This window comes from Pseudophryne corroboree, chromosome 8 (assembly GCF_028390025.1).
Source record: "Pseudophryne corroboree isolate aPseCor3 chromosome 8, aPseCor3.hap2, whole genome shotgun sequence".
NCBI classification, from domain to species: Eukaryota; Metazoa; Chordata; class Amphibia; order Anura; family Myobatrachidae; genus Pseudophryne; species Pseudophryne corroboree.
This window is the reverse complement of record NC_086451.1, coordinates 187,412,531-187,484,619: the sequence shown is the minus strand read 5'-3', so window position 1 is coordinate 187,484,619 and position 72,089 is coordinate 187,412,531. Positions and strand designations below refer to the sequence as shown.

At 47.8% G+C, this 72,089-nt stretch overlaps 1 protein-coding gene and 1 pseudogene across 1 annotated transcript; one reads left to right on the top strand and one right to left on the bottom strand.

Annotated features, from left to right (window-relative positions):
* Positions 1 to 27,746: 27,746 nt before the first annotated feature.
* LOC134947592 (thymosin beta-15A homolog) lies at positions 27,747 to 54,816 on the bottom strand. The gene is made up of 3 exons (XM_063935603.1): positions 54,713 to 54,816; positions 36,182 to 36,286; positions 27,747 to 27,922 (listed from the first exon to the last, which is right to left on the bottom strand). The coding sequence occupies exons 2-3, from the start codon at positions 36,279 to 36,281 to the stop codon at positions 27,888 to 27,890; spliced, it is 135 nt and encodes a 44-aa protein (XP_063791673.1). The 5' UTR covers positions 36,282 to 36,286; positions 54,713 to 54,816; the 3' UTR covers positions 27,747 to 27,887.
* A 2,011-nt stretch (positions 54,817 to 56,827) lies between these two features.
* On the top strand, positions 56,828 to 56,948 carry LOC134950969 (5S ribosomal RNA; annotated as a pseudogene).
* Positions 56,949 to 72,089: the final 15,141 nt, after the last annotated feature.

Sequence of the window (72,089 nt, the reverse complement as noted above, 5' to 3'; positions counted from 1 at the left end):
GTGGTAAAGTGTAGAAAGGACACCGGCCCTTTAAGGGAAGCTGTATTCTGCTGGAAGCTGAGGCTGGAAGCAGGTAGTGTTGTAGCTGGAAACAGATGAATCCACAATGGATTGGAGAGTCAGGCTACACCGCAGGTGGAATGCTGGTGCGGGTCTCTATGGTGGAAGTCTTGAGACAGGAGCTGGAACCTGGAAGACAATCATAGAAGAGAGACAAACAGGAACTAGGTTTGACAACCAAAGCACTGACGTCTTCCTTGCTCAGGCACAGCTTACTTATACCTGCAGCAAGGAAGGGGTTGGCTAGGCAATTATGCAAATCAACAATACAAACAGCAGATTGGTGGAAATGATCAGATGACAGAATCCAAGATGGCTGCGCCCATGCAGACACTTGGAGGGAAGTTTGGTTTGTAATCCATGTGGTCTGGGAAACAGTAATGGCGGCGCCGGCCACCGGAGACAGGAGACGCCAGGCTGATAGATGCACATTTAACCACGCGGGCACAGCGGAGGCCGCGGCTGATGAAAACACCACTCTGACACTCTGCATGTGGAAACTCAGGAACAGCGGAATCTGGTCCTGGAACGCTGAGCCCGCCTTAGGAGGCATCTGAAGGGTAAGTAATGGCGTCCAGATACCCGGATCGTGACAGCACCCCCCCCTTTAGGAGTGGCCCCAGGACACTTCTTAGGCTTTAAAGGAAACTTTGCGTGGAAATTTCGGACCAAGGCAGGAGCATGGACGTCAGAGGCATTGGTCCAAGAGCGTTCTTCAGGACCATAGCCCTTCCAGTCAATGAGATACTGAAGTTGACCGTAACGGTGACGTGAGTCCAGGATCTTGGCCACTTCATACTCAACGCCTCGTTGAGTTTGGACTTTCGGAGTTGGTGGAAGTGAGGAATGAAACCGATTCAAGATTAGCGGTTTCAACAGGGAAACATGGAATGTCCTGGGTATTTTTAAGAAGGGAGGTAACTGGAGTCTGTAAGCAACAGGATTGATGACTTGATCAATTTTAAAAGGACCGATGTAGCGAGGTGCAAACTTCATACTGGGAACTCTTAACCTCAAATTCTTCGTGGATAACCATACCCGATCACCCACCTTGAGAGCAGGAACTGCTCGACGCTTCTTATCCGCAAACTTCTTGTACCTGAACGATGCCTTGAGCAGAGCTGATCGTACGCTCTTCCAGATATTGGCAAACTGATGCAAGGTGATATCCACTGCGGGAACAGAAGTTGCTGGAAGCGGTTGGAACTCAGGGACTTTAGGGTGGAATCCAAAGTTGGTGAAGAATGGTGTTGAAGAAGATGAAGAATGATACTGGTTGTTATGACAGAACTCGGCCCAGGGAAGTAATTGAACCCAGTCATCTTGAGAGGAGGACACATAGATGCGGAGGAAGGCCTCCAAGTCCTGATTCACCCTCTCAGTTTGACCATTGGTCTGAGGATGGTAAGCCGTGGAAAACTTTAACTTGACTTGGAGGACTTGACATAAACTTCGCCAGAATTTGGCTGTGAATTGAACTCCTCGATCTGAGATAATTTCTTCTGGAAGACCGTGGAGTCGGAAGATCTCTTGTATGAATACTTGAGCCAACTTGGAAGCTGACGGAAGACCGGTGAGAGGAATGAAGTGTGCCATCTTGGTGAACCGGTCAACTACCACCCAGATGGTATTGAACTTGTTGCACATGGGCAAATCTGTAATAAAATCCATCGACAAATGGGTCCATGGTCGACGGGGAACAGATAGTGGAACCAGTTGCCCCGCAGGCGACTGGCGGGATACTTTATGTTGAGCACACTTTGGGCAAGATGCAATAAACTCCAAAACGTCCTTTTTCAGAGTTGGCCACCAATAGGACCTAGAGATAAACTCCAGGGTTTTTTGGATACCTGTATGTCCGGCAAAACGGGAAGCATGGGCCCAATGCATGAGCTTCTTCCTTAGTGTCGGCTTCACAAAACTTTTCCCTGATGGGGGCGTAGAGTCCATCCCTACCGTGGAGAATGCCAACGGATTTATAATAGGATGCTTGTCTGAAGACTCTGACTCATTTTCTTGCTCCCATGAGCGGGAAAGGGCATCGGCCTTGCGATTCTGAGAGCCCGGACAGAACTGGAGTTTAAAGTCGAACCTGGAAAAGAAAAGTGCCCATCTGGCCTGACGAGGGTTGAGACATTGTGCGCCTTTTAGATATAGAAGGTTCTTGTGGTCTGTAAGGATGGTGATTGAATGAGAAGCTCCCTCCAACAGATATCTCCACTCCTCTAGAGCGAGCTTGATGGCTAGCAACTCCTGGTCGCCAATGGCATAGTTGCGCTCCGCTGGGGAGAACTTCCGTGAGAAGAAACTGCAAGGATGTAAATGACCATCTTTAGCCCTCTGAGATAACACCGCTCCTACTCCAACGGAGGAGGCATCCACCTCTAAGATGAAAGGAGAGTCGACGTCAGGCTGTTTCAGGACAGGTGCAGAGATGAACCTCTGTTTTAAAAGATGAAAAGCTTGCATGGCTTCTTCAGACCACTTGGACGGGTTAGCACCCTTCTTGGTGAAAGCAGTAATAGGCGCCACAATGGTGGAAAAGTCTCGTATAAACTTTCGGTAATAATTGGCGAACCCTAAGAACCTCTGGACCCCTTTGAGGGTTAAGGGTACTGGCCAATTCTGGATTGCTTGTAGTTTCTCAGGATCCATCTCTAGTCCGGAACCGGACACAATGTACCCTAGAAACGGAATGGACTTGACTTCAAAGACGCATTTCTCTAATTTGCAGTAGAGATGATTGACACGGAGACGGGACAGAACCTCCTTTACCCAGAAACGATGTTCCTCTAAATTGTTGGCAAAAATGAGGATATCATCTAGATAAACCACGACATGACGGTATAGAATGTCTCTGAAGATCTCATTGACGAAATGCTGGAAGACAGCTGGAGCATTGCTCAATCCGAAGGGCATGACGAGGTACTCATAATGTCCGTCACGGGTGTTAAATGCGGTCTTCCACTCGTCACCCTCACGGATCCGGATGAGATTGTATGCACCTCTCAGGTCCAGCTTTGTAAAGATGGTAGCTCCGCTAACTCTGTCAAAGAGCTCAGTAATCAGGGGTAAAGGATAGCGGTTCTTGATGGTAATGTCGTTCAAACCTCTGTAGTCGATGCACGGCCGCAGACCACCATCTTTCTTCTTTACAAAAAAGAAGCCTGCGCCGGCTGGAGAAGAAGAAGGTCGAATGAACCCCTTTGCTAGGTTCTCTTTTATGTATTCCTCCATAGAATGCGTCTCGGGGAGAGACAACGGATAAGTTCGGCCTCGAGGTGGAACCTTCCCTGGAACGAGATCAATCGGGCAGTCCCATTCTCTATGAGGGGGAAGGATATCAGCAGAAGCTTTACTGAACACATCCGTGAAATCTTGATATGGAGGAGGTGGAACATCAGACGACCTGGGGGAGGAGGAACAGACAGGCAACACTTTAAACAAACATGTCTTAGTACAGGAGGAACCCCATGCCAGGATTTGCGTAGTCGTCCAATCAATTGTAGGATTGTGAAGACGGAGCCATGGAAGGCCCAGGACCACAGGATGTGTGGCTCTTGGAATCACTAAAAGTGAAATAAGTTCGGAATGAAGAACTCCCACTCTCAGACGAACTGGTAGAGTCCTTAGAGAAATAACTGTATCAAAAATTTTACTGCCATCCACAGCAGTTAAGGAAAAGGACGAAGGAAGTCTCTCGGTGGGTAGGGACCACCGTTTAACATAGGCTTCGGTAATAAAGTTCCCAGCTGCTCCGGAATCCAGGAGGGCAATGACGTTCTGATAACGTTGAGCAACTTGAAGCGAGACTGGGAGGTTACAATCTTGAGGAGATGGAGAGGAGATCATTACTCCTAGCCGGCCCTCTCCTTGGCGAGCTAGGATTTGGAGTTTCCCGGACGTTTGGGACAGGCATTAATGGTGTGAGACGGAGCTGCACAGTACAAACAGAGAAACTCGGAGAGACGTCTTCGGCGCTCAGCAGGAGTTAAACGGGAACGGCCAATTTGCATGGGTTCATCTTTAGTTGGTGACAGTTGGCGAGGAGGAGGAGCAGAAGATTTTGGAGCAGATGATCTTCCACGCTCAGTTGCTCTCTCTCTGAAACGTAAGTCAACTTTCGTACAAAGTGAGATTAACTCATCTAACTTGGAGGGTAAGTCTCTGGTAGCTAACTCATCTTTAATACGCTCGGATAAACCATGCCAGAATGCAGCATACAGGGCCTCGTCGTTCCATGCCAGTTCGGATGCCAGGATCTGGAACTGTATAAGATATTGTCCTACAGTACGTGATCCCTGGCGTAAACGGAGAATCTCAGACGAAGCTGAAGTTACCCGGCCTGGCTCGTCGAAGATGCGCCTGAATGTTGACACGAATGCAGTGTAAGAAGATAGCAGGGTGTCGGACCTCTCCCATAACGGTGATGCCCAATCGAGGGCTGAGCCACTGAGAAGAGAAATAATGTAGGCAATTTTTGTACGGTCACTGGGGAAATTGCCAGGTTGTAGCTCAAACTGAATCTCACACTGGTTGAGAAATCCCCTGCAGAATCTTGGAGATCCGTCAAATTTTGCTGGCGTTGGAAAATGAAGACGTGGAGCAGGAATGGGTAAGGTGGGTGGGGTTATAGCTGGAGTCACTGTGGTTGACGCACCAGACGCGCCTGATCCACGGAGAGTGGTCTGAATCCCATCCAGCCGAGTAGAGAGATCCTGGAGACAGCGGATGATGTGGCCCTGTGCAGCCTCCTGATGTTCTAGTCGGGCTGCCAGTTCTTGCATCGGCCTGGCCGCTTGATCCTGGTCTCCGGCTGGATTCATTAGGTCAGTGCTTACTGTCACAACTGAGGGCCTGAGCTGACGGGAGGCAGCCTCAGTTGTAGGGGCTGAGATGTACCGGAACCTGGGAGGTTGTATCAGACCCCTGGACATGTAAGTAACATGAATAATAGCTGCCCGAAGGCGTGACCACGACAACTTAGATAAAAGTCAATGATGTTTATTATGACAACTCCGCATCACAGCAGCAATAAAAGAAAACGTAAAAGTCAGCAAAGAATAAATACAGTTCCTGAGTACTACAGCATGGCAGGAGCCACAGGGCACTGGTAGTGTGAGATAGTTCTTATGATCTTCTAGATGGAAAGTCCTTACCAGGCCCGGCTGTAGCAATGGAGATAACCCAGGATTGTACCAGCTGGTGTTCCAGGAAGAGCTGGGTTGCTGAAGGTAAAACAGCTGCTGTGGATACTGGCTGGAACCAGACTGTTGTTAGCACGGAGTGGATACTGGCTGGAACCAGTTAAATAATAAATGAACTTTGGGAGCGATGAAATGTGAACTGAAATGTAGAACTTGAGAGCGGAGAAATAATAATTCCGGTGGAGAGTGGTAAAGTGTAGAAAGGACACCGGCCCTTTAAGGGAAGCTGTATTCTGCTGGAAGCTGAGGCTGGAAGCAGGTAGTGTTGTAGCTGGAAACAGATGAATCCACAATGGATTGGAGAGTCAGGCTACACCGCAGGTGGAATGCTGGTGCGGGTCTCTATGGTGGAAGTCTTGAGACAGGAGCTGGAACCTGGAAGACAATCATAGAAGAGAGACAAACAGGAACTAGGTTTGACAACCAAAGCACTGACGTCTTCCTTGCTCAGGCACAGCTTACTTATACCTGCAGCAAGGAAGGGGTTGGCTAGGCAATTATGCAAATCAACAATACAAACAGCAGATTGGTGGAAATGATCAGATGACAGAATCCAAGATGGCTGCGCCCATGCAGACACTTGGAGGGAAGTTTGGTTTGTAATCCATGTGGTCTGGGAAACAGTAATGGCGGCGCCGGCCACCGGAGACAGGAGACGCCAGGCTGATAGATGCACATTTAACCACGCGGGCACAGCGGAGGCCGCGGCTGATGAAAACACCACTCTGACACTCTGCATGTGGAAACTCAGGAACAGCGGAATCTGGTCCTGGAACGCTGAGCCCGCCTTAGGAGGCATCTGAAGGGTAAGTAATGGCGTCCAGATACCCGGATCGTGACAAAGAAGGTGCAATACGCTAAATCCAGCCACATTCCTGCCACATGTGCCCTAAAAGGTACAAAGGTTAGGAGATGATGGGATTGTTGCTGAGGTAGGAGAATTTGTTAAGAATGTTGACAGACATGACTGCATGACATATTTGAATCAGTCCTTCACAGCGCGTCCTGACATAAGCAACAGCCCGTTAGGTGAGGTAGACATAATTTTTTTCATCGATGGTAACTGTCATAGACAAACGGAGCCTGGAGAACTGTGCACTGGTTATGCGGTGGTAGATGGAGAAGGTATTGTAGAGGCTAAATGCCTTGGACCACCTCACTCTGCACAAGTGGCCGAACTGGTGGTACTGACCAGAGCATTTGAGCTGGCTGAAGGGAAGTCAGTTAATATATATACCAACTCTAGGTATGCTCTTGGAGTGGTGCATGATTTCAGAGCCCTATGGCGCCTCAGAAATTTCATGACGTCAGCGGGCATATCAAAAGACTCCTGGTAGCTTTCCAACTACCAGACAGGGTGACTTATCAAATTCAAGGCCCATACATTGGATGAGCATCCAATGTCTCTTGGTAGCAGCCACGCAGATGAGGCAGCAAAATGGGCCGCACGCCCTGCAAATAATTTTTCTCCCCCTTTAAACATTGGTACATTTCCCCCCGTGTCCACACAAAAACCCATAGAGATGCAGGATTTGTGTTCTCTGCAGGAAAAGGCAGTCTGGAAGTCGAAGGGATGTGCCCAAGAGTCCACTGGACTCTGGAGAGATGGACAAAGAAAACCAGTGGCCCCCAGGGCATACCTCCCTGGCCTGGCAGAGGCGGCCCATGGTCTGACTCATCTTGGCAGGGAGGGTATGTGCAAATTGGTCAGGGCATACTGGAGCGCCCCAGGTTTCTCTTCACAGGCAAGTAAGACAGCAATGTCATGCCTTACTTGTCTGAGGAAGAACATTGGAAAGGCCATCCCAACAGATCCATCCCACATCCCTTCTGCGGAAGGCCCCTTTAAGGTAATACAAATCAACTTCATACAGTTGCCACCCTGTAGGAATTTAAAGTATATTTTGGTTTGTATTGACATATTTTCTAACGGGGTAGAGGCATTCCCAGCCAAGAAAATATGTCAAGAGCTTGTTTGTAGGTATGGTATCAAAAAGGTTATCGAGAGTGACAGAGGCACTCACTTCACTGGGAAGGTCTTCCAAGTCATGTGCAAACTCCTGGGTATTAATAGTAAACTTCATACTCCCTACCGACCTCAAGCAAGTGCGAAGTAGACAGAATGAATAGTACTATTAAGAACAAATTGGGTAAAGTGATGGCTGAAACTGGGTTATTATGGCCAGAGGCACTGCCCATCGTGCTATACAGTATAAGAACCACTCCCAGAGTGCCACTTAATTTGTCCCCCTTTGAGATACTGTTTGGGAGGCAGCCACATGTGAAGATAGACCCACAGGATGATCTAAGTATAATAATGAAGTAACGGTGCAATATCTTGTGAAGATGAACCAACAACTAAGAATACAACAAAGAAAGTTGAAATTGTTGATACCTGACATGCCTGTTGAGAACAGCCATAATCTTGAACCAGGGGACTTTGTTACGATCCATAATTTTTTATGCTTAGGTTGCTTGATAGACCGTTGGGAAGGACCATACCAAGTCTTGCTAACCAGCACCACATCCATAAAGGTTGCCGAAAGAGAGCTGAGGGTACACTCTTCCCACTGCAAAACAAGACAGTAACCCGGAAGTATCCCGTGTTGAGAGTGAAGAAGAAATATCGCTAGAAGCATTGTTCCGGGAGAAATAAAAGGCAGACAAGGACGGACAACCTGTAAAGGAGAGCGTGAGAAAAGACCCCTGATGAGATGATGGAACGACTCCAAGCAACAGGTACTCTGTCCTATTTTTAGTTTTTATTTTTTGTTCCGAGACATTGTGCGGCTGCCAAAGCACGGATGGAGTGGAGCAGGGTTCTGAAAGTGTGTTAGCCGACCATAGTCAAGCTATGATGGAATCCCTAAGTAAGCCAGACACGTTATTCAAAACTGGAATTGGTAAGAGGTCTGGGGAGTACGGAGTTCAGGGACAATGTGATGGCTAATCGATTGATGAATACTGTGTCTGTAGATAGTGCGATCCCAAGATGGAGGAGGAGTGCATCCAGAGATGTCAGTCAACTATTAAAACTGAAACTAACCAACATTCCTTGAGTGATTACCACTCATTGGTGGGTAGGGTTTTTAATCCAACTGAATGCTGGGTGTGCTCACAGGTACCGCAGAGGCAGAGCAATGTAGGTCTAGTCCCATATCCTTTAAAGCTATCCAAGGTACGTACATTAGATAAGGGGAGCCACTGGATTAGCTGTACCTGTATACCAGGTCCCATAGTCTTAAACTACACCTGTATCAACTTGATAGATCCCTGGTGTGTTTAAACTTTACATGTTCCAAAATACCTGGAACTTGGGAAGTGACGTGGTTTAATCCGACGATAACTTATTCTCAACGTCCAGACGGAGAGCCTATAGATAAAGAAACATTGCTAAAGATCCGTGTGAGTGGAAGGCATTACAGATACATATATACTGTCAAACAAGATAAGGTGATGGCCGGCAGAGTGGCAGCAGGATATTGTGCTAAGCTCCTCCAGCTGGAAACTTGTGCGGAACAAGTCAGGGAAGAGGAGACAGGAATGTTCTTGTGGATATTATGCGATAAAATAATGAAGTATACTGTTCCCTATTTTCTCCCTGATGATGTCTATTTTATCTGTGGCAGACGGGCATACAAGTGGCTCTTCATGAACTACATCAGGTTGTTATTTGGGAAGAGTGTTGCCCGAAGTGATGACTCTTACCCATGACGAGATGGTAAATATTCACCAAGGTGTATCCCCTCCTTACACTCATACTCACCATGAGCAAGTCCACAAAAGGGATTTAACTGTTAGAAAAGAACCCATAGCCTCAGATTTGATCCACGAGTCCTTCGGGATTCAGATCCTCCTCACTCTAGACACCACCCATACGGCCAGGGGGGTCATAAATTTTAAGTACATCCAGGCCTTAGCGAGCCTGATAGATAACATAATGGAAATATATGATGACACCTTCAGATACACCAGAAAGGAGTTGCAGGTTTATAAGAGGGAGTTACACCAGCACAGGATGGTTCTGAACTACCCGACGGTCATGACAGGAGGTTATTGTGTTACCCAAGCCACTCAGTATGGGGTTAAGTGCTGCACATATATTACAAGCAGCACCGAAGACCCGAGAGAGATAATAGACCATAAAATGGATGAGATTCTCCAGCTTAAATAGGAGTTAAGGATAGAACACAATTCCAGCTTAGCAGACATAGGTAAAGTCAGTGGATATGTTTCCTGGCTGAACCCCATGAATTGGTTCTCTGGACTGGGAGAATGGGCTCAGGGAATAATAGACAGTTTATGGAAGCTGCTTCTCTGTATCTGTGGTGTTATCATAATTTTCGGGTTATTTAAGGGTGTGAGGATGGTGACCCAGGGAAGGAATAAACATACAGAAAAAAATGAGTGTAAGGATGAACGGTAGCGTGGAAGATGGGGGTTTGGTATATGACCCCAAGATTGAAACCATCCATTGAGGGATACCATGCCAATGTATATTGTGATTTGTACTTCCCTTTTATGTTTTCTTCCCCCTCTCTGTGCCATTGATCATTGTCTCCAAAACGCCTGGATTTGGACTTCCTAAACACCCTTTATAGGTTGGATGCACACCACGTCTTACCCATGGGCCTTACGTGTCACGATCCGGGTATCTGGACGCCATTTCTTACCTATCAGATGCCTCCTAAGGCTGGCTCAGCGCTCCAGGACCGGATCCCATCTGTTATCCTGATGTGCACATTCCCGCATCCTCTCCTGTCTCTCTGGACGCAGTCACAGTAACGCCTTATACATCTGGCATGGCGTCTCCCGCGGCCTCCGCCGCCGTCCCTGAACTTCTGCATTCAGAGTGGCGATTACGTCAGCCGCGGCCTCCGCTGTGTCCGCGTGGTCGGATGTGCATCTGTCAGCCTGGCGTCTCCTGTCTCCGGTGGCCGGCGCCGCCATTACTGTTTTCCAGACCACATGGATTACAATCCAAACTTCCCTCCAAGTGTCTGCATGGGCGCAGCCATCTTGGATTCTGTCAGCTGATCTTTCCTACCAATCCGTTGTCAGTATTATTAATTTGCATAATTGCCTAGCCAATGCCTTCCTTGCTGCAGGTATAAATAGGTTGTGCCTGAGCAAGGAAGGCGTCAGTGCTTTGGTTGTCAAACCTAGTTCCAGTTTGTCTCTCTCCTGTGATTGTCTTCCAGGTTCCAGCTCCTGTCTCCAGACTTCTGCTATAGAGACCCGCACCAGCATTCCATCTGCGGTGTAGCCTGACTCTCCGATCCATTCTGGACTCACCTGTTTCCAGCTACAACATCACCTGCTTCCAGCTCAGCTTCCAGCAGTGTACAGCTTCTCTTAAAGGGCCGGTGTCCTTTCTGCAGTTTACCACTCTCCACCGGTATTTATTATTTCTCCGCTCTCAAATTCTACATTTCATCTATATTGCATCGCTCTCAAGCTTTATTTATTATTTAACTGGTTCCAGCCAGTATCCACTCCGTGCCAACACCTGTCTGGTTCTAACCAGTACCCACAGCAGCATTTTATCTACAGCAGTCCAGCTTTCCCTGGAACACCAGCTGGTACGACCCTGGGCTTTCCTCATTGCTACAGTTGAGCCTGGTAAGGACTTTCCAACTTGCAGATAATAAGAACTGTCTCATACCACCAGAGCTCTGTGGCCCCTGCCACCCTGTAGTACCCAGGAACTGTATTATTATTTCTCTGCTGATTTTTATGTTTCTTTTTACTGCTACTGTGATGCATGGAGTTTGTCATAAATAAATATCATTGACTTTTACTCAAGTTGTCGTGGTCACGCCTTCGGGCGGTTTCTCTTCATGTTACTTACATGTCCAGGGGTCTGATACAACCTCCCAGGTTCCGGTACATCTCAGCCCCTACAACTGAGGCTGCCTTCCGTCAGCTCAGGCCCTCAGTTGTGACAGTAAGCACTGACCTAATGAATCCAGCCGGAGACCAGGATCAAGCGGCCAGGCCGATGCAAGAACTGGCAGCCCGACTAGAACATCAGGAGGCTGCACAGGGCCACATCATCCGCTGTCTCCAGGATTTCTCTACTCGGCTGGATGGGATTCAGACAACTCTCCGTGGATCAGGCGCGTCTGGTGCGTCAACCGTGACTCCAACTATAACCCCACCCACCTTACCCGTTTCTGCTCCACGTCTTCATCTTCCAACGCCAGCAAAATTTGACGGATCTCCAAGATTCTGCAGGGGATTTCTCAACCAGTGTGAGATTCAGTTTGAGCTACAACCTGGCAATTTTCCCAGTGACCGTACAAAAATTGCCTACATCATCTCTCTTCTCAGTGGCTCAGCCCTCGACTGGGCATCACCGTTATGGGAGAGGTCCGACACCCTGCTATCTTCTTACACTGCATTCGTGTCAACATTCAGGCGCATCTTCGACGAGCCAGGCCGGGTAACTTCAGCTTCGTCTGAGATTCTCCGTTTACGCCAGGGATCACGTACTGTAGGACAATATCTTATACAGTTCCAGATTCTGGCATCTGAACTGGCATGGAACGACGAGGCCCTGTATGCTGCATTCTGGCATGGTTTATCCGAGCGTATTAAAGATGAGTTAGCTACCAGAGACTTACCCTCCAAGTTAGATGAGCTAATCTCACTTTGTACGAAAGTTGACTTACGTTTCAGAGAGAGAGCAACTGAGCGTGGAAGATCATCTGCTCCAAAATCTTCTGCTCCTCCTCCTCGCCAACTGTCACCAACTAAAGATGAACCCATGCAAATTGGCCGTTCCCGTTTAACTCCTGCTGAGCGCCGAAGACGTCTCTCTGAGTCTCTCTGTCTGTATTGTGCAGCTCCGTCTCACACTATTAATGCCTGTCCCAAACGTCCGGGAAACTCCAAATCCTAGCTCGCCAAGGAGAGGGCCGGCTAGGAGTAATGATCTCCTCTCCATCTCCTCAAGATTGTAATCTCCCAGTCTCGCTTCAAATTGCTCAACGTTATCAGAACGTCATTGCCCTCCTGGATTCCGGAGCAGCTGGGAACTTTATTACCGAAGCCTATGTTAAACGGTGGTCCCTACCCACCGAGAGACTTCCTTCCTCCTTTTCCTTAACTGCCGTGGATGGCAGTAAAATTTTTGATACAGTTATTGCTCTAAGGACTCTACCAGTTCGTCTGAGAGTGGGAGTTCTTCATTCCGAACTTATTTCACTTTTAGTGATTCCAAGAGCCACACATCCTGTGGTCCTGGGCCTTCCATGGCTCCGTCTTCACAATCCTACAATTGATTGGACGACTACGCAAATTCTGGCATGGGGTCCCTCCTGTGCTGAGACATGTTTGTTTAAAGTGTTGCCTGTCTGTTCTTCCTCCCCCAGGTCGTCTGATGTTCCACCTCCTCCATATCAAGATTTCACGGATGTGTTCAGTAAAGCTTCTGCTGATATCCTTCCTCCTCATAGAGAATGGGACTGCCCGATTGATCTCGTTCCAGGGAAGGTTCCACCTCGAGGCCGAACTTATCCGTTGTCTCTGCCTGAGACGCATTCTATGGAGGAATACATTAAAGAGAACCTAGCAAAGGGGTTCATTCGACCTTCTTCTTCTCCAGCCGGCGCAGGCTTCTTTTTTGTAAAAAAGAAAGATGGTGGTCTGCGGCCGTGCATCGACTACAGAGGTTTGAACGACATTACCATCAAGAACCGCTATCCTTTACCCCTGATTACTGAGCTCTTTGACAGAGTTAGCGGAGCTACCATCTTTACAAAGCTGGACTTGAGAGGTGCATACAATCTCATCCAGATCCGTGAGGGTTACGAGTGGAAGACCGCATTTAACACCCGTGACGGACATTATGAGTACCTCGTCATGCCCTTTGGATTGAGCAATGCTCCAGCTGTCTTCCAGCATTTCGTCAATGAGATTTTCAGAGACATTCTATACCGTCATGTCGTGGTCTATCTAGATGATATCCTCATTTTTGCCAACAATTTAGAGGAACATCGTTTTTGGGTAAAGGAGGTTCTGTCCCGTCTCCGTGTCAATCATCTCTATTGCAAATTAGAGAAATGCGTCTTTGAAGTCAAGTCCATTCCGTTTCTAGGGTACATTGTGTCCGGTTCCGGACTAGAGATGGATCCTGAGAAACTACAAGCAATCCAGAATTGGCCGGTACCCTTAACCCTCAAAGGGGTCCAGAGGTTCTTAGGGTTCGCCAATTATTACCGAAAGTTTATACGAGACTTTTCCACCATTGTGGCGCCTATTACTGCTTTCACCAAGAAGGGTGCTAACCCGTCCAAGTGGTCTGAAGAAGCCATGCAAGCTTTTCATCTTTTAAAACAGAGGTTCATCTCTGCGCCTGTCCTGAAACAGCCTGACATCGACTCTCCTTTCATCTTAGAGGTGGATGCCTCCTCCGTTGGAGTAGGAGCGGTGTTATCTCAGAGGGCTAAAGATGGCCATTTACATCCTTGCAGTTTCTTCTCACGGAAGTTCTCCCCAGCGGAGCGCAACTATGCAATTGGCGACCAGGAGTTGCTAGCCATCAAGCTCGCACTAGAGGAGTGGAGATATCTGTTGGAGGGAGCTTCTCATTCAATCACCATCCTTACAGACCACAAGAACCTTCTATATCTGAAAGGCGCACAATGTCTCAACCCTCGCCAGGCCAGATGGGCACTTTTCTTTTCCAGGTTCGACTTTAAACTCCAGTTCTGTCCGGGCTCTCAGAATCGCAAGGCCGATGCCCTTTCCCGCTCATGGGAGCAAGAAAATGAGTCAGAGTCTTCAGACAAGCATCCTATTATAAATCCGTTGGCATTCTCCATGGTAGGGATGGACTCTACGCCCCCATCAGGGAAAAGTTTTGTGAAGCCGACACTAAGGAAGAAGCTCATGCATTGGGCCCATGCTTCCCGCTTTGCCGGACATACAGGTATCCAAAAAACCCTGGAGTTTATCTCTAGGTCCTATTGGTGGCCAACTCTGAAAAAGGACGTTTTGGAGTTTATTGCATCTTGCCCAAAGTGTGCTCAACATAAAGTATCCCGCCAGTCGCCTGCGGGGCAACTGGTTCCACTATCTGTTCCCCGTCGACCATGGACCCATTTGTCGATGGATTTTATTACAGATTTGCCCATGTGCAACAAGTTTAATACCATCTGGGTGGTAGTTGACCGGTTCACCAAGATGGCACACTTCATTCCTCTTACCGGTCTTCCGTCAGCTTCCAAGTTGGCTCAAGTATTCATACAAGAGATCTTTCGACTCCACGGTCTTCCAGAAGAAATTATCTCAGATCGAGGAGTTCAATTCACAGCCAAATTCTGGCGAAGTTTATGTCAAGTCCTCCAAGTCAAGCTAAAGTTTTCCACGGCTTACCATCCTCAGACCAATGGTCAAACTGAGAGGGTGAATCAGGACTTGGAGTCCTTCCTCCGCATCTATGTGTCCTCCTCTCAAGATGACTGGGTTCAATTACTTCCCTGGGCCGAGTTCTGTCATAACAACCAGTATCATTCTTCATCTTCTTCAACACCATTCTTCACCAACTTTGGATTCCACCCTAATGTCCCTGAGTTCCAACCGCTTCCAGCAACTTCTGTTCCCGCAGTGGATATCACCTTGCATCAGTTTGCCAATATCTGGAAGAGCGTACGATCAGCTCTGCTCAAGGCATCGCTCAGGTACAAGAAGTTTGCGGATAAGAAGCGTCGAGCAGTTCCTGCTCTCAAGGTGGGTGATCGGGTATGGTTATCCACGAAGAATTTGAGGTTAAGAGTTCCCAGTATGAAGTTTGCACCTCGCTACATCGGTCCTTTTAAAATTGATCAAGTCATCAATCCTGTTGCTTACAGACTCCAGTTGCCTCCCTTCTTAAAAATACCCAGGACATTCCATGTTTCCCTGTTGAAACCGCTAATCTTGAATCGGTTTCATTCCTCACTTCCTCCAACTCCGAAAGTCCAAACTCAACGAGGCGTTGAGTATGAAGTAGCCAAGATCCAGGACTCATGTCACCGTTACGGTCAACTTCAGTATCTTATTGACTGGAAGGGTTATGGCCCTGAGGAACGTTCATGGACCAATGCTTCTGATGTCCATGCTCCTGCCTTGGTCCGGAGATTCCATTCCAAGTTTCCTCAAAAGCCAAAGAAGTGTCCTGGGGCCACTCCTAAAGGGAGGGGTGCTGTCACGATCCGGGTATCTGGACGCCATTTCTTACCTATCAGATGCCTCCTAAGGCTGGCTCAGCGCTCCAGGACCGGATCCCATCTGTTATCCTGATGTGCACATTCCCGCATCCTCTCCTGTCTCTCTGGACGCAGTCACAGTAACGCCTTATACATCTGGCATGGCGTCTCCCGCGGCCTCCGCCGCCGTCCCTGAACTTCTGCATTCAGAGTGGCGATTACGTCAGCCGCGGCTTCCGCTGTGTCCGCGTGGTCGGATGTGCATCTGTCAGCCTGGCGTCTCCTGTCTCCGGTGGCCGGCGCCGCCATTACTGTTTTCCAGACCACATGGATTACAATCCAAACTTCCCTCCAAGTGTCTGCATGGGCGCAGCCATCTTGGATTCTGTCAGCTGATCTTTCCTACCAATCCGTTGTCAGTATTATTAATTTGCATAATTGCCTAGCCAATGCCTTCCTTGCTGCAGGTATAAATAGGTTGTGCCTGAGCAAGGAAGGCGTCAGTGCTTTGGTTGTCAAACCTAGTTCCAGTTTGTCTCTCTCCTGTGATTGTCTTCCAGGTTCCAGCTCCTGTCTCCAGACTTCTGCTATAGAGACCCGCACCAGCATTCCATCTGCGGTGTAGCCTGACTCTCCGATCCATTCTGGACTCACCTGTTTCCAGCTACAACATCACCTGCTTCCAGCTCAGCTTCCAGCAGTGTACAGCTTCTCTTAAAGGGCCGGTGTCCTTTCTGCAGTTTACCACTCTCCACCGGTATTTATTATTTCTCCGCTCTCAAATTCTACATTTCATCTATATTGCATCGCTCTCAAGCTTTATTTATTATTTAACTGGTTCCAGCCAGTATCCACTCCGTGCCAACACCTGTCTGGTTCTAACCAGTACCCACAGCAGCATTTTATCTACAGCAGTCCAGCTTTCCCTGGAACACCAGCTGGTACGACCCTGGGCTTTCCTCATTGCTACAGTTGAGCCTGGTAAGGACTTTCCAACTTGCAGATAATAAGAACTGTCTCATACCACCAGAGCTCTGTGGCCCCTGCCACCCTGTAGTACCCAGGAACTGTATTATTATTTCTCTGCTGATTTTTATGTTTCTTTTTACTGCTACTGTAATGCATGGAGTTTGTCATAAATAAATATCATTGACTTTTACTCAAGTTGTTGTGGTCACGCCTTCGGGCGGTTTCTCTTCATGTTACTTACATGTCCAGGGGTCTGATACAACCTCCCAGGTTCCGGTACATCTCAGCCCCTACAACTGAGGCTGCCTTCCGTCAGCTCAGGCCCTCAGTTGTGACAGTACGTACCCGCTGAATGTATAGATATGTTTTCTTACCCTCTCTTCTGAAAACCCCAGTTAATAATACACATAGCCGGTGCAGGAACATTAGCCACACATAATGGTATACACATACATCCACCCAAATGTGTCATTGGGTATAAGTGCTTCCCCATTTATTATGAGGACAGCTAGAAATGCCCCTTTTGTAAAAAAGCTTGGTATGTTTGGTGGTACATCTACAGACCCTTAATACAGGATGAGAAGGACTTAATGAACACTTCGCAGACCTTGAAGCTTTGGTAGAACTAATACTTATTATGGCATGATGATGCATTCCCCTCAAGCACACACCCTTCTTTTTCTTCTACTTCTAAAGCACCTACTCAAATATTATGAAATATGAATTATGAAATTTATGTGATAGTTTTGGTTACTATCAAAGGGTGGTCAGTCAAAGTCAAATTGCATAATTTGATATTTAGTATGCACTATGACATTTAATAATGGATGCGCCTATGATGCATGCGTCAAATACGCCTGCTATAGCTAATACGGCAGAAGATGCATTTGTTAATAAATATCATACTGTAAAACAATAGCAAATATTTCTTACATACATACACTCAAATGTGTTACATCCAAAAAATACAAATCAAATAGTGTCTTAAAGATATCAGATTGTTTTGTCCAAACAGTCATTGTGTCCATGGAAGATAGACCTTTGACTGATTGAATGTGTAAATACCATTATTTGCCTCAGTTGTTAACATGAACAATTGAGGCTTGGGGATGATCCCATTGATTCAGTGTTGTCATTGCCTCTAACGAACAAGAAGCCAGATATGATACAATAGCTAAAGAGATGCAGATTCCTGTTTGTGTGCATAAACACACATTCATGCACACATTCATCGAATATACATGAATCCGATATCGCTATTAACTTGTTGCCAAATTATGTGACAATATCTTCGCAACCACCGGATTATTACTTATGTGACCATGAACAATTTGATCCCACACACAGTGGGGGTAATTCCAAGTTGATCGCAGCAGGAAATTTTTTAGCAGTTGGGCAAAACCATGTGCACTGCAGGGGGGGCAAATATAACATTTGCAGAGAGAGTTAGATTTGGGTGGGTTATATTGTTTCTGTGCAGGGTAAATACTGGCTGCTTTATTTTTACACTGCAATTTAGATTGCAGATTGAATACACCAAACCCAAATCTAACTCTCTATGCACATGTTATATCTGCCTTCCCTGCAGTACACACGGTTTTGCCCAACTGCTAACAAAGATCCTGCTGCGATCAACTCAGAATTACCCCACGTGTCCTTATACAGTCCCGCCTCTGTACTACACGTATGGCTTGATATTTAATGGAACAATACTATATTATATATATATATATATATATATATATATATATTTATTAGGGTGCATCAAACACCCCAACATTCGGAATGCTTGCTTTCCCTATTCTTAAAATGTTCCTTTTTAGCATAGACACAACTGTGCAAATTTTTTTGGATGTACGATTTGTGGTCCACCTCCACACCCAAAAATTGTCTGTATCTTGGTACTAAAACACGTGTATTGTATTATACAAAACAACTAACTTTAGCAAAACGAAGCAAACTTTTGTATGTGTGCCATGAATTAATGTCTTACATTGATTTAAGAACATAAGAACACAACAAAGAAAGGGAACAGTATGAAGCCTCATGGGCCTATCGTGGCTGTTCCCATCCAAATCACAAAACATTAATCAAATCATTATTTCTTTTTCAGATTTGTCACATCAGAAATAGATTCATGGTTTATGTTTAACATTCTTCAGCTAAACAGTGATTTTCTTACAAAAGACATTGGTGAATGGAAAGAACCTGATGCTTATCAGAATTCACAAACCAATATTCAAGCATTGAATGTTGTCAATCAGTGGCGTAACTAGAAATTTTTCTCCCCCAAGCCAAAAAATTCTTTGGCGCCCCCCCCTCCCATAATTGGCACTAGTAAAGGGACAAACATGCGCGCCACCAAAAGGGGCGTGGCTTCGCATAAAGGGGCGTGGCATTGCAGGAAAAGACTACCTTATACCCCAGTTTTGCAACCTGCACGCCCAGACGTTAGCCACCACAGGAAAGAAAAATAATCCTGATTCATGCCCCTTACATTATTTGTCATTTTTCCTCCTTATAGTAATGCCCAGTATACATTATGCCACATACTGCAAAGGCCCTCAAACATTATGCCACACACAATAATGCACATGACACAATATGCACACACCGTAATGCCCCCGACACATTATGCCACACACCGTAATGCCTGTGACACATTATGACAGGAATCGCAATGCTCGTTATACATTATGCTACACACTGCAATGCCCCTGATACATTATAGCACAAACAATGTCTGTGACACAATATGACACACACCGCAATGATCCTGAGACATTTATACCACATACCACAATGCCCGTGATGTAGTATACAACACACCGTAATGCCTGACACATTGTGACACACACCGCAATGTCCGTGATACATTATGCCACACACCGTAATGCCCATTACACATTAAGTTCTACAGTAAGGCTTCTAATTACTTTTAAATTACCTGCTCGTTGCCAGGGGTTTCATGCTCTTGGTTCCATGCACGGTGCCAGGGATTTTCATGCTCAGGGTGTCATGCTCGTTGCCAGGGGTTTCATGCACTGAGTGTCATGCTTGTTGCTAGGGGGTAGTTTTTGTTGCTAGGACCGTGCTCCCAGTGCCACATATGCCCCTAGTGCCAGATATTCCCCCACAGTGCCAGGTACATGCCCCCAGTGCCAAATATTCCACCGCCCAGTGCCACATATGCCCCCAGTGCCAGATATTCCCCCACAGTGCCACATATGCCCCCTCAGTGCCTGCTCCCCTCAGTGCCAGATATTCCCCCACAGTGCCAGGTATATGCCCCCAGTGCCAGATATTCCCTCACAGTGCCACATATGCCCCCTCAGTGCCTGCTCCCCCCAGTGCCAGATATTCCCCCACAGTGCCAGGTATATGCCCCCAGTGCCAGATATTCCCCCACAGTGCCACATATGCCCCCAGTGCCAGATATTCCCCCACAGTGCCAGGTATATACCTCCAGGGCCAGATATTCCCCCACAGTGCCACATATGCCCCCTCAGTGCCTGCTCCCCCCAGTGCCAGATATTCCCCCACAGTGCCAGGTATATGCCCCCAGTGCCAGGTATATGCCCCCAGTGCCAGATATTCCCCCACAGTACCAGGTATATGCCCCCAGTGCCAGATATTCCCCCACAGTGCCAGGTATATGCCCCCAGTGCCAGATATTCCCCCACAGTGCCAGGTATATGCCCCCAGTGCCAGATATTCCCCCACAGTGCCAGGTATATGCCCCCAATGCCAGATATTCCCCCACAGTGCCAGGTATATGCCCCCAATGCCAGATATTCCCCCACAGTGCCAGGTATATGCCCCCAGTGCCACATATGCCCTCCTCAGTGCCTGTTCCACCCCCCCTTCCCCCGCTCCTTTGTGTTGGAGGGACACGGAGCGCATAGCGCGCGCCTCTCCCGTGTCCCTCCTGGCTCTCCGGCCGGTCTAATAAAGGAAGTGCCGGTTCGTGAGCCAATCAGAGCTCACAAACGGCACTTCCTTTATTAGACCGGCCGGAGAGCCAGGAGGGACACGGGAGAGGCGCGCGCTGTGCCCTCCGTGTCCCTCCAACACAGCAGCGGAGGGAAGGAGACCACAGATTGACATGCGGACGCTCGTCCGCATGTCAATCTGTGCTAAATCAGTGGCGCCTCCGCAGCCCCTCGCCCCCAAGCCACCGCGAGGACTGCGGGGGCAGTAGTTACGCCACTGTTGTCAATGATTGTGCTGAACGTGGTGTCAAGCTTAGTTCAGACTTCTTATCATCAGCTAAGAAGGAAGAGCACTATCAAAATGTACTCCAAGTAGTTGTAGATGATCGCAAAGAGAGACCAAGCTTACGTAAGCCCAGCGGCCAGCAATAAGAGAGTTTCAACTTTGTAATAAGCCAACTGTAACATGTTCTTCACTGTTCCGTCACTAATTCTGCTTATATCTCTTTGTTTAGTTGTTAACAATCAATAAATCACTTTATCATTAACCTACTAAATTGTTTTGTATCAGCAAAGTTAAAACAAGTGTTACTGCATTTAAAATAAATAGAAATCTTTAATCTTCAGGGGCATGGTGGGCCACAAATATCATCTCAGATTCTTCAATATTTGTATGCAATATATCCTTACCAATTCTAAAAAATGTAGCATGGGGACAAATCATTTTTCTTAATTATAACATAGAAAATGTGTGTGTGTGTGTGTGTGTGTGTGTGTGTGTGTGTGTGTGTGTGTGTGTGTGTGTGTGTGTGTGTGTGTGTGTGTGTGTGTGTGTGTGTGTGTGTGTGTGTGTGTGTGTGTGTGTGTGTGTCTGTCTGCCTAGCTGGCCTTGTAGAGTCTCCTGTTATCCTGAGGGTCAGTTCCTGGAGGGTCTATTACCTCTACTTCACAGAAAATGCTGGCATAGAGAATTAGGAAGGATGTCCTTATTTTACTCATCACTGCACCCCATAACTCTCTCTGCATATGTTATATATGCCCCCCTGCAATGCACATAGGGGGTAATTCAGAGTTGATCGCAGCAGCAAATTTGTTAGCAGTTGGGTAAAACCATGGCCCTCATTCCGAGTTGATCGCTCGGTATTTTTCATCGCATCGCAATGAAAATCCGCTTAGTACGCATGCGCAATGTTCGCACTGCGACTGCGCCAAGTAACTTTGCTATGTAGAAAGTAATTTTACTCACGGCTTTTTCATCGCTCCGGCGATCGTAATGTGATTGACAGGAAATGGGTGTTACTGGGCGGAAACACGGCGTTTCAGGGGCGTGTGGCTGAAAACGCTACCGTTTCCGGAAAAAACGCAGGAGTGGCCGGAGAAACGGTGGGAGTGCCTGGGCGAACGCTGGGTGTGTTTGTGACGTCAACCAGGAACGACAAGCACTGAACTGATCGCACAGGCAGAGTAAGTCTGAAGCTACTCTGAAACTGCTAAGTAGTTAGTAATCGCAATATTGCGAATACATCGGTCGCAATTTTAAGAAGCTAAGATTCACTCCCAGTAGGCGGCGGCTTAGCGTGTGTAACTCTGCTAAATTCGCCTTGCGACCGATCAACTCGGAATGAGGGCCCATGTGCACTGCAGGTGTGGCAGATATAACATTTGCAGAGGGTTAGATTTGGGTGGGTTATTTTGTTTCTGTGCAGGGTAAATACTGGCTGCTTTATTTGTACACTGCAATTTAAATTTCAGTTGGAACACAGCGAACGAAAGATTAGCAGAATTGCTACTAAATAATTCTTTGCAGTTTCTGAGTAGCTCCAGACCTACTCCTAGACTGCGATCAGCTCAGTCCGTTTAGTTCCTGGTTTGACGTCACAAACACGCCCTGCGTTCGGCCAGCCACTCCCCCGTTTCTCCAGACACTATATTGAAAAAAGAACTCAGCTGTGCAATGAAATTGGAAACATGAACAAAAGCTGACGTATGCGGAGACAAATTATAAAGAAAAATGTAATATGACAATAAAAGAAATTTCATACAATAAAAACATATAGACTGGACTTAAACCTTATAAGGAAAATAGTAAAATACCCTGTACTGGATATCAGATAAAACAAGCACTTGTGATGTGAGCAGTAACAATATGCAACATTTGTATCCAACAAGTAAAAACAGTATCGTATCCTGGATATGAATGAATTGTTAGAATGTGGAGTAATTCATAAGTTTTAGAGTGGTAACTGCAGTCCCATGAATCTATTAATGGAGCTCCTTTATGTAGAAATGCTCCGATGTCAGATAAAATCAAAATTACCTCTCCCGTGGGCTGGTTTCTAACCGAGCGTCCTCGGTTAGATTATCCTGCGTTGCCCACCACGTAGCTCTCACTGGGAGGGAGAGTGCAAAGCTTTCCCTGACACGCCTGCGTTTTTTAGCACACTCCCGGAAAACGCTCAGTTAGTACCCAGAAACGCCCCTTTCCTGTCAATCATTCACCGATCAGCAGTGCGACTGAAAAGCGTTGCTCGAACACCAGCAAATCTACTAAGTTTTGTGTTAAATAACTTAGCGCATGCGCTCTGCGTACCATGCGCATGCGCAGTAAGCAACAAATTGCAGCATAGCGAAAATCGGCAACGAGCGAACAACTCGGAATGACCGCCTTAGGCCCTGTGATCGGGATGCTGGGAGAGAAATAATGTACGATGAGCACCTGCTTACCTTTCCACGACCGCTGTCCTGCATGACACCATGCCTGCTGTGTCTGAGAGTGTAGGGAGAAGTCACCAGCTGTTGTGTCCCCTATACTGGCCGGGATGTCAGAGTTATTTCTGCATCTTCTGTCATTCTGCTGTTGCACCCATCCACAATCTACTGATGCTGGGTCACCCACTTTATAGGCTGTTACACAGACACTGAGGCTACCACACATTCCCCACATTATAAGTGTGTTCAAATATAAAATACAGCTGTTGTGTAGCCTACCAGTCACTGGTACAGACTTGTGTACTTCCAGGGCTGCAGGTGTGGGTAGTTTATGCCTGCTTTGTGCACTTTGTGGTAAATACTAGTTTGCCTTTAAATGATCTAAGACTATTTTGGAAAAGGGCAAACCTGGACTCTCTCCTCCCCGCCTCCTAGTTTGTCCTGCTATAGAATGCCCCTCTCTTCTCTTCTCTGATGATTGATTTATACATATATAAACTGTATATAATGCCTGTCCCACATTTTGCATAGACAACGAGGGCCGCACAGTACAGGAGGAGGCAACCTGACGAGCAGTTAAAGATGTAGTTGACCAGATGTCCACATCTGCTCCAAGCCCAGCACAGCCACACGTTGTCCCAACTGCTCTGACCCATTCCTCCTTAGCCCACATCTGACTTTCTTCCCCTATATGCTGGCTGTCTAACCAACCAACCAACCAACCAACCAACCAACCAACCAACCATCTGTGTCTGTTCCCCCTTCCCCCTCCACTCCCATGTGCCTTTAGCTTTCTCTCCAGACCCTTTTTTCCCCACTTTATCACCTATTTTTGCATCGGTCACCATCTGTTCTGATCCATACGTGCCACTCCCTCTGCCCATGTGTGCCATTCCTTTTGCCCACGTGTGCCTCTGCCCCTAACCATGTGTGGCAATCCCATTGCCCATGTGTGCCTCTGGATGTATCTATGGACCGTTCATGCGCCAGTGCTTTGGCCTTGCCCCCAAAGATAGAATTTGCCAGCCTGCCCCTGCACTAAGGAATACTGAGCTTGGCCAGCTTCCCGGCTAATGCCTACATGTCTTTGTTGACCGACGGATCCCGCTCAGTGCCAGTAAGTCAATATTCACTGGCGCTGAGTGCAGGTGAGCTTTGGTGGGGGAGTGCAGGGCTCTGTCTTGGCATACTTCTGTGTGCGCATATGTTCCTGGGACCCCACCTCACTGCACTCTCTCACTCTAACCCCCCCTCCAGGAAGCCCCACTCAACTTATAGTAAACAGCACTACTACTGTAAGCCTTGTGTATAAGGGCTACTACTGTGAAGTGTAACATGAATAAGGAGCACTACTGTGTGTCGTAATGTGAATAAGGTAGACTACTATGTGGTGTAATGTGAAAAAGATCATGCTACTGTGTGGTGCAATATGAAATTTATGTACTATTGTGAGGCCATGCCCATTTCTTTTGAGACCACACCCATTTTGGCTGCGTGTGCTGTTCCTTTATAAAGTAAGGGAATGAGGGTGCAAATTATTAGTTTGCAGGAGGGCACCAAACACTGTCCCTGCAGGGGTGGTATTGTGTAGCTTTGTCTAGGGCGACTAGAAACCTTGCAATAACTTTGGCTGTAATATTGTACATCCAATGTGAATGCAGAGTTCAAAATGCAGATGTCCTGAATGATCTTGCATACACTGCAGTGGAATCCTGGTGATGTCTTTAGTTTAGGCTTCGTCTTCCCACAAATATATAAAAAGTATTGCGTTTTAATGGCCCATCGTCGAACTTGTGTGAATGATCATTTCCATACTGTACACACAAATGTAATTTTGGATTATGTGACTAATTCAGAGATTTAGATAAATTTTATATTTTCATAAATCTTCAATGTATTCAGATATGTGCTCAGGCTGCACTGCACATTTGCAGATCTGGGTCTGCAAAGTCAATCGTAGTATCCCAAAAGATGCAGCATGATTGACATGCTGCTGGCATTTCGGGGTGGTGACGGGGAGAATTCCAAGAAAAAAAGGGACCTGTCTGCCCAATTTTCTTAAGTGCAGAAGCCAGCTTCTCTGGCCCCAGCAGCGTACTTTTGAAGGACATCCTGAGTAACCTGAAGCTTACTAGGTTATAAGTGCAATTCTACCATAGGTCCAGGGAGTTCAGTTGCTATGGGGCCCATCTTCCTTAACAAAAATTAATGTGTTATATTCATTATTCCCAATTGGGTGATACTTAGGGGGGAATTCAATTAGGTGCCACGGGGGCGATTCAGACATTGCCACGGCATTGGAATGCAGGCTGTAGGAGTCCACTCCACCCCCTTCGCCTGGCGGAATGCCAGATTTGCCTAAAAGTGATATCTCCCTATGGGGCAGAGAGCACTTTTGAGCAATATCCCCGCCGCCGTATAGTGTGGTACCTAATTGAATTCCCCCCATAAAGGCAATTACAAAATGTTGCCTTGGAGTCTGGACTTGCAAAAGGACGGCATTATAATGTTGCACAATATGAAGTGGAGGCACTATAATGTGGCATAAAATGAACAGGGGGCACTATAATGTGACATAAAATGAACAGAGGGCACTATAATGTGGCATGAAATGAACAGGGGGCACTGTAATGTGGCATAAAATGATCAGGGGCCACTGTAATGTGGCATAAAATGAACTGGAGACACTATACGTTATAATGTGGATTGGAGGTACTGTGCTGCATAATATGTACTGGAAACCCTACAATGTGACATGCTGTGAACTAGGGGGTGATTCATACCTGATCGCTTGCTAGCGTTTTTTGCAGTACTGCGATCAGGTCCAAACTGCGCATGTACTGCAATGCGCACGCATGTCGCACGGGTACAAAGCAGATGCTGTGCGATGGGTTTTACGAAGAATCCAATCATACAGCCGATCGCTAGGAGATTGACAGGAAGAAGGCATTTGTGGCTGTCAACTGACCGCTTTCTGGAGTATTTGGAAAAACGCAGCCGTGTCCCAGTGTTTGCAGGGCGGGTGTCTGACGTCAATTCCGGGCCCGGACAGGCTGAAGTGATCGCAGCAGCTGAGTAGTTCTGGGCAACTCAGAAACTGCACAAAGTTTTTTTGTACCGCTCGGCTGCACATGCGTTCGCACACTTGCACAGCTAAAATACACTCCCCTATGGGTGGCGACTAACTGCTTGCAGGACTGCAAAAAAAAAAACTTAGCGAGCGATCAAGTCTGAATTACCCCCACAGGTACTACTATGGTTCATAAAATAAACTAGGGCACTATTATGGGGCATAATAAAAACAATTGATGCAGAGAGATGTCTGTTATAGGGGCACCTTCAAAATGTTGCTATGGGGCCTACAAAGTACTGGCTAAGTCCCTGCTCAGATATGCCCAAAGTTCACACAGCTGATTCAATGCTGTGTCTTTAGACACCTGGTAGTACACCACACTTGGTAAAGCAAAGATGTGAATTTTGCAAATAAAACCATATACTTTTTATGCTTTAGCCTACATGTAAACTGGATGAAAGAAATTGTACCGCCTACCACCCAAACTCCAGATAGTTACTGCATTAGGAGCAGCATGACTGCAGCTGTATTGTTATTGATATACGTACAATTTTAAAACTAGCTTATAGAAATACCAGGTGCAAAAATGTGACCATCATCAGCAGCTCCAAAAATGTTATGCTTGTAAAATTGCACTATGTATGTACACAACTTGCATCCAATTTTGTAGTCAGTATATTTGTATACACGTGTAGTGCAAAACTTTTACAAGAGTCTCGTTTTTATGTGACACAAATGGCATAATGTCATCTGAAAACAGTACCATAGTCTGTAAACCTATTGCCTTGGAGCTACTGCCTAAATTGACTGTCAAGCAGGCAGGAGGTGGCCATTCTGAGTAAGCTTAGGCTTGCCAGCATCTCTGATGGTGATGCGATGCTGTGTCACATAGTTACTGCATTAGGAGCAGCATGACTTACATTGTGAGTGGAGTTGGGAAAGGATATGCAAAGTAATTCTGTTCCTGCCTCTTTTACTCTATGGATGTCCATCTCCAACTACCAGTGATAATGTGACTCAGTACAGGTAACTTCACTCCTTCCTACAATAAATCAATTCAGGGTTTTTATGGTAACTAACACAGATGAAAGTGGGGTGAGGATGCAATCTTCATTTATTTTCCACCTAAGATTGTGCCATTGGATATTTGGTTCTTATCTAGCCCTATGGGAGGAATAATATTGCTTACAGCAGTGGTTCCCAAACTTCTTGAGTCACAGCACCCTAGAGTATCAGCATTTTTTCATGACACCCCTAGGCCAGATTCTTAATTTACGTAAATTGTGCTTACGTGTTATCCAGTTCTGTGCTGGTGGACAGGGTTGCTCTCCTGTTTGTCCACATATTTTTTGATTGGCAGAAAACAGCACTGGTTTTGCCTATCATATTGACCATAATGTATATTTAATTTGGTCCAACCTGTGACACCTAAGTGCCCCAGGGCAATGTAGAGTGCCTCGGCACCCAGTTTGGGAACCAATGGCCTACAGTAAGAGTTTGCTGCTTTACAGTAATAAAGTAGGAAACAAAAATGCAAAAGAAAACACACACACACACACACACACACACACACACACCTCCCCCCAAATGGTAAAATAAAGAGTTTCATTTTTACAATGCATTTATTTGTGGAAGATGTGGCAATAGGGTCCAGTTGAAAAGTAACTTGTTTCTACAGCCAGCAGATACGGAGGATTAGTGAAGAGGTGGTCAAAGTTAGACTGGAAGGGTCAAAGAGCTTTTATTATTCTTTGCATGCTTCCTTTTCCTGTTCAATGGCTGTAAAGACATGAAGAAATATAGTGACATTAGATTAATACAAATATTACACCCCCCAGGATTTTAATTATGTAAATTGAGACAGTTTGTAAATGAGCAAAAGGCTGCATAGATGCTGGAGGAATAAATGCATCCCATTGTGACCATAGACCCTCTCCCCTGAAAACAACACTGCATTGCCACATGTACCAGTAGCAAAGATGTGCCCACCCTCTCATGGCACTAAGCGGGACACCCTTTTCTCTCTTCTTCTTTTATTACTATTTGTCAATGAGGGTGTGATATGCAATCCCGATGCAGGCGGTCACATGACCGACTGCGGCATCCCAACTTTCAGAATGCAGACAGGGCATTGGGTAAGTAATTTACTTAGCCCATACCCTGTCCCACACCCTAACCCTGGGCTAATGCCGCCTCCCAGCATTAACGACAACTCTCATCCCAATACTTACCCTCGGGATGGCGTGGATCGAGGTTCCGGTGCCGGGAATCCAGACTGCCAGCATCGACTGGGTAAGTTATTTATTGTTATTGGTCATTGTAAACAGGTATCAATGAAATGTTCCTTATTCTTTTTCTTCTTACTAAAATACTCTTCTGTAACTCTACACTGTTTGAGTACAGTTTGCACTGTGTACTACAATACATGATTATGTGCATACTAATTATATATATCAGATTTTCTCTTTATTGTCTTTGTGTGGATATACTGTTCCTTGCTACTCCTTCATGCTGTTTTGAAAACGAACATTGACTTGGTAGACCAGACCAACTTCAAAAATAGTAAATAATAAGAAAAAAAGCTATTCACATAAGAGCTACTGGTAGATTTTCATAGAAACGTTTCGGGAAATAAGTAAAACTGAAGACCAGAGTCAAGAGAAGTCTTCCTACTGTATGCCCAACAAACATTTAAGGCCTGATTTATAGTTAAACTAAAAACAACGTCTTTATATTTATGTTTTAGCAGCTGTATTTTTATTGATATACGTACAATTTTAAAACTAGCTTATAGAAATACCCAGTGCAAAAATGTGACCATCATCATTAGCTCCAAAAATGTTATGCTTGTAAAAATAGGATTTTAATTACCTACCGGTAAATCCTTTTCTCATAGTCCGTATAGGATGCTGGGGTCCACATTAGTACCATGGGGCATAGATGGGTCCACTAGGAGCCACCGGCGCCCCAAGAGTCCGAAAGTGTGGGCTGGCACCTCCCTCCATGCCCCTCCCACCGGACCCAGTCCAGAAACTGTGCCCGAGGAGACGGACATCTTCGAGAGAAGGATTTTACACAGATAGTGGTGAGATTCACACCAGCTCACACACAAGGCAAACCAAGCTAACTAGCTTGAAACATCAGCAACGGCTGAACAATACTACTTACCAAGTAACAAAACAGTACTTACCAAGAACTAAGCAGTACTGAACTAAGTAACCGCTGCAGGATCACGAAGCACTGGGCGGGCGCCCAGCATCCTCTATGGACTACGAGAAAAGGATTTACCGGTAGGTAATTAAAAACCTATTTTCTCTTACATCCTAGAGGATGCTGAGGTCCACATTAGTACCATGGGGATGTACCAAAGCTCCCAGAACGGGAGGGAGAGCGCGGAGGCTCCTGCAAAACTGAATGACCAAACATCAGATCCTCAGTGGCCAAAGTATCGAACTTGTAGAACTTTGCAAACGTGTTAGACCCGACCAAGAAGCCGCTCGGCAAAGCTGTAAAGCCGAGATACCCCGGGCAGCCGCCCAGGAAGAACCCACCTTACGAGTAGAGTGGGCCTTAACATATTTTGGACATGGCAAGCCTGTCGTAGAATACGCATGCTGGATAGTGAACCTGATCCAGCGAGAGATCGTCTGCTTAGAAGCAGGACACCCAAGTTTCTTGGGATCATACAGGACAAACAGAGAGTCCGATTTTCTGTGACGAGCAGTCCTCTTCACATAGATTTTCAGAGCCCTTACAACATCCAAGGACTTTGATGAAACTGAGGAGTCAGTAGCAACTGGCACCACAATAGGTTGGTTGATATGAAATGCTGACAGAACCTTCAGAAGGAACTGCGGACGTGTCCGGAGCTCAGCTCTATCTTCATGGAAGATCAAGTATGGGCTTTTACATGACAAAACCCCCAACGCCGACACACACGTCTAGCAGAAACCAAAGCCAACAAAGTAACAGCCTTCCACGTGAGAAACTTGACCTCAACCTCCTGTAGAGGCTCAAACCAGTCCGACTGGAGGAACTGCAACACCACGCTAAGATCCCAGGGCGCCATAGGCGGCACAAAGGGAGGTTGGATTTGCAGAACTACCTTCAAAAAGGTCTGAACCTCAGGGAGGGCAGCCAACTGTTTCTGGAAGAAAATGGATAGGGCCGAAATATGGACCTTTACGGAACCTAATCTCAGGCCCATATCCACACCTGCTTGGAGGAAGAGAAGAAATCGTCCAAGTTTAAACGCCACCGTAGGAAACTTCTTGGATTCACACTAAGACGCATACTTTTTCCAAATGTGATGGTAATGCTTTGACGTTACCCCTTTCCTAGCCTGTATCAGGGTAGGAATAACCTTGTTCGGAATGCCCTTCCGAGCTAATATCTGGCGTTCAACCTCCATGTCGTCAAACGTAGCCGCAGTAAGTCTTGATAAGCGAACGGCCCCTGCTGCAGCAGGTCCTCCCGAAGAGGAAGAGGCCTCGGCTCTTCTAGCAGTAAATCTAGAAGATCCGCATACCAAGCCCTTCTTGGCCAGTATGGAGCAATGAGGATTTCCTGAACTCTTGTTCTCCTTATGAGCTTTAGAACTCTTGGAATGAGTGGAAGTGGAGGAAACACGTTCACCGACTGGAACACCCATGGAGTCACTAGGGCGTCCACTGCCACTGCTTGCGGGTCCCTCGACCTGGCCAAAGCTTCTTGTTGAGACGAGAGGCCATCATGTCTATTTTGGGTACGCCCCAAAGATCTGTTACCTCCTTGAACACCTCCGGATGGAGACCCCATTCTCCTGGATGGAGATCGTGTCTGCTGAGGAAGTCCACTTACCAGTTGTCTACTCCCGGAATGAAGATTGCCGACAGCGCCAACGCGTGTTTTTCTGCCCAGAGGATGATTCTTGTTACCTCTGACATTGCAGCTCTGCTCTTCGTTCCACCCTGTCAGTTTATGTAAGCTACTGTCGTTACATTGTCCGACTGCACTTGAATGGCCGGATTTCTCAGAAGATGGGCCGCTTGGAGAAGACCGTTGTAGACGGCTCTTAGTTCCAGAATGTTTATTGGCAGGCTGGCTTCCAGACTTGACCACCTTTCCCCTTGAGTGACTGCGCCCCAGCCCCAGAGACTTGCATCCATGGTTAGAAGGATCCAGTCTTGAATCCCGAACCTGCGGCCCTCCAGAAGGTGAGGTAATTGCAACCACCAGAGGAGTGAGATCCTGGCCTTTGGCGACAGACAAATTCTCTGGTGCATGTGTAGATGAGATCACGACCATTTGTCCAGGAGATCCAGTTGGAAGGACCGAGCATAAAATCTCCCGTACTGCAGAGCCTCGTAAGAGGCCACCATCTTCCCCAGAAGGCGAATGCACTGATGAACCGACACCCGGGCTGGCTTCAGGACATCCCGGACCGTTGTTTGTAACACCAACGCTTTTTCCTCTGGAAGAAACACCCTCTGCACTTCAGTGTCGAGGATCATTCCCAGAAATGACAGCCTCCTGGTTGGTTCCAAATGTGATTTTGGAAGATTCAGGATACAACCATGTTCCCTGAGAAGCTGGGTCGTGAGAGCTATGGACTGTAACAGCTTCTCCTTGGACGATGCCTTTATCAGCAGATCGTCCAGATATGGAATTATGTTCACCCGCTGTCTGCGGAGGAGAACCATCATTTCCGCCATCACTTTGGTGAATACCCTGGGTACTGTAGATAGGCCGAATGGCAGGGCCTGGAATTGAAAATGACAGTCCAGCAGTGCGAATCGGAGATGAGCTTGATGCAGCGGCCAAATCGGAATGTGGAGGTACGCATCCTTGATTTCCAGGGATACCAGGAATTCCCCCTCCTCCAGACCTGATATCACCGCCCTTAGAGACTCCATTTTGAACTTGAACTTCCTCAGAAGGGGGTTTAGTGATTTTAAGTTCAGAATGGGCCTGACCGAACCATCCGGTTTCGGTACCACGAAAAAGTTCGACTAGTAACCCTTGTTTTGCATCTGGGGAGGAACTGGCACAATAACCTGTGCCTCCACCAACTTCTGGATGGCTCCCTGTAGGATAGCCCTGTCTGCCGGCAAAGCCGGCAAGCCTGATTTGAAGAACCGGTGAGGAGGGAGAACTTGAAATTCCAGCCGGTACCCCTGGGACACAATATCTTGTACCCAGGGATCCAGGCCGGACGACACCCAGATGTGACTAAAATGTCTCAGTTTCGCCCCACCGGCCCTACCTCCAGGCATGCAGAGGACTTTGGCATACCTGAAGCAAGCTTCTGTTCCTGGGAACCCGCAGCAGCAGGTTTCTTGGATTTTGGTTGACCTCCTCTAAAGAAGGTGTTGGACGGTTTGGCCTCTCTTGTTTTTAGCAACCCGAAAGGACTATGATGCAGCTGAAGAAAAAGGTTTCTTCATAGCAGGCGCAGCTGAGGAAAGAAAAGGTGACTTACCTGCTGTAGCCGTGGAGATCCACGCATCCAATGCTTCCCCAAAGAGCCTGACCTGTGTAGGGTAGGGTCTCCACACCTCTCCTGGATTCCGTGTCGGCAGACCACTGGCGCAGCCAAAGTCCCCTACAAGCTGAGACAGACATGGAAGATATCCTGCAGCCATGGAACCCAGGTCTTTCATGGATTCCACCATAAATCCTGACAGTCCAGCAGTGCGAATCGGAGATGAGCTTGATGCGGCGGCCAAATCGGAATGTGGAGGTACGCATCCTTGATTTCCAGGGATACCAGGAATTCCCACTCCTCCAGACCTGATATCACTGCCCTTAGAGACTCCATTTTGAACTTGAACTTCCTCAGAAGGGGGTTTAGTGATTTTAAGTTCAGAATGGGCCTGACCGAACCATCCGGTTTTACCACGAAAAGGTTCGACTAGTAACCCTTGTTTTGCATCTGGGGAGGAACTGACACAATAAACTGTGCCTCCACCAACTTCAGCATAACTTTTATCCATTGTATCCAAATCCTCAAGTAAAGTGCCTGACCACTTTACTATAGCTTTGTAAATCCATGCACAGGCAATAGTGGGATGTAGAATCGCCCCTGAAGCCGTGTATATGGATTTGAGCGTAGTATCAATTTTGCGATCAGCCGGCTCCTTTAAAGGCGGTAGATCCTGGAACAGGTAAAACCACCTTTTTCAAGAGTCTGGATACAGACGCGTCCACTATGGGTGAGTTTTCCCATTTTTTCCTATCCTCCTCAGGGAAGGGGAAAGCAATCAGAAGCCTTCTAGGGATCTGGAATTTTTTCTCCGGGTTTTCCCATGCTTTCTCAAAAATAGCATTCAATTCTTTAGACCAGGCATTTTCAACCACGGTCCTCAAGGCACACCAACAATGCAGGTTTTAGTGATATCCAGGCTGCAGCACAGATGGTTAAATCAAAATAACTGAGCTACTAATTAAGTCACCTGTGCTGGAGCCTGGATATCACTAAAACCTGCACTGTTGGTGTGCCTTGAGGACCGTGGTTGGGAATGCCTGCTTTAGACGCAGGGAAGGTTAGCGAGGCTTTCTTATGGTCAGTGAAGTAAGCCTCCTCATCCTGCTCAGGTGTTGTATCAGCAATATTCAACACATCCCTAATAGCCTCTATCATCAACTGAACCCCTTTAGCAAGAGATGCGGCCCCCCTGAGCACATCCCCATCACCATCTGCCATGTCAAAATTGGTTTCCGTGTCATCTTGCATGATCTGGGCAAGAGCACGTTTGTGGGAACCTACAGAAGGGGGCCCTGAGGTAACAGAACCGGACCAAACTGCCATAGAGTTCTGTAAAACCTGAGTTGCAGATTAATTCTGTGCAACCCTAGTAGAAATCATAGATTTGATAGAGGATAACCATTCAGGCTCTCTTGCTGGTATCTGCGCTAAAACAGTGCAATCCTGATTACATGGAATGAGATCAATCCTCTGCAGCATATGACACAGAGTCTCTGGACATTGCTAAATGGAGACTCCAGACAATACACACACACACACACACACACACACACACACACACACACACACACACACACACACACACACACACACACACACACACACACACACACACACACACACACACACACACACACACACAGAGTTTCACCCCCAAGAATGGCAAGAGAGACACAGAGATTGGAGCTAACCCACACACAGCACTTTCAAGGTATAGGGAGACCCCAACCAGCGCTGACTGTGCGCCTTAATAGGTTACACAGTCTGTACACAGCCTCACCCCCCTTCTACAACCCCCTGCTACCGTGAGAGATAGCTGGAGTTGCTCTGGAGGGACTGCTCTTCACTAACAGCGTTTCTGCAGGCAGGAGAATGGCGCTGAATGCTGCTGGGTCCGCTCTGAGGAGAAGCTCCTCCCCCTTAATGACGCTGTCTTCCAGCTCATCATGAGATTATACTGGCCTGAGGATTCATGCTGGCAGCGATCCCAGGACCCTGACAGGCTTAGAGGTCAGTGTAGGGTGTAGGCGCTGGCTCAGGGCGCTCCTCACAGCGCCACACTATGTACCGCTGTGCCCCGTAGTGCAGTTAGTACTGCGCTCCATACCCTGTTGCCGCCATCTTCACACCGGCTCCCCGCTTGCTAGGGGGGCCGGTGACTGACTCGCCACTGATCTTCTGGTTCTGTAAGGGGGTGGTGGGCATGCTGCCGGGGTGAGCGATCCCCTGTGGCAGGGAACGATTGATCCCCTCAGGAGCTCAGTGTCCTGTCAGCGGAGATAGTCGCTCAGACCCCGCAGGGCGGACACTACTCCCACCTTAGTCCCACAACTTTTACCAGAGAAGCTCTGTAGAGCTCCACTAGCTGTGACCGGCTCCTCCAGGCACATTTTCTAAACTGGGTCTGGTAGGAGGGGTGTGGAGGGAGGAGTCAGCCCAAACTCTCTGACTCTTGGGGTGCCGGTGGCTCCTAGTGGACCCGTCTATGCACCATGGTACTAATGTGGACCCCAGCATCCTCTAGGACGTAAGAGAAATTGCACTATGTATGTACACAACTTACATCCAATTTTGTAGTCAGTATATTTGTATACACGTGTAGTACAAAACTTTCACAAGAGTCTCATTTTTATGTGACACAAATGGCATAATGTCATCTGAAAACAGTACCATAGTCTGTAAACCTATTGCCGTGGAGCTTTTGCCTAAATTGACTGTCAAGCAGGCAGGAGGTGGCCATTCTGAGTAATCTTAGGCTTGCCAGCATCTCTGATCTGGTTGCGATGGTGATGCGATGCTGTGTCTTCAGAAGCAGCATTCAGGTCCGATATGCTGGCAAGACATCTTTTTTACTTCAGGTGCCTCTTGCAGGCATTAGCATATTTTCGCACAGCAACTGGGTCCTAAAACGCTGCTGTGCAAAAGCTTTCATCTCCGAATCAGCTCCTAAGTATGTTTATAATGCTCATGTACCTGCTGCAGGTTTCCATAACTTTCAGTGACAATTTTCTTATCAATACTGTACAATGCATTTTTCCAGAAGAAAATTGTCACGGAAAAATATGGAAACTTACTGCAGAGCATTACATGAGCATTATAAGCATACGCACCACACACAGGTAGATGTTCAGGGTTGGGATTGAAATGCCGGAATTTGGGATGCCTGCAGTCACAATACCGACCGCATCATCCCGATGTTCTCAGAATCCCAACAGACGTCAGTGTAGGCATTCCGAGTAGTGTCAGGATTCCGGCATCGGTATTTCGACTGCCGGGATCCCGGTCAGTGATATCTCTGTAGCCCCAATACCTGCAGTCTCAGCAACAGTATTTACACTGTGGGTGGAGGCTCACCTTTCTATGAAGAAGGGGGTTGGGGGTGGATGCAATACTCCATTCAAAACTTTAACAGAGCTGCACTTATGTCAGGCTAATATGTACTAAACTATGTATTTTACTTTTATGCTTTACATCTGAAAAGGTCTCTTAACATCACCTAAAAGTACTAGAGTAGTAGAACGACTGCCATAACTTAGCCGTGCTGTCGAAAATACCAAAGCACACATACTCACTCTCTTTAGAGGGAAGAGTATTCTTCTCATTCGTGGTAGTTTGTCGCAATTTCCGATGATCAAATTTCTCCACCTCTGATAGATCCGGTTTATCAGCCATTGCGACTACATATTTGTTTTAAGAAAAAAGAAAAAACACAATACATTTCAGAAATCTCACATTCCACCACAGGGTGTGGTATTACCAGCTAAGGAAATAGATGGGTCCAACAAGAGGTAAATTAAGTAGTTTTATCATACAGCAAAATATAAGGACTTAAATAATAAGATTTTACTCACCGGTAAATCTATTTCTCGTAGTCCGTAGTGGATGCTGGGGACTCCGTAAGGACCATGGGGAATAGCGGCTCCGCAGGAGACTGGGCACAACTAAAGAAAGCTTTAGGACTACCTGGTGTGCACTGGCTCCTCCCTCCATGACCCTCCTCCAGACCTCAGTTAGGATACTGTGCCCGGAAGAGCTGACACAATAAGGAAGGAATTTGAATCCCGGGTAAGACTAATACCAGCCACACCAATCACACCGTATAACTCGTGATATTATACCCAGTTAACAGTATGAAATATAACTGAGCCTCTCAACAGATGGCTCTACAATAACCCTTTAGTTAACAATAACTATATACAAGTATTGCAGACAACCCTCACTTGGGATGGGCGCCCAGCATCCACTACGGACTACGAGAAATAGATTTACCGGTGAGTAAAATCTTATTTTCTCTGACGTCCTAAGTGGATGCTGGGGACTCCGTAAGGACCATGGGGATTATACCAAAGGCGGGAGAGTGCGGATGACTCTGCAGCACCGAATGAGCAAACTCTAGGTCCTCCTCAGCCAGGGTATCAAACTTGTAGAATTTAGCAAATGTGTTCGACCCCGACCAAGTAGCTGCTCGGCAAAGTTGTAAAGCCGAGACCCCTCGGGCAGCCGCCCAAGAAGAGCCCACCTTCCTCGTGGAATGGGCTTTTACTGATCTAGGATGCGGCAGTCCAGACGCAGAATGCGCAAGCTGAATCGTGCTACAGAGCCAGCGAGCAATAGTCTGCTTTGAAGTAGGAGCACCCAGCTTGTTGGGTGCATACAGGATAAATAGCGAGTCAGTTTTCCTGACACTAGCTGTCCTGGAAACATAAATTTTCAGGGCCCTGACTACGTCCAACAACTTGGAATCTTCCAAGTCTTTAGTAGCCGCAGGCACCACAATAGGTTGGTTCAAATGAAAGGCTGATACCACCTTAGGGAGAAACTGGGGACGATTCCTCAATTCTGCCCTATCCATATGGAAAATCAGATAAGGGCTTTTACATGACAAAGCCGCCAATTCTGACACACGCCTGGCCGAAGCCAAGGCCAACAGCATGACCACTGTTCACGTGAGATATTTTAAATATATATAAATATTTTCATAGCAAATTTACTTGGCGCAGTCGCAGTGCGGACATTGCGCATGCGCATTAAGCGGAAAATCGCTGCGATGCGAAGATTTTTACAGAGCGAACAACTCAGAATGAGGGCCCATATTTTCGCCATATGCGGTGATAATGGTTTGCGGTCACTTCTTTCCTAGTTTTAATCAGCGTAGGGATGACTTCCTCCGGAATGCCCTTTTCCTTCAGAATCCGGTGTTCAACCGCCATGCCGTCAAACGCAGCCGCGGTAAGTCTTGGAACAGACAGAGCCCCTGCTGCAGCAGGTCCTGTCTGAGCGGCAGAGGCCATGGGTCCTCTGAGATCATTTCTTGAAGTTCCGGGTACCAAGCTCTTCTTGGCCAATCCGGAACAATGAGTATAGTTCTTACTCCTCTTTTCCTTATTATCCTCAGTACCTTGGGTATGAGAGGAAGAGGAGGGAACACATAAACCGACTGGTACACCCACGGTGTCACTAGAGCGTCCACAGCTATTGCCTGAGGGTCTCTTGACCTGGCGCAATATCTTTCTAGCTTTTTGTTGAGGCGGGACGCCATCATGTCCACCTGTGGCCGTTCCCAATGGTTTACAATCAGCTGGAAGACTTCTGGATGAAGTCCCCACTCTCCCGGGTGGAGGTCGTGCCTGCTGAGGAAGTCTGCTTCCCAGTTGTCCACTCCCGGAATGAACACTGCTGACAGTGCTAACACGTGATTTTCCGCCCAACGGAGAATCCTTGTGGCTTCTGCCATCGCCATCCTGCTTCTAGTGCCGCCCTGTCGGTTTACATGGGCGACTGCCGTGATGTTGTCTGACTGGATCAGTACCGGCTGGTTTTGAAGCAGGGGTCTTGCCTGACTTAGGGCATTGTAAATGGCCCTCAGTTCCAGAATATTTATGTGTAGGGAAGTCTCCTGGCTTGACCATAGTCCTTGGAAGTTTCTTCCCTGTGTGACTGCTCCTCAGCCTCGAAGGCTGGCATCCGTGGTCACCAGGACCCAGTCCTGTATGCCGAATCTGCGGCCTTCTTGAAGATGAGCACTCTGCAGCCACCACAGCAGAGACACCCTGGTCCTTGGAGACAGGGTTATCAGCCGGTGCATCTGAAGATGCGATCCGGACCACTTGTCCAACAGGTCCCACTGAAAAGTCCTTGCATGGAACCTGCCGAATGGAATTGCTTCGTAGGAAGCTACCAGTTTCCCCAGGACTCGCGTGCAGTGATGCACCGACACCTGTTTTGGTTTCAGGAGGCCTCTTACTAGAGATGACAGCTCCTTGACTTTCTCCTCCGGAAGAAATACTTTTTTCTGTTCTGTGTCCAGAACCATCCCTAGACGTGTCGTAGGGACCAGCTGTGACTTTGGAATATTTAGAATCCAACCGTGCTGTTGTAGCACCTCCCGAGATAGTGCTACCCCGACCAACAACTGCTCCCTGGACCTCGCCTTTATCAGGAGATCGTCCAAGTACGGGATAATTAAAACTCCCTTTTTTCGAAGGAGTATCATCATTTCGGCCATTACCTTGGTAAATACCCTCGGTGCCGTGGACAGCCCAAATGGCAACGTCTGGAATTGGTAATGACAATCCTGTACCACAAATCTGAGGTACTCCTGGTGAGGATGGTAAATGGGGACATGCAGGTAAGCATCCTTGATGTCCAGTGATACCATGTAATCCCCCTCGTCCAGGCTTGAAATAACCGCCCTGAGCGATTCCATCTTGAACTTGAATTTTTTTATATAAGTGTTCAAGGATTTCAAATTTAAAATGGGTCTCACCGAACCGTCCGGTTTCGGTACCACAAACATTGTGGAATAGTAACCCCGTCCTTGTTGAAGGAGGGGCACCTTGACTATCACCTGCTGGGAATACAGCTTGTGAATTGCCTCTAGCACTGCCTCCCTGTCTGAGGGAGTCGTTGGCAAGGCAGATTTGAGGAAACGGCGAGGGGGAGACGTCTCGAATTCCAGCTTGTACCCCTGAGATACCACTTGAAGAATCCAGGGATCCACCCGTGAGCGAACCCACTGATTGCTGAAGTTCTTGAGACGGGCCCCCACCGTACCTGGCTCCGCCTGTGGAGCCCCAGCGTCATGCGGTGTACTTAGAGGAAGCGGGGGTGGACTTTTGTTCCTGGGAACTGGCTGTATGCTGCAGCTTTTTCCCTCTACCTCTGCCACCGGGCAGAAAGGACGCGACTTTAACCCGCTTTCCTTTTTGGGGCCGAAAGGACTGTACCTGATAATACGGTGCTTTCTTTGGCTGTGAGGGAACATGAGGTAAAAATGCTGACTTCCCAGCTGTCGCTGTTAAAACTAGGTCCGAGAGACCATCCCCAAACAACTCCTCACCCTTGTAAGGCAAAACTTCCATGTGCATTTTAGAATCTGCATCCCCTGTCCACTGCCGAGTCCATAATCCTCTCCTGGCAGAAATGGACATTGCACTTATTTTAGATGCCAGCCGGCAAATATCCCTCTGTGCATCTCTCATGAATAAGACTGCGTCTTTTATATGCTCTATGGTTAGCAATATAGTGTCCCTGTCTAGGGTATCAATATTTTCCGACAGGGAATCTGACCACGCAGCTGCAGCACTGCACATCCATGCTGAAGCAATAGCTGGTCTCAGTATAATACCTGAGTGTGTATACACAGACTTCAGGATAGCCTCCTGCTTCCTATCAGCAGGCTCCTTTAGGGCGGCCGTGTCCGGAGACGGTAGTGCCACCTTCTTTGACAGACGTGTGAGCGCTTTATCCACCCTAGGGGATGTTTCCCAACGTGACCTATCCTCTGGCGGGAAAGGGTACGCCATTAGTAACCTTTTAGAGATTACCAGTTTCTTATCGGGGGAAGCCCACGCTTCTTCACACACTTCATTCAATTCCTCAGATGGGGGAAAAATCACTGGTAGTTTTTTCTCCCCAAACATAATACCGTTTTTTTGTGGTTCCTGGGGTAATATCAGAAATGTGCAATACATTTTTCATTGCCGCAATCATGTAACGTGTGGCCCTATTGGAATGTACATTAGTCTCATCATCGTCGACACTGGATTCAGTATCCGTGTCGACATCTGTGTCTGCCATCTGAGGTAGCGGGCGTTTTAGAGCCCCTGATGGCTTTTGAGACAGCTTGGCAGGCACGAGCTGAGAAGCCGGCTGTCCCACATCTGCTATGTCGTCAAACCTTTTATGTAAGGAGTTGACACTTTCACGTAATTCCTTCCACAAGTCCATCCATTCAGGTGTCGGCCCCGCAGGGGGTGACATCACATTTATCGGCACCTGCTCCGCCTCCACATAAGCCTCCTCATCAAACATGTCGACACAGCCGTACCGACACACCACACACACACAGGGAATGCTCTGACTGAGGACAGGACCCCACAAAGTCTTTTGGGGAGACAAAGAGAGAGTATGCCAGCACACACCAGAGCGCTATATAATGCAGGGATTTACACTATATATACAGTGATTTTTCCCTTATAGCTGCTATCAATATACAGATACTGCGCCTAAATTTAGTGCCCCCCCTCTCTTTTTTTACCCGATGGAGTCTGGAAACTGCAGGGGAGAGCCTAGGGAGCGTCCTTCCAGCGGAGCTGTGAGAGGAAATGGCGCCAGTGTGCTGAGGGGATAGCCCCGCACCTTTTCTCGGCGGGCTTCTCCCGCTTTTTTATGGAATATATGGCAGGGGATTTTACACATATATAGTCTTAATGACTATATTATGTGTAATTTTGCCAGTAAGCTACTCTTATTGCAGCCCCAGGGCGCACCCCCCCAGCGCCCTGCACCCATCAGTGACCGGAGTGTGTGGTGTGCATGGGGAGCAATGGCGCACAGCTGCAGTGCTGTGCGCTACCTTAATGAAGACCGAAGTCTTCTGCCGCCGATTTCCAGGAACGTCTTCTTGCTTCTGGCTCTGCAAGGGGGATGGCGGCGCGGCTCCGGGACCGGACGACCGAGGCTGGGCCTGTGTTCGATCCCTCTGGAGCTAATCTAATGGTGTCCAGTAGCCTAAGAAGCCCAAGCTAGCTGCAAGCAGGTAGGTCCGCTTCTCTCCCCTAAGTCCCTCGTAGCAGTGAGTCTGTTGCCAGCAGATCTCACTGAAAATAAAAAACCTAAATATACTTTCTTTTCTAGGAGCTCAGGAGAGCCCCTAGTGTGCATCCAGCTCGGCCGGGCACAAAATTCTAACTGAGGTCTGGGGGAGGGTCATAGAGGGAGGAGCCAGTGCACACCAGGTAGTCCTAAAGTTTTTTTTAGTTGTGCCCAGTCTCCTGCGGAGCTGCTATTCCCCATGGTCCTTACGGAGTCCCCAGCATCCACTTAGGACGTCAGAGAAAGAAAGAAAATTCAGATTGCTGCTGCTGAATCCTACATGAGTCATGAGTAGGTTGCTATAGACACAATTTTAATATCAGTAGAGTACTATATAGTACAACAGTATACATTGTCTCCTCTGGAAAAATATTACACCACTGGCTACAAGTAATATGCTCTCATGGGAGGCAATCACAAGACCGCCTGTCAGGATCCCGGCGGTCACAATGGCGACGCCGGAATCCCGACAGGCGGTGAAATGCCGCCGCCAGAATCCTGGTACCACAGTCTTTTCTCCCTCTATGGGAGTCCACGACACCCATAGATGGAGAATATAACCTGTGGCGAGCGTAGCGATCCCGCAAGGGGCTTTCTAGCGCTAGCCCTGCTGCCAGCATTCTTGGGATCATGACAGCCAGGATCCTGTCCATCGGTAAATCATATGTATTCCGCGCTCACAGCAGACTGTTCAAATAAATTAATATAAATATAGTATTCAGGAAACTGTAGAGCTGCAATTATAATACCCTGGAACTGTAAGCACAAATGAACTGTGGCACCAGTGGCGGATCCAGCGGGGGGGGGGCACTCGGGCCCGTGCCCCCCCTGTCATTTGTGGCCTCCCCCCGTCCCCGTCCCCCCCGCGGCGTCGGCGCCGCACAGGGAGATGACGGGCGCCCGCTGAGATTGTGTTACCAGCGGGCGCCCGTCTCCCTGCACAGCGGTAGCCGGAGCTCAGTACTGTCACTGCGCCGTGCGCTATGGGAGAGACGTCAGTCATGACGTCTCTCTCATAGTACTGAGGAGAGGACGCCAGCCAGGAGGAGGACTGCAGCGGCGCAGGAACGGGGCTCTGTAAGTATTATGTTTTTTTCTTCCTTAATGCAGCGGGGGCATCTCCTGGGGGAAAACTACGGGCGGACATTACTACTGGGGGGGCATCAACAAGGGGCATTACTACTGGGGGCATTATAACTGGGGGCATTATAACTGGGGGCATCACTACTGGGGGGGCAGCTACTGGGGGCATTATTACTGGGGGGCACTTACAGGGGGCATTACTACTGGGGGGTCATCTATTGGGGGCACCTAATGGGGGACATTTTTACTGGGGGCATCTACTTGGGGCATTACTACTGGGGGGGTCATCTATTGGGGGCAGCTACTGGGGGCATTATTACTGGGGGGGTATCTACTGGGGGCATTATTACTGGGGGGTCATCTATTGGGGGCAAAGTCCTAGGGGGCATTACTACTGGGGGCAAACTACTGGAGGACATTATTACTGGGGGCAAACTACTGGGGGGCATCTACTGGGGCCAAGCTACTGAGGGACATTATTACTGGGGGATATCTACTGGGGGCATCTACTGGGGGACATTATTACTGGGGGCCAACTACAAAAGGTGGTAACTACTGGGGGCATACTACAGGAGGGCATTACTACTGGCGGCTTAACTACATGGGGCATTACTACTTGGGGGCTAAACTACAGGGGCATTACTACTTGGGGGCTAAACTACAGGGGCATTACTACTTGGGGGCTAAACTACAGGGGCATTACTACTTGGGGGCTAAACTACAGGGGGGCCAAACTACTGGGGGCATAACTACAGGGGCCAAACTACTGGGGGCATTACTACTGGAGGCTAAACTATAAGGGGGGCATAACTACAGGGGCTAAACTACAATGGGGCAAACTACAGGGGGGCATTACTACTGGTGGCTAACCTAGTGGGGGCATTACCACTGGGAGGCTAAACTAAAGGGGGGAGGTAAACTACTGGGGTCATAACTGCAGGGGCATTACCAATGGGGGCATAATGACTGGGGGCATTACTAGAGGCAACATTACTACTGGGAGCAATACGGGCATTGCAAAAAGGACACCACTACTATGGGGTCTATATAAGGGGCACTACCAGTACAGTGGACATTGCATAATGAGGGCTACAACTGTGGGCATTGTATAAGAAGCGCCACCTCACATGCACCGAAGCCGCACGCAAATGTACTTGCCCCTTCCATGGTGCCCCCCCTATCATTTTCTTCTGGATCCGCCCCTGTGTGGCACTACAGGTGCCAGCAGCCTACAGTTTGCAGCACAGAAGGAGTTAACAGCCCAGCTCACAGCAATACAGATCAGCCTGCAAAATGCAAAGGGCATGACTCACCCATTTGCATTTCAGAGCGGGAAACTCAGAGCGGGAAACTCATAGCGGGAGATCCCAGATGGAATGTGTCCCTGGGAATGCAAGGTTATAAAAATGTTGTCCTGCAGGGGAGAGAGTGAGCAGAGAGCAGACAGACAGTGAGTAGGGATGGACATCGAAAGCAAACCATCATATGATGGCAATGCTCCACCATTGAATCTTTCGATGCGATGGTTACTAACCATCGCATCAAAAGTATTCGATGGTGAAAACTATTGATATGACTAGTGTATGCGCAAAAGCCTGCATTTCCATTGGCAAGGTGGGAATTGTGATCGGGGGCAGGACCAGACACTTAGCAACATATTACTTTATCAATGGACATTGTGTGTATAATATACATATATAATATACACAAACAATGCCCAATGATGAAGTAATATATAGAAAGGGTGCTGCTGCAGCGACTCTCACCATCAGAGCCAGATGGCGGTAACCTGGGACCCTTTTTGGAGTTTGGTACATAAGGTTCAGACTCAGTACCTATTCACAATAATGTGGATGGCAACTGGCTCAGTACACGGTTTGCTTTGCTGTCTCACATGGGACCAATTTCCGATGATTATGGTGTGGGGTTTTTATTAGAGATGAGCGGGTTCGGTTCCTCGGAATCCGAACCCCCCCGAACTTCAGCCTTTTTACACGGGTCCGAGGCAGACTCGGATCTTCCCGCCTTGCTCGGTTAACCCGAGCGCGCCCGAACGTCATCATCCCGCTGTCGGATTCTCGCGAGACTCGGATTCTATATAAGGAGCCGCGCGTCGCCGCCATTTTCACACGTGCATTGAGATTGATAGGGAGAGGACGTGGCTGGCGTCCTCTCCGTTAGAATAGATAGAGACACTGGAGTTGATTTACTACTAACTTAGTAATTTTGGGGAGCATTAGGAGTACTCAGAGTGCAGAGTTTTGCTGATAGTTACTAGTGACCACCACCAGTTTTATTTATTATTTAATATAATCCGTTCTCTGCCTTAAAAAAAATGATACACAGTCACATACCATATCTGTGCTCAGCCTCAGTGTGCTGCATGATAATATCATCTATGTATATCTGACTGTGCTGAGTGCTCACTACTCACACAGCTGAATTGTGGGGGAGACTGGGGTGCAGTTATAGCAGGAGTACAGTGCACACTTTTGCTGCCAGTGTGACTGACCAGTGACCACCAGTATATTGTCTGCCTGAAAAAGTTAAACACTCCTGTGGTGTTTTTTTTTTTATTCTATAAACGCATTCTGCTGACAGTGTCCAGCAGGTCCGTCATTCATTATATTATATAAATATTTACCTGCAGTAGTGTTATATTTTTTTTTGTTCATCTCTATCATCTCTATATTAGCAGACGCAGTACGGTAGTCCACGGCTGTGGCTACCTCTGTGTCGTCAGTGCTCGTCCATAATTGTATACCTACCTGTGGTGGTTTTTTTTTTCTATCTTCTTCATACTAGTAGTTTAGGAGTCTGCTGACAGTGTCCAGCAGGTCCGTCATTATATTATATATACCTGCAGTAGTGATATATATATATATATATTTTATATCATCTCTATACTAGCAGACGCAGTACGGTAGTCCACGGCTGTAGCTACCTCTGTGTCGTCAGTGCTCGTCCATAATTGTATACCTACCTGTGGTGGGTTTTTTTTTCTATCTTCTTCATACTAGTAGTTTAGGAGTCTGCTGACAGTGTCCAGCAGGTCCGTCATTATATTATATATACCTGCAGTAGTGATATATATATATTTTTTATATCATTATCATCTCTATACTAGCAGACGCAGTACGGTAGTCCACGGCTGTAGCTACCTCTGTGCCGTCAGTCACTCATCATCCATAAGTATACTAGTATCCATCCATCTCCATTGTTTACCTGAGGTGCCTTTTAGTTGTGCCTATTAAAATATGGAGAACAAAAATGTTGAGGTTCCAAAAATAGGGAAAGATCAAGATCCACTTCCACCTCGTGCTGAAGCTGCTGCCACTAGTCATGGCCGAGACGATGAAATTCCATCAACGTCGTCTGCCAAGGCCGATGCCCAATGTCATAGTACAGAGCATGGAAAATCCAAAACACAAAATATCAGTAAAAAAAGGACTCAAAAATCTAAAATAAAATCGTCGGAGGAGAAGCGTAAACTTGCCAATATGCCATTTACCACACGGAGTGGCAAGGAACGGCTGAGGCCCTGGCCTATGTTCATGGCTAGTGGTTCAGCTTCACATGAGGATGGAAGCACTCAGCCTCTCGCTAGAAAAATGAAAAGACTTAAGCTGGCAAAAGCACAGCAAAGAACTGTGCGTTCTTCGAAATCACAAATCCACAAGGAGAGTCCAATTGTGTCGGTTGCGATGCCTGACCTTCCCAACACTGGACGTGAAGAGCATGCGCCTTCCACCATTTGCACGCCCCCTGCAAGTGCTGGAAGGAGCACCCGCAGTCCAGTTCCTGATAGTCAGATTGAAGATGTCAGTGTTGAAGTACACCAGGATGAGGAGGATATGGGTGTTGCTGGCGCTGGGGAGGAAATTGACAAGGAGGATTCTGATGGTGAGGTGGTTTGTTTAAGTCAGGCACCCGGGGAGACACCTGTTGTCCGTGGGAGGAATATGGCCATTGACATGCCTGGTGAAAATACCAAAAAAATCAGCTCTTCGGTGTGGAAGTATTTCAACAGAAATGCGGACAACAGGTGTCAAGCCGTGTGTTGCCTTTTTCAAGCTGTAATAAGTAGGGGTAAGGACGTTAACCACCTCCTCCCTTATACGTCACCTGCAGCGCATTCATCATAAGTCAGTGACAAGTTCAAAAACTTTGGGCGACAGCGGAAGCAGTCCACTGACCAGTAAATCCCTTCCTCCTTTAACCAAGCTCACGCAAACCACCCCACCAACTCCCTCAGTGTCAATTTCCTCCTTCCCCAGGAATGCCAATAGTCCTGCAGGCCATGTCACTGGCAATTCTGACGAGTCCTCTCCTGCCTGGGATTCCTCCGATGCATCCTTGAGTGTAACGCCTACTGCTGCTGGCGCTGCTGTTGTTGCTGCTGGGAGTTGATGGTCATCCCAGAGGGGAAGTCGTAAGACCACTTTTACTACTTCCACCAAGCAATTGACTGTCCAACAGTCCTTTGCGAGGAAGATGAAATATCACAGCAGTCATCCTGCTGCAAAGTGGATAACTGAGGCCTTGGCATCCTGGGCGGTGAGAAACGTGGTTCCGGTATCCATCATTACTGCAGAGCCAACTATAGACTTGTTTGAGGTACTGTGTCCCCGGTACCAAATACCATCTAGGTTCCATTTCTCTAGGCAGGCGATACCGAAAATGTACACAGACCTCAGAAAAAGACTCACCAGTGTCCTAAAAAATGCAGTTGTACCCAATGTCCACTTAACCACGGACATGTGGACAAGTGGAGCAGGGCAGACTCAGGACTATATGACTGACAGCCCACTGGGTAGATGTATTGACTCCCGCCGCAAGAACAGCAGCGGCGGCACCAGTAGCAGCATCTCGCAAACGCCAACTCTTTCCTAGGCAGGCTACGCTTTGTATCACCGCTTTCCAGAATACGCACACAGCTGAAAACCTCTTACGGCAACTGAGGAAGATCATCGCAGAATGGCTTACCCCAATTGGACTCTCCTGTGGATTTGTGGCATCGGACAACGCCAGCAATATTGTGTGTGCATTAAATCTGGGCAAATTCCAGCACGTCCCATGTTTTGCACATACCTTGAATTTGGTGGTGCAGAATTATTTAAAAAACGACAGGGGCGTGCAAGAGATGCTGTCGGTGGCCAGAAGAATTGCGGGACACTTTCGGCGTACAGGCACCACGTACAGAAGACTGGAGAAACACCAAAAACGCCTGAACCTGCCCTGCCATCATCTGAAGCAAGAAGTGGTAACGAGGTGGAATTCAACCCTCTATATGCTTCAGAGGTTGGAGGAGCAGCAAAAGGCCATTCATGCCTATACAACTGACCACGATATAGGAGGTGGAATGCACCTGTCTCAAGCGCAGTGGAGAATGATTTCAACGTTGTGCAAGGTTCTGCAACCTTTTGAACTTGCCACACGTGAAGTCAGTTCAGACACTGCCAGCCTGAGTCAGGTCATTCCCCTCATCAGGCTTTTGCAGAAGAAGCTGGAGACATTGAAGGAGGAGCTAACACTGAGCGATTCCGCTAGGCATGTGGGACTTGTGGATGGAGCCCTTAATTCGCTTAACAAGGATTCACGGGTGGTCAATCTGTGGAAATCAGAGCACTACATTTTGGCCACCGTGCTCGATCCTAGATTTAAAACCTACGTTGTATCTCTCTTTCCGGCAGACACAAGTCTGCAGGGGTTCAAAGAACTACTGGTGAGAAAATTGTCAAGTCAAACGGAACGCGACCTGTCAACATCTCCTCCTTCACATTCTCCCGCAACTGGGGGTGCGAGGAAAAGGCTCAGAATTCCGAGCCCACCCGCTGGCGGTGATGCAGGGCAGTCTGGAGCGACTGCTGATGCTGACATCTGGTCCGGACTGAAGGACCTGCCAACGATTACGGACATGTCGTCTACTGTCACTGCATATGATTCTCTCACCATTGAAAGAATGGTGGAGGATTATATGAGTGACCGCATCCAAGTAGGCACGTCAGACAGTCCGTACGTATACTGGCAGGAAAAAGAGGCAATTTGGAGGCCCTTGCACAAACTGGCTTTATTCTACCTAAGTTGCCCTCCCACATGTGTGTACTCCGAAAGAGTGTTTAGTGCCGCCGCTCACCTTGTCAGCAATCGGCGTACGAGGTTACTTCCAGAAAATGTGGAGCAGATGATGTTCATTAAAATGAATTATAATCAATTCCTCCATGGAGACATTCACCAGCAGCAACTGCCTCCACAAAGTACACAGGGAGCTGTGATGGTGGATTCCAGTGGGGACGAATTGATAATCTGTGAGGAGGGGGATGTACACGGTGATGAATCGGAGGATGATGATGAGGTGGACATCTTGCCTCTGTAGAGCCAGTTTGTGCAAGGTGAGATTAATTGCTTCTTTTTTGGTGGGGGTCCAAACCAACCCGTCATTTCTGTCACAGTCGTGTGGCAGACCCTGTCACTGAAATGATGGGTTGGTTAAAGTGTGCATGTCCTGTTTATACAACATAAGGGTGGGTGGGAGGGCCCAGGGCCCAAGGACAATTCCATCTTGCACCTCTTTTTTCTTTCATTTTTCTTTGTGTCATGTGCTGTTTGGGGAGTGTTTTTTGGAAGGGCCATCCTGCGTGACACTGCAGTGCCACTCCTATATGGGCCAGGTGTTTGTGTCGGCCACTAGGGTCGCTTATCTTAGTCACACAGCTACCTCATTGCGCCTCTTTTTTTTCTTCTTTGCGTCATGTGCTGTTTGGGGAGTATTTTTTGGAAGGGCCATCCTGCGTGACACTGCAGTGCCACTCCTAGATGGGCCAGGTGTTTGTGTCGGCCACTAGGGTCACTTATCTTAGTCACACAGCTACCTCATTGCGCCTCTTTTTTTTCTTCTTTGCGTCATGTGCTGTTTGGGGAGTATTTTTTGGAAGGGCCATCCGGCCTGACACTGCAGTGCCACTCCTAGATGGGCCAGGTGTTTGTGTCGGCCACTAGGGTCGCTTAGCTTACTCACACAGCTACCTCATTGCGCCTCTTTTTTTATTTGCGTCATGTGCTGTTTGGGGAGTGTTTTTTGGAAGGGCCATCCTGCGTGACACTGCAGTGCCACTCCTAGATGGGCCAGGTGTTTGTGTCGGCCACTTGGGTCGCGGAGCTTAGTCACACAGCTACCTCATTGCGCCTCTTTTTTTCTTTGCGTCATGTGCTGTTTGGGGAGTGTTTTTTGGAAGGGCCATCCTGCGTGGCACTGCAGTGCCACTCCTAGATGGGCCAGGTGTTTGTGTCGGCCACTTGGGTCGCTGAGCTTAGTCATCCAGCGACCTCGGTGCAAATTTTAGGACTAAAAATAATATTGTGAGGTGTGAGGTGTTCAGAATAGACTGAAAATGAGTGGAAATTATGGTTATTGAGGTTAATAATACTTTGGGATCAAAATGACCCCCAAATTCTATGATTTAAGCTGTTTTTTAGGGTTTTTTGAAAAAAACACCTGAATCCAAAACACACCCTAATCCGACAAAAAAAATTTGGTGAGGTTTTGCCAAAACGCGTTCGAACCCAAAACACGGCCACGGAACCGAACCCAAAACCAAAACCCGAAAAATTTCAGGTGCACATCTCTAGTTTTTATGTTCTTTCCATGTTTTTTTGTGTTTTCTCTTGGTTCTTCCCACAGTCCAAAAACATAAGCAAGGACTTTGTCCATATCCCTCACATCAGTCCCTGCCCCAGTGGAGTTTACACTCTATATTCCCTATTACATGTACACACACATGCACGCTAGGGTTATTTTTACTGGGAGACAATTATCCTACCAGTATATTTTTGTATTGTGGGAGGAAACCGGAGTAACCGGAGGAAACCCACGCATGACCTCAGTGCTGTGAGGCAGTAATGCTAACCACTACATCATCTATGCTGATGATATGGTAGTCACTGCCTGGGTGTGGTGGTAATACTAAAGGCCCATACACACTGGATGATGTTGCGCTGAGAGCAGGTCACTTTTGGTGTGTTGAGCTACTTTCAGCTCAAAGCCTCCCAGTGTGTTTGCACAAGCGGTGAGTGCTGATGCGTGCTCCCGCTTCATCGCTGGCAGCCGCCGTTCATCTACTGGTATTACCAGTAGATGAACGGTGGGGTGAGAGGCTTTTCATAACGTCCTGCTATGGAAATCCGCTCACCCCCGCTGACATCGCTGGGCAGGGGGGAAAAGCGCTCAGTGTATATGCACTGAGCGCTTTTCAGCCCAACGATGTCAGCGATCATCGCTGGGCAAGAAAGCCCAGTGTGTATGCACCTTTATGCAGTTTATTAATTAGTGTTGTTGTATCTGACATTCACAACTGTATGTTGCTAGTTGTATTGTGTACTACTTATTATTATTACTGTTATAATTATTGCTTGCCTGAGCGGATATAAAGTTCAGTGACGTCACGCTGTCTCCTCTGATATAGGGATGGACATCAATGGTCGATGTTTCCGAACCATCGATTTTTCCGTTTCGATGGTAGTGTTTTTAGCATGTAATGGTGCCCTCCCGATGTTTTTCACCATCGAATGATAGTCATTCGATGGTCTTCCGATGGTGGCTTGTTGTTTTCTAATTCCAAATAGCTATGCCTCCCCTTGCTGCTGTGTCTATCAGGGACACTTCCTAAGTCCGTTGGAGGCTGTCTGTTTCAGACATGAGCCTGCTCAGCCAGTCCCTTCACCCCCTCCCCTCTCTAGACTGCTGCTAGGCAACAGGGCCCACTGCAAGCTCTGATTGGCTCTCACTGACTCAGAGAGCCAATCAGATCCCAGACCTTACCCTGCAGCAGCAGGAGCCACAGACACTCGGAGCTCAGGAGGATTCAGAGGAGACAGAGTGACATCACTGATCTTTATATCACTCCAGCTATACACCACCACTGATCAGGGGGAATAATTTAGGAGGGCTATGGACAAAGTCCTTGCTTGAGTATGTTTTGGACTGTGGGAAAAACCAAGAGAAAACACAAAAACCATGGAAAGAACATACAAACTCCACATCATAATCATCGGAATTGGTCCCATGTGAGACAGCAAAGCAAACCGTGCACTGAGCAAGTTGCCATCCACATTATTGTAAGAAATTCCCAGCCGGTACGCCGTACCGCCGGGTCGTCCACAATACTGCATTCCGCTGGCTTGGTTCTGTGTGAGGGGAGGAAGGCGCAGCGCAGTGCCTCTCAATTCTCTTGGATGCCCAGTCTCACTCTCCATCGGCGGCGGCGCGGTCAATCTGAATAAGGCACCGGTTTACTAGCCAATCAGAGCTCATGGACCGGCAGCCGTGGCTCCTGATTGGCTGCCGGTCCGCGAGCTCTGATTGGCTAACGAACCGGCGCATCATTTCAGATTGACCCCGCCGCCGTTTGAGAGTAAGACCGGGCATCAAAGAGAATTGAGGGGCAAGAGAGACGCTATGCTACGCTCTCCTCCCCTCACATAGAAGAAACAGAGCCAGCGGTAAGGGGTGGGGGGCAATGAGCGCACAGTGGGACAATGTATTTCTGCCACAGGGGGGCATTGTATATCTGACACAGTGGGGGCATTGCATATCTGACACAGTGGGGGCAATGTATATCTGGCACTGTGGGGGCAATGCATATCTGGCACTGTGGGGGCAATGCATATCTGGCACTTTGGGAGCATTGTATATCTGGCACTGTGGGGGCATTGCATATCTGGCACTGTGGGGGCATTGCATATCTGGCACTGTGGGGGCAATGTATCTCTGGCACTGTGGGGGCAATGTATCTCTGGCACTGTGGGGGAATTGTATATCTGACACAGTGGGGCATTGTATATTTGGCACTGAGGGGGCAATGTTACTTCATCATTGGGCATTGTGTGTGTATATTATATATGTATATTATACACACAATGTCCAGTGATAAAGTAATATGTTGCTCAGAGTCTGGCCCTGCCCCCGATCCTAATTACCACATTGCAAACGAAAATGCAGGCTTTTGCGCATGAACTAGTCATATAAATAGTTTTCACCATCAAATACTTTTGATGTGATGGTTAGTAACCATTGCATCGAAAGTTTCAATGGTGGAACATTGCCATCATATGATGGTTTGCTTTCGATGTCCATCCCTACTCTGAATCCTCCTGAGTTCCGTGTGTCTGTGGCTTTTGCTGCTGCTGCTGCAGGGTGAGGTCTGTGCTCTGATTGGCTCTCTGAGTCAGTGAGAGCCAATCACAGCTAGCAGTGTTCCCTGTTGCCTAGCAGCAGCCTAGAGAGGGGAGGGGGTGAGAGGACTGGCTGAGCAGGCTCATATGAAGCAGAGAGAGTGTCAGACAGCCTCTGAATGAACTTAGGAGCAGCAAGGAGAGGCATAGTTATTAGGAAATAGAAAAAACAAGACACCATCGGAATACCATCGAATGACTATCATTCGATGGTGAAAAACATCGGGAGGCCACCATTTAATGCTAAAAACACTACCATCGAAAGGAAAACACGATGTCCATCCCTAACAGTGAGCAGACAGTGGAGAGACAGTGAGGAGAAGCACGTGTATTAGCTAGCAGAAGTGTGGTGGATTAGCCAGAAAGATGTAGTCCCCGTGAGGACTCCCCACATGTTTTGGTGGGAATAAATGCCAGCCACAGCAAGGCAGGCACGTGACAGAGGGAGACATCACAGTGTGAGAGCAGCATTATTCAGAATCCAGTGAAAGGGTGATGCCAGGAGAAAAGTGTGCTAAAGGTGTGAGTCTCGAGAGGTATCTGGGTGAAGTGGTCGGAAAGCCACTTGGCGTGATTAGAAGCCCCCCATGGACAAGAATCCTCGCTATGTAAAAAAGAGAGAGACGGTAACCTGATGTGTGTAGCACTACTGGTCACAGAATGCCCTGGTACGTACTGATGTTTGCCATATATATATGCTGCTGCGACTACGTGATGCGCTGGAGGAGGTGCCCTGATATGTGATCCACTGTAACCATTATGCTTTGTGCTGGAGGAGTGTTCACAAGTTATCCCTGCAATATCCCTGTTTGATGTTAAAATAAACTTTATGCAGTATTCTGAGATGGCCTGGTGCCCAATTCTTTATGCGCTGCACAGACACCTGTAGTCCACTCCCACAATGCACCTGTAATTAAACACCTGATTATTCAGGGGACACTCTGGTATCTGGGCCTGAACCCAAGACCAGCCGGGGCAGAGTAAGTGTGATGCACTATACACAGTGACTGCAGATTTTGCATACCTAGTACCAGTGGGGTTTTACACAATCCTTTTAGATATGCCATATAAACTGGTTAAAACGTGACTTCAGTAAATAATTTGTATAAAGACAACTGAGTGAACACATCACATATAATATACAATAGTTAACAGCACTTCAAATTGGTGTTTGGAGACCCAAGGTAGACAAAAATCTATTAAGTTTCTCTCCAGTCCCTCCTTCCAGGGTGTTGCAACAATTAGACAAAGCCATCTGGATAGCTCAGAAACAAAATGCAGTACATTCTCCTGCATAAATTTTGCAAACTTTAAAATGAAACAAAGAATACGGATATGTGCAGAAAGGAAGCTTCACCTCTTTCAGATAAACCTAAAACTATATACTCAAAAAACAAACAGGAGTTTACAATCCATATCCAGATACACTCTATCCAATAAACTTGATTAAAATTGTCAAAACACCCAAACCTATTGTAAGCAGAATGCACCATAGGCATCTCATCAAACAATAGAATGTAACATTTCCAGCGCAATAACAAATACCGCAAGCCAACTTTACTGGTCAATTGACTAATAAAAGCAGTGCACAGCATATGATCAATGAGCTTTCTTGTACCATAAACTCTGCTTTCATTGAAAAGAAGAAAAAAAAAAAACTCTGCCACATGCTTGAACAAAACCTCAGTACTCACCAAATTCTGGTTTCTTCTGCTCAGAATAAAATCTGGAAGGTCATTCCTAATATATCACACACAATACATGCCTTCCAATGTTCTCATTGGATCCAGGCTCTTTCACACCCATTTAAACCTAGCCTTTACTGATACCTCCTAGCAAGTACTGCCTCCATTTGCTGTATTTGTGACGAATTGTAATTGCACAGGCTACAATACTAGACAGATTTTAATTTCTGCACATCCATCATCCTTCTTAGTGATCTCCATAAGTGGCCATCCACTTCAAGGCAGCATGCAGCAGCAGAGTTTATACTGAGTATCCAGAGAGAAGGGCTGTTTTTGCTTATTTCAGGGAGAAAGAGGATTAGGAGTCCCTACAGATGCAGCAAAGGAGAAATATGAAACTGGCAGCTGCAGTAACTATGGGGGTCATTCCGAGTTGTTCGCTCGTTGCCGATTTTCGCTATATTGCGATTAGTCGCTTACTGCGCATGCGCAAGGTTCGCATAGCGCATGCGCTTAGTTATTTTACACAAAAGTTAGTTATTTTACTCACGGCATAACAAGGATTTTTCATCGTTCTGGTGAATGTACTGTGATTGACAGGAAGTGGGTGTTTCTGGGCGGAAACTGGACGTTTTCTGGGCGTGTGCGAAAAAACGCTGGCGTTTCTGGGAAAAACGCGGGAGTGTCTGAAGAAACGGGGGGGTGTCTGGGCGAACGCTGGGTGTGTTTGTGACGTCAAATCAGGAACGAAACTGACTGAACTGATCGCAATGTAGGAGTAAGTCCGGAGCTACTCAGAAACTGCTAAGAAATTTCTATTCGCAATTCTGCTAATCTTTCGTTCGCAATTCTGTTAAGCTAAGATACACTCCCAGAGGGGGCGGCTTAGCGTGTGCAATGCTGCTAAAAGCAGCTAGCGAGCGAACAACTCGGAATGAGGGCCTATAAGAGAAAAACTACAAGGGTGCCATCTGGTGGTCAGAAGGTAAACAATGGAAACCAATCTGCTTTTTTTGGTAACATTATAAAGGACATTCTATAAAATTATAGGCAGTATCTGATTGGTTAGAAAAAAAAAAGGGGCAAAATTCCTGGGCGCTGACAAACAAGTCCTGTAGTGTTTTAAATACCTGATTTATGACTGCAGTTCCACTAAGAGGTCACTGTTAACCTCAATAGAATCCAAAAATAAATATATCTACTATATAAAAGTGAACATTTGTCCTTCTGTCTGTATTTCTATACAAACCCAACTTAGCCGATCACGGCATAGTTCGTCGCTACGGGAACCAGCCTAACAGGAAGAACAGTGCGGCCGGAGCACAGCAGCGGGCAGTACGCGGGCAGACGCGGCCAGCACCTTCCACACATCAGGATCTCCCTTATCATCTCCCTTATACAAGTAGGACATAGCTTAATGAATGTACACCTGGATGAGGTAATATTTTTGATATATGCACTTTTTCTTTTGTGTGCACGAAAAACTCACATCCACGTGGCAGATCACTTTACCATATGCTTAAGTGACAGTCAATCATCACCAGTAAGTGAACAAGTGCCATTCTGAGTTCGGTCTATATTGCTACCAAAACAGCGGATGCAGATACAAATGTTTTCTCTCTTTGTAATGCAGAAATCCATGTTGTTTTGAAACACCTAGCTGATGATATATATGGTATATTGTCTGTTTTATTATTTTCTTATTGCCTAAAGATAATTCATGATGGGGCATTAGAGCTGGAGATTGCATTGCTTATGTTATATACTTTTTGCACAATCCATGGTGTATTTTCATACATCTATTGATTTTTTGGAGACCAAATTTGGAGGTTCCCCTCTCTGCATAGTTAAAAGAATATTATAATCTAGAATATCCGATATTCATATGAAATATCTGTGCAGCATAGATGTCTTTTCTACTTGTACTGCGACTGATTTAACCGTGAAAATTTAGATGGGTATCTGAATTCTGTGTTATATCTTTGTGTTATATCTTTGAGAAAAAAAACTCTTGATTTTTCTTACACCAAATCAGCTGCCTCGATACCTGTGGTTCACATAATTACGCAAATCGGCTCTTATTTGTGCCCAATTAGGACACAGCGTGACAAGGGTAAGCATAAGGTCTGCGGTCATACCCCACTGGAGATGCCCAATCTCATCCGATCTTGGAAGCCAAGCAGTGGAGGGCCGGTTTAAGTACTTGGATGGGAGACCACCAAGGAACACCCTGGTACTGCAAATATTTGCCACCCTTTCTGTCACTAAAATAGAGCACTGACTTACATCTCGGTTATGACCTATGATTCAACTACCTGCTAGGATTCAATTCCCATTTGGGATGTACAGCAGTTTTCAAATGATGGTCATATATATACACTAAATGATCAATTTTTTTGACCACAGGTTGTCCTACAGTTGTTTTGTCTGTTCACAAATTCACAGATATACCCATCTCGGCTTATATTAGGTATATGTACCTTGTAATCTATATACATTTTTCTATATTTTCGCAATGTCACCATTTTAACAAATATTGGCGCTCATTGAACTCCTCAATAATTAATTTTAATGAGAATTATTAAAGTATTGTATTTTAGTCAGCTATTGTGACATCCAGTCATACAACATTATCTGTATAGGAGTGCTTCCCAAAAAGAGTCTTCTTTTTTTCTTCTTTCCATGTTTACATTGAGAATAACTGACTCGGGGGAGCACCACTGATGGGCAGCTTTTTGATACACAAAAATAAGGAGTGTGTTACCTTATGTATCTGCTTCCTAAAATGAGGATTTGAACCTTGAATTTAATTATCAGTTAATTACAGATAGTTATCATTATACATATACACTTATTACACCAGTGCGGTTTCCAATTTTCTTTTCTTCAAACCCACAGTTTACAAGCGAAGATCGTGAAATTTGGCATACAAGCGTATTAAAAGACGTCAGAGGCCAGGAGCCAGCATATCTCCAGAATTGCTGGACCCATGTATTCCAAAATTGGTACGCATATGCCTTACAGTCTGGCAACAAACACTGTGGGGGGAAGACACCCCTAGCACTCCTAGGGGCAGGGCCGGACTGGCCATCTGGCAATTCTGGCACATGCCAGAAGGGCCGATGGCTAGTTGGGCCGGTCTGGCAGCAGCAACCCCTCCCTCTGGACACTCCCGCCTCCTCGCTCCGGCCACTGTGCTCCACGGAAAAGTCCTCTCCTCCCTCTTCCCACCTTCCCAGAATGCCGATAGGGGAGCGACGTCATCGCGCACAGTATTCTGGGAGCAGCCGCGGTGATGGGAGAAGGCCGGGGAGCAGCAGCAGCAGCAGCCCCAGCATGGCGTGTACTACACGCAAGAACTATATCTGCTGCCTGCCTGAGCCCCTGAGGAGGAGTCCCGCCACCATGCAGTACCGGATCCCGGCCCCAGCAGCAGCACACACATGGCCAGCTGCAGCATCAGCACTGCATGGAGAGTGCTGTCCCCTGGCCAAGGTGAGTGCGAGTGTATACATGCACTGGCTGATTCCTCCCTGTGTCTCTCTATCTCTCTGTCCTCACCCCCCCCTGCCTCTCTCTCTTGCTTTTGTCCTCACCTCTCTCTCTTTTGTTCTCATCCCCCCCTCTCTCTTGTCCTCACTTCTCTCTTTTGTCCTAACCCTCTCTCTGTCTCTTGTCTTCACCTCTCTCCCATCCACATCCTTCTCTCTTTTTTGTACTTAACCCATCTCTCTTTCTTTTGTCTTCACCCCCTCTTTTTTGTCCTCACCCCCTCTCTTTTTTGTCCACACCCCCCTCTCTCTTTCTTTTGTCCTCACCCCCTCTTTTATGTCCACACCCCCTCTCTTTTTGTGTCCACACCCCCTCTCTCTTTCTTTGGTCCTCACCCTCTCTTTTTTGTCCACATCCCCCTCTCTCTTTCTTTGGTCCTCACCCCCTCTTTTTTGTCCTCACCCCCTCTCTCTTTCTTTTGTCCTCACCTCTCTTTTGTCCTCACTCCCCCTCCCTCTAGTCCTCACCACTCTCTATCTCTTTTGTCCTCACCTCTCTCTCATCTTTACCACCCCTTTTGCCCTCATTTCTCTATCTCTTGTTTTCACCCCCCTTTTGCCTCACCGCGCTCTCTTTCTATCGTCATAGCACAGAGCATTCTGGGAGTGGCTATGGGGGAGAGAAGTCTTATTAGCAGCAGCACGGTATCCGCCCACAATCACCCAGTTTACAGCCTGCCTGAGCCCCTGGCCCTGAGGAGGAGATACGTCATCCATACAGTCCCGGAACCCCGCCACAGCAGCACCACAGCACATGGCCAGGGAGAGCGCTGCCCCCACTAGGGTGAGTATGGGTATATCCATGCCATGGCTGTCTGTCTCTCTCTCTATTGGTCTCACCCTCTCTCTCTGTCCTCACCTCTCTCTCACTCTGTTGTCCCCACCTCTCACCCCATCCCTCTCTCTTGTCCTCAGCTCTCTCTCACTCTCCTGTCCTCCTTGTCTCCTGCCCTCACATCTCACTTTCATCCTTTCCTGTCGTTCTCTTGCCCTCACCTCTCTTTGTCACCCTCACCCCCGCCCTCTCTCAAGTCTTGACCTCTCTCCCTCTGTCTGCACCTTTCTCACACTTTCTCTTTTGTCATCACATTTCTCTCTATATCTTGTCCTCACCACTCTTGTTCTCACCTCCCTCCCTCTCTTTCTTGTCCTTGCCTCTCTCTCTCTTTCTTGTCCACACCTCTCTCACTCGCTCTCTCTCGTTCTCACTTCTGTCTCTTCTGTCCTCACCTCTTTTACTCTCTTCTGTCCTCCCCTCTCTCTCTTTCTCTCGTCCTCACCTCTCTCTTGCTCTCCCTTCTCCCTCTCTCTCATGCCCTCACCTCTCTCTCAGGCCTTGACCTCTCTCCTACTCGTCCTCACCTCTCTCTTTCTCTCTCTCTCTTCCTCACCTCTTGCGCTCTCTCTCTCTCTCTTGTCCTCACCTCTCTCTCTTGTCCTCTCTCTGTCTCTTGTCCTCACCTCTCTCTCTCTCTCTTGTCCCCACCTCTCTCTCTCTCTTGTCCCCACCTATCTCTCTCGTTCTCTGTTTGGCTTTAAAATATAGATTGCCTTGCTCTAGATGGGCGTACAGTGAGGAGCTAAACTGGACAGACCTGTGCCCTCAGTCCTTCTCTGCACCTCCGCCAGCTCCCACAGCCTTCTCCTCCTCACCATCTTCGAGGCCCACAGCCTCCTCCGCCCCGCTCCGACCACAGCCTCCTCATCCACCACACCACAGCATCCTCAGAACCGCCGCTGCTAAATAGGTAATCTTACCCTGCTGCCTTTCTCTCTCCCTAGTCCCTACTGTGCCCTTGCTGTCCCTCTCTCTATCACTCTCCCTATGTCCCTGCTGTCACTTTCTCTGTCACTTTCCCTGTCCCTCTGTCACTCTCCCTATGTCCCTGCTGTCACTTTCTCTGTCCCTATGTCCCTGCTGTCACTTTCCCTGTCCCTCTGTCACTCCCTGTCCCTGTGTCCCTGCTGTCACTCTCCCTGAACTTTGTCTTATTCCATGTGGCATAATGTGAATTTTGGCTCATTCTGTGTGCTATAATGTGAATTTTGGCTCATTATGTATGCTATAATGTGAATTTTGGCTAATTCTGTGTGCTATAAAGTGAATTTCGGCTCATAACATATGCTATTAGGTGAATTTCAGCTCATTCTATGTGCTATAATGTGAATTTTGGCTAATTTTGTGTGCTACAGTATAATGTGAATTTCGGCTCATTCTTTGTGCTGTAATGTGAATTTCGGCTTATTTTGTGTGCTGTAATGTGAATTTCAGCTCACGCTGTGTGCTATAATGTGAATTTCGGTTCATTCTGTGCGCTATAATGTGAATTTCGGGTCATTCTTTGTGCTACTTTGTGAATTTCGGCTCATACCAGGTGCTATAATGTGAATTTCGGCTCATTCCGTGTGCTATAATGTGAATTTCGGCTCATACCATGTGGTATAATGTAAATTTTGGCTCATACTGTGTGTTATAATGTGAAATAGGCACCAGTACTAGATAGTATAAGGGGTCCTACTATTGTGGTGAATAATTTGTATAACGGGTATATGGTGTGGTAAACTACACTGAAGGACACGCCCCATTTTGAGTGACCACGCCCCATTTTCCGGAGTGGCGAGCACTTAATTAAAACCTTCACTTTTACATGCCCCCACTTCAAAATTTCCACTTCACCACTGGTTGTGTGAATGATGTACGCTTGTATGTTGTTATAATATTAATTATATTTGTAAGAGCATAGACTAAGAAGTAGGAGGCATCAGGAATAGTTAGGTGGAGGAGTCCCTGAGATGGGCATGTGTCCTTTAAAAATGCCAGGGCCTATTTTTAGTCCCAGTCCGGCCCTGCCTAGGGGTGTGGTAGCAGCACTGAGTATTTCAGAAGACAGAATAACTCTGGAATGCCTGCAGCAAATGACAACCAAATTGGTACACATATGACTTAAGGTGCATACACACGGATAGATTTTGGCTATGAGAGATTTTGACTGAGAAATTAGATTTACTAAAGCACCATGGGGAATAGACGGGCTCCGCAGGAGACTGGGCACTCTAGAACATGGGTCTTCATCCTGTGGCCCTCCAGCTGCTGTGAAACTACACATCCCAGCATGCCCTGCCACAGTTTTGCTATTAAGGTATGCTAAAACTGAGGCAGGGCATGCTGGGATGTGTAGTTCCACAGCAGCTGGAGGGTCGCAGGTTGAAGACCCATGCTCTAGAAGAAAGATTAGGTACTATCTGGTGTGCACTGGCTCCTCCCTCTATGCCGCTCCTCCAGACCTCAGTTAGAATCTGTGCCCGGTCAGAGCTGGGTGCTCCTAGTGGGCTCTCCTGAGCCTGCTAGTAAAAGAAAGTATTTTCTAGGTTTTTTTTATTTTCAGTGAGCTTCTGCTGGCAACAGACTCACTGCTACGAGGGACTGAGGGGAGAGAAGCAAACATACCTGTTTACAGCTAGGTTGCGCTTCTTAGGCTACTGGACACCATTAGCTCCAGAGGGTTCGAACACAGGCAGCTGTCCTCGATCGTCCGTTCCCGGAGCCGCGCCGCCATCCCCCTCGCAGAGCCAGAAGAACAGAAGCTTGAAGACGGCGAAATCGGCGGCTGAAGACTCCTGTCTTCATTTAAGGTAGCGCACAGCACCGCAGCTGTGCGCCATTGCTCCCAGCACACTTTCCCACTCCGGTCACTGTAGGGTGCAGGGCGCTGGGGGGGGGGGGGGGCGCCCTGGGCAGCAATTGAAGTACCTTTTGGCTAAAACTGCATATATACAGTCAGGTACTGTATATATGTAGAATCCCCCGCCATTTTTTCTCACACAGAAGCGGGACAGAAGCCCGCCGCTGATTGGGCGGGGCCTTCTTCCTCAGCACACCAGCGCCATTTTCTCTTCACAGCTCCGCTGGAAGGACTCTCCCCAGGCTCTCCCCTGCAGTATCAAGATACAAGAAGGGTAAAAAGAGAGGGTGGGGGACATAAATTTAGGCGCAAAAAGGTCATATATTCGGCAGCTATTGGGTAATCACTTATTATAGTGAATATCCCTGGGTATATAGCGCTGTGGTGTGTGCTGGCATACTCTCTCTCTGTCTCCCCAAAGACCTTGTGGGGTCCTGTCCTCAGCCAGAGCATTCCCTGTGTGTGTGCTGTGTGTCGGTACGGCTGTGTCGACATGTTTGATGAGGAGGGTTACGTGGAGGCGTAGCAAGTGCAGATAAATGTGGTGTCGCCGCAGACACCTGATTGGATGGATATGTGGAAGGTCTTGAATGACAATGTAAACTCATTACATAAAAGGTTTGATGACGTTGCAGGCGGGGGACAGCCGGGCTCTCAACCCGGGCCTGCCCAGGCGACTCAGAGGCCGTCAGGGTCTCATAAACGCCCACTATCTCAGTTGGTTGACACAGATGCCGACACGGAGTCCGACTCCAGTGTCGACGATGATAAGGCACAATTACAGCCTAAGATGACCAAGGCCATCCGCTACATGATTATTGCAATGAGAGATGTATTACACATTTCAGAGGATAACCCTGTCCCTGACAAGAGGGTACATATGTTTGGGGAGAAAAAGCAGGCAGTGACTTTTCCCCCGTCACATGAATTAAATGAGTTATGTGAAGAAGCGTGGAGCTTCCCTGATAAGAAAGTAGTGATTCCCAAAAGATTACTGATGGCGTACCCTTTCCCCCCAACGGATAGGTTACGTTGGGAATCCTCCCCTAAGGTAGACAAGGCGCTGACACGCTTATCTGAGAAGGTGGCCCTGCCGTCTCAGGATACGGCCGCCCTAAAGGAGCCTGCGGATAGGAAGCAGGAAGCTATCTTGAAGTCAGTGTATACACACTCTGGTACTCTACTGAGACCAGCTATTGCTTCAGCCTGGATGTGTAGCGCTGTAGCAGCATGGACAGATACTCTGTCGGAGGAGATAGATTCCCTGGACAGGGAAACCGTCTTGCTAACCGTGGGTCATATTAAAGACGTTGTCTTATATATGCGGGATGCTCAGAGGGGCATTTGCCTGCTGGGCTCTAGAATTAATGCAATGTCCATTTCTGCCAGGAGGGTCTTATGGACTCTGCAATGGACAGGGGATGCCGACTCTAAAAAACACATGGAGGTTTTGCCTTATAAGGGTGAGGAATTGTTTGGGGACGGTCTCTCGGACCTTGTATCCACAGCGACAGCTGGAAAGTCGACTTTCTTGCCCCAGGTTTCCTCACAGCCTAAGAAAGCACCGTATTATCAAATGCAGTCCTTTCGTTCTCAGAGAAGCAAGAAGGTCAGAGGTGCATCCTTTCTTGCCAGAGGCAGGGGTAGAGGAAGGAAGCTGCACCATGCAGCCAGTTCCCAGGAACAGAAGTCCTCCCCGGCTTCCACTAAGTCCACCGCATGACGCTGGGGCTCCACAGGCGGAGCCAGGAGCGGTGGGGGCGCGTCTCCGAAACTTCAGCAACCAGTGGATTGGCTCACAGGTGGATCCTTGGGCTATACAGATTGTATCTTACGGATACAAGCTGGAGTTCGACGTGACCCCCCCTCACCGTTACCTAAAATCAGCCTTGCCAGCTTCTCCCACGGAAAGGGAGGTAGTCCTGGCGGCAATTCACAAGCTGTACCTCCAGCAGGTGATAATAATGGTCCCCCCCCCTTCAGCAGGGAAGGGGTTACTATTCCACACTGTTTGTGGTACCGAAACCGGACGGTTTGGTAAGACCCATTCTGAATTTAAAATCCTTGAACATTTATATGAAAAAATTCAAGTTCAAAATGGAATCGCTCAGGGCAGTCATTGCAAGCCTGGAAGAGGGGGATTTTATGGTATCTCTGGACATCACGGATGCGTACTTGCATATCCCTATTTATCCGCCTCACCAGGAGTACCTCAGATTTGTGGTACAGGATTGTCATTACCAATTCCAGACGTTGCCGTTTGGTCTGTCCACGGCACCGAGAGTATTTACCAAGGTAATGGCGGAAATGATGGTACTCCTTCGGAAGCAAGGAGTTACAGTTATCCCGTACTTGGACGATCTCCTCATAAAGGCGAGGTCCAGGGAGCAGTTGTTGATCAGCGTAGCACACTCTCAGGAAGTGTTGCTACGGCACGGCTGGATTCTGAAAATTCCAAAGTCGCAGCTGATACCTACGACGCGTCTGCCCTTCCTGGGTATGATTCTGGACACAGAACAGAAGAAGGTGTTTCTCCCGGAGGAGAAGGCTCAGGAGCTCGTGACTCTGGTCAGGGACCTCCTGAAACCAAAACAGGTGTCGGTGCATCACTGCACGCGAGTCCTGGGAAAGATGGTAGCGTCATACGAAGCCATTCCCTTCGGCAGGTTCCATGCCAGGATATTTCAGTGGGATCTGTTGGACAAGTGGTCCGGATCGCATCTTCAGATGCATCGGCTGATCACCCTGTCCCCAAGGGCCAGGGTGTCTCTTCTGTGGTGGCTGCAGAGTGCTCATCTTCTCGAGGGCCGCAGGTTCAGCATACAGGACTGGGTCCTGGTGACCACAGATGCAAGCCTCCGCGGATGGGGGGCAGTCACTCAGGGAAGAAACTTCCAAGGCCTGTGGTCAAGTCAGGAGACTTGTCTGCATATAAACATACTGGAATTAAGGGCCATATACAACGCCCTGAGTCAAGCGGAGCCCCTGCTTCGAGACCAACCAGTGCTGATTCAGTCAGACAACATCACGGCAGTCGCCCATGTAAACCGCCAGGGCGGCACAAGAAGCAGGGTGGCAATGGCGGAAGCCACAAAGATTCTTCGTTGGGCGGAGAATCACGTGCAAGCACTGTCAGCAGTGTTCATTCCGGGAGTGGACAACTGGGAAGCAGACTTCCTCAGCAGACACGACCTCCACCCGGGAGAGTGGGGACATCATCAAGAAGTCTTCACGCAGATTGCAAATCGATGGGAACTGCCACAGGTGGACATGATGGCGTCCCGCCTCAACAAAAAGCTAAAAAGATATTGCGCCAGGTCAAGGGACCCTCAGGCGATTGCTGTGGACGCACTAGTGACACCGTGGGTGTTCCAGTCGGTATATGTGTTTCCTCCTCTTCCTCTCATACCCAAGGTACTGAGAATAGTAAGAAAAAGAGGAGTGAGAACAATACTCATCGTTCCGGATTGGCCAAGAAGGACTTGGTACCCAGAACTACAAGAGATGATCACAGAGGACCCATGGCCTCTGCCTCTCAGACAGGACCTGTTGCAACAGGGGCCCTGTCTGTTCCAAGACTTACCGCGGCTGCGTTTGACGGCATGGCGGTTGAACGCCGGATCCTAGCGGAAAAGGGCATCCCGGATGAAGTGATTCCTACGCTGATAAGAGCTAGGAAGGATGTGACAGCAAAGCATTATCACTGTATATGGCGTGAGGCCAGGAAGGCCCCTACAGAGGAATTCCAGCTGGGTCGTTTTCTGCACTTCCTACAGTCAGGTGTGACTATGGGCCTAAAACTAGGGTCCATAAAGGTCCAGATTTCGGCCCTATCCATTTTCTTTCAAAAAGAACTGGCTTCACTGCCTGAGGTTCAGACGTTTGTAAAGGGAGTGCTGCATATTCAGCCCCCTTTTGTGCCACCAGTGGCACCTTGGGATCTTAATGTTGTGTTGGATTTCCTGAAATCCCACTGGTTTGAGCCACTTAAGACCGTGGACCTAAAGTATCTCACGTGGAAAGTGGTCATGCTGTTGGCCTTAGCATCGGCTAGGCGGGTGTCAGAATTGGCGGCTTTGTCATGTAAAAGCCCCTACCTGATCTTCCATATGGACAGGGCAGAATTGCGGACTCTTCCCCAATTTCTCCCAAAGGTGGTATCATCGTTTCATTTGAACCAACCTATTGTGGTGCCTGCGGCTACTCGGGACTTGGAGGACTCCAAGTTGCTGGACGTAGTCCGGGCTTTGAAAATATTTGTTTCCAGAAAGGCTGGAGTCAGGAAGACTAACTCGCTGTTTATTCTGTATGCACCCAACAAGCTGGGTGCTCCTGCTTCGAAGCAGACTATTGCTCGCTGGATCTGTAGCACGATTCAGCTGGCTCACTCTGCGGCTGGATTACTGCATCCAAAGTCAGTGAAAGCCCATTCTACAAGGAAGGTGGGCTTTTCTTGGGCGGCTGCCCGAGGGGTCTCGGCTTTACAGCTTTGCCAAGCTGCTACTTGGTCGGGTTCAAACACATTTTGCTAAGTTCTACAAGTTTGATACCCTGGCTGAGGAGGACTTTGTGTTTGCTCATTCGGGGCTGCAGAGTCATCCGCAGTCTCCCGCCCATTTGGCAGCTTTGGTATAATCCCCATGGTCCTTACGGAGTCCCCAGCATCCACTAGGACGTTAGAGAAAATAAGAATTTACTCACCGGTAATTCTATTTCTCGTAGTCCGTAGTGGATGCTGGGCGCCCGTCCCTAGTGCGGACTTCTTCTGCAATACGTGTATATAGTTATTGCTTAATAAAGGGTTATTGTTTTGAGCCATCCGTTGAGGCTTTGTTGTTGTTCATACTGTTAACTGGGTATGGTTATCAGAAGTTGTACGGTGTGATTGGTGTGGCTGGTATGAGTCTTACCCTGGATTCCAAAATCCTTTCCTTGTAATGTCAGCTCTTCCGGGCACAGTTTCCTTAACTGAGGTCTGGAGGAGGGGCATAGAGGGAGGAGCCAGTGCACACCAGATAGTACCTAATCTTTCTTTTAGAGTGCCCAGTCTCCTGCGGAGCCCGTCTATTCCCCATGGTCCTTACGGATTCCCCAGCATCCACTACGGACTACGAGAAATAGAATTACCGGTGAGTAAATTCTTATTTATTTTTTTTAATTGCGTGGGGTCCCCCCTCCTATGTATAACCAGCCTCGGGCTCTTTGAGCCGGTCCTGGTTGTTAAAATACAGAGGAAAAAATGCATAGGGACCCTCCGTATTTAAACAACCAGCACCGGGCTCTTAGTCCGCTCCTGATTCCAAAAATAAAGGGGACAAAAGATGTAGGGGTCCCCCGCATTTTTAAAACTAGCACCAGGCTCCGCTAGCCAGGGAGATAATCCCACAGCCGGGGGACACATTTATACTGGTCCCTGCGGCTGTGGCATTACCCCCCCAACTAGTCACCCCTGGCCGGGGTTTCCTGGGGGAGTAGGACCCTTAAATCAAGGGGTCACCCACCCAGGCACCCAAGGGTCAGGGGTGAAGCCCGAGGCTGTCCCACCCATCCCTGGGCGGTGGATGGGGTGCTGATAGTCTTTCAAAGTGACAAAAAAAGAATATTGTCTTTTGCTGTGGAACTACAAGTCCCAGCAAGCCTCCCCACAAGTACCAGCATGCTGGGAAATAACAGACCCGCTGGTACCTGTAGTTCCACAACAAAAGAAATACCCAAATAAAAACACAACTCACACACCGTTAAAGTAAAAATTTATTTAAACTGTCAAAGTCGAAAAATATAATGATTCACATGCCTTGTACTAACCCCATGCACATGCCCGCTGCGCGTGCACACTCTCTGCCGTGCGTTAGCATATTCGCACTTTGCGTAATGGAGCGTCTACGGCCGTGCGCTTTGGCGCGTGGTATGCGCATTTACGGTAGAGTTTGTGAGCGTGTAGCGGGCGACTCGATTATAGCATATTTAACCCATATAGTGTGTTTTATAGTTAATATTCCCCTAGACAACGTCCGCAAGTATGTTTAGTTTAAACGGTTCTTGGACAGAGAGATTCCTCTTTACATGATAGGAAGGGTCAGATAAAGGTTGAAAGGTGGTGTCTAGTATCCAGCTGTAGGGTATTTTAAGGGTAACATTTCGGTGTTGGTTAGGACAAGATCGCTCGCTCTTACGTATAGTTATGTACAAAAGTAGTTTATGGACATTAATTGTATTTTGCTGTTTATTACACATGCGGGGGGAATCCAGAGGATACCACCCACTACAGCAGTTGGGGAAAGACACAGCCCACCTGTTCAAATCTACCTATGACCTTTGTTATAATGCAGAGACACATTCCCGTGTCCAATGAACAATGAGATTGTAGGAACCATTGTATTGTGAATGTATGCTGTGTATATAAAGACCAGCATTGCCTGGCCAGTCACTCACTCTCTCAAAAGGCTTTCTCTTTGAATGCTGAGGGCTGGAATCCAGGACGCGCTTGCGAATCATCCCCACTTATGTATATTTCTCTGTAGCCATTTTGTGTGCCATTGCTCATGTTATTCTCTGTTATTGTGTTAGATTTTGATGTTAGTTTGTAGTGTATGATATGTATTGTTTAACCTTTTATTAGAATCTATCCACAGTGGCCTTAGAACCATGTGGTTTTCAAATACAAATCAGTGCTGTGTTGTCACTTTCCTGCCAGGGCTTTTTAAGTGGTTTAACCTGTTTAACCTGTTTAAGGTGTATAAGCATTGTTAAGGTGTATGCACTGCTGATACTTTGTATCACCAGCGCTACTTAAAGTTTAAAGGTATAGTGCTTTGCTGCTAAGTTTTAAAGTATAAGCATATCCTTACACTGTTTCATTACTTAAGGCTTACTGTATATCATTCTGTGAGCGTCTGTGCCGCTCGTGTCTCGCGCCCACGGCCTAGCGTCTGCTACGCTAAGTGCGTACCCTTACGGTACTCAGTGCGCCAATAGCGTACTTAGTCCGTAATAGTATATAGCTTAGGTTTAAAGGTAATATTTGACATTGTCAAAACACACTTACACTCACACATACTTACATCCAACGCCGCCAATCACGTCCACTTGTCCAGTAGAATCCAATAGGGGTACCTGTAAAAAAAACCTCACCTATTATCCGGTGAAGTTCATTCCAGTAGTGTCAGGTCCGGGGGTGGAGGGAGTGGCTGCACAGTGGGATGGTTCTGAGTGTGTCCCTGTAGCCGGGCGGTGCACAAAGTGTTTAATATTACATCCTCCATACACAGCGCAGTCACCCACCACATACAGATAGCGCAGGCATCCCCCCCTCCCTCCACATACATACAGCGCAGGCATCCCCCCCTCCCTCCACATACAGAAAGCACAGGCACCCCTCCCCCGATCCCTCCACATACAGATAGGGCAGGCACCCCCCCTCCCACCACACACAGACAGTGCAGCCACCACCCCACCCCCTCCATAGACAGAAAGCTATGAAAAAGCTATTATTCCACCCCCAGCAAGCCCCCTGCCTTCCATGGACTGACATCACACCACCAACAATCTCCCCCTCCCCATAGTCAGACAGAACTATCACCACCACCTCCCACCAGCCCAAATAGACAGACAGGACAGTGGAATCATCTCCCTCTTCTCCACAGACAGATAGGACAGTACTATCCTGCCCACCTCCATAGATAGACACATCAGCACCATCATTCTCCCCCCATCCCTCCTCCATAGACAGGACAGCACTGCACCATCATGCCCCCTCCATAGACTGGAGGGACAAGAGCAGCACCACCACCTCTCCCCCCCCACACACACAAGCAGCATAGTACCATCACCCCCCCACCCCACACACACACGCAGGCAGCATAGCACCACCACCGTCTACCCCCCTCCTCCATAGATAGGACAGCACCATCATTCCTACCATCTCCATAGACTGACAGCATGGCACTATCACAACCCCCTTGCTCCCGCCCCACGGCTGTCACCTCTCACAGCACGTCAGCCTGAGAGGAACTGCTCCGTCTCCCCTGTATGCCAGCCTGCAAGACGCACCGGGAAGCTCTGGACTAAGCGTCATCCCACTGTGCAGCCATACCACCCCCCTGTGCCATCCCACTGTGCAGCCATACCACACACACCCCCGCGCCATCCCACTGTGCAGCCATACACATCCCCGCGTGCGCCATCCCACTGTGCAGCCATACCCCCCCGCGCCATCCCACTATGCAGCCATACCTCCCCGCGCCATCCCACTGTGTAGCCATACCCCACCCCCCCATGCCATCCCCCTGTGCAGCAATACACCCCCCCCCCTCCCGTGCCATCCCACTGTGCAGCCATACCTTCCACCCTCGGCCCGGACTCTGCAAGGTGTGCTGGGACACGCTCAGCGCCTTCATCCCACCCCCGCCTGGACACTATGTGCTAGGCTGAGGAGAAGTGTACATACTCACGTTTTTGAGTGTCTCCAGAATGCTGCTGGCTCTTCCCTCTTCAGCCTCCGCTTGGCACGCACTGAGGTAACAAAGTGGGTGTGGGGAGTGGCTAGAATTGATGAGATCGCTATCTCTGGGAAAAATCGCTGGGCCCAAAAAATATGAGCTATTTGAACTTTAACAGCGGCCTAGTGAAAATGGACTTGCCTGCACAGACTATTTTCCCAGCGATAGCGACCTGGCAGGGACGCGCATCACTATCACTGCCTGTGTACACATGGAGAGATATGCACTAACTTTCTGAGCGATTTTGGCTATATAGTCAAAATCGCTCAGATATATCGCTCCGTGTGTATGGACCTTAACACTCTGGAAACAAACACTGTGGGGGTCAGACACCCCTAGGGGTGGGACAGCAGCTAAGAGTATGTCAGCAGACAGCAAAACTGTGGAAGGCCTGGAGCAATTTACACCAAACTTGGTACACATCTGACTTACAATCTGGGAACAAACTCTGTGGGGGTTAGACACCCCTAGGGGTGGGACAGCAGCGCAGAGTATTTCAGGAGACAGCATAACTCCCGAATGCCTGGACCAATTTACAACAAACTAGATACACATATGACTTACAAGCTGGGAACAAACACTGTGGGGGTAAAACACAGTGCCGTAACTAGACATTTTAGCGTTGTGTGCAAGAACCAGCATCGGCGCCCCCCCCCTTCCCCCACCACCATATATAGAAAAGAGCTAGTGCACACCGCAGGTGCGCAACAAAAATATAGAGGCATGGCTTTATGGGGAAGGGGCGTGGCCACAGACCTCCCTTTTACACAGTACGGCAGGCAGAGCTCCCTTTTACACAGTGCGGCAGGCAGAGCTCCCTTTTACACAGTGTGGCAGGCAACTGTGGTTAATAAGATGAATGCTCCGGTGCCCTGCCTAATACAGAATCTCTATATAGCAACAGAATAGCTGACACACACGAGTGCCAGCTATTCTGTTGCTATATATATATATCAATATCAATATATATCTGGCCCATCTAGGAGTGGCACTGCAATGTCAGACAGGATGGCACTTAAAAAAATAGTCCCCAAACAGCACATGATGCAAAGATAAATATAAAAAAAGAGGTGCAAGATGGAATTGTCCTTGGGCCCTCCCACCCACCCTTATGTTGTATAAACAGGACATGCACACTTTAACAAACCCATCATTTCAGCGACAGGGTCTGCCACACGACTCTGGCTGAAATGACTGGTTGATTTGGGCCACCACCAAAAAAGAAACAATCAATCTTTCCTTGCACAAACTGGCTCTACAGAGGCAAGATGTCCACCTCATCCTCATCCCCCAATTCCTCACCCCTTTCACTGTGTACATCCTCCTCCTCACAGAGTATTTATTCGTCCCCACTGGAATCCACCATCACAGGTCCCTGTGTACTTTCTGGAGGCAATTGCTGGTAAATGTCTCCATGGAGGAATTTATTATAATTCATTTTGATGAACATCATCTTCACATTTTCTGGAAGTAACCTCCTACGCCAATCGCTGACAAGGTGACCGGCTTCACTAAACACTCTTTCTGAGTACACACTGGAAGGGGGGCAACTTAGGTAAAATAAGGCCAGTTTGTACAAGGGCCTCCAAATTGCCTCTTTTTCCTGCCAGTATACGTACGGACTGTCTGACATGCCTACAGTGATGCTGTCACT

What these genes read in the sequence shown, in the direction of transcription:
- LOC134947592 (XM_063935603.1), bottom strand. Translation starts at nt 36,281, where the DNA reads ATGGCTGATAAACCGGATCTATCAGAGGTGGAGAAATTTGATCATCGG. An exon ending in TACTCTTCCCTCTAAAGAGA is followed by an intron (nt 27,923 to 36,181) that starts GTGAGTATGTGT and finishes ATGTCTTTACAG; the next exon opens with CCATTGAACAGGAAAAGGAA.